This window comes from Enhydra lutris, unplaced genomic scaffold (genome assembly GCF_002288905.1).
Source record: "Enhydra lutris kenyoni isolate GAN:26980312 unplaced genomic scaffold, ASM228890v2 scaffoldscaffold15, whole genome shotgun sequence".
Taxonomy (NCBI): Eukaryota; Metazoa; Chordata; class Mammalia; order Carnivora; family Mustelidae; genus Enhydra; species Enhydra lutris.
This window is the reverse complement of record NW_019154099.1, coordinates 59,283,966-59,356,054: the sequence shown is the minus strand read 5'-3', so window position 1 is coordinate 59,356,054 and position 72,089 is coordinate 59,283,966. Positions and strand designations below refer to the sequence as shown.

Here is a 72,089-nt window from a genome sequence, read left to right as displayed (position 1 = left end):
ACAATCCCTGTCAAAATGTCAGTGGCATTCTTTGCAGAAATAGAAAGAATCATAGTAAAATTTGTATGGAATTTCAAAGGACACCAAATAGCCCAAATAATCATAACAGAAAAAAACAAAACAAAGCAAAACACAACTAGAACCTTCACACTTCTTAATTTTAGAACATCATATAAAATCACAGTAATTAAAACAACATGTTTCTGGTATGAGAACAGATATGCAGACCAACAGAAGAGAACAGACACAAATAAATGCAAGGCCACGTATGGGATCAAAGAACAAAGCTGCCAGAGCTGAACAACGGAGAGAGGAGTCTCTCTTCCACAAATAGTGCCGAGAAAACGGGATAGCCACACGCAGCAGAATAAAGTGGGACCCTTACATTAACGCCACAAACAAAACTACCTCGAAATAGGTTAAAGACCTAAACTTAAGACCTCAAACTATATCCTTGTAGAAGAAAGCATTTGGGGAAAAAATCTCGTGACGTTGGATTTGACAATGATTTCTTAGGGCACCAAAGGAACTGGTATAAAAAGCAAAAATAGATAACGGGGACTATATCAAACTTGAAAACTTATGCACAGCCAAGGAAACAGCAAAATGAAAAAGCAACCTAGTGAATGAAAAAATACTGCAAATCACATATGCAATAAGGCAGTAATATCCAGGGTATATAAAGAACAACTCAGCAACAACAGCAGCAAACCCCAAATAACCTGACTTAAAAATGGGCAAAACACTTGAATAGACATTTCTCCAAAGAAGATACACAGATGGTCAATGAGCACGTGAAAAAGATGTTCAACATCGCTAATCATCAGGGATATACAAATCAAAACCACAATGAGATACCACCTCACACCTATTGGGACAGTCACTATAATGACAAAGCAGAAAATAAAGTGTTGGCAATGATATGCGAAAAGTGGTTCCCTTCTGCTCTGCTGGTGGGGATGTAAAATAGTGTAGCTGCTACGGAAAATAGTATGAATGTTCCTCAAAAAATTGAAAATCGAAGTACCATATGATCCAGCAAATCTCACTTCCAAGATATAGCCAGTATGATGGGAAATGGAATCTCAAAGAGATATTTGCACACCTATGTTCACTGAAACATTATTCAAGATAGCCACATCGTGGAAACTGAATGTCCAAGGACGGATGGCTGGATAAAGACAATATGTTATACACATACAATGGAACGCAGCTTCAAAATAGAAGGAAAGTCTGTCTGGAGTTGCAAGGACATTATACAAAGTGAAATACATCAGATGCCTGCTTCCGCTTGTATGAGGTCTGTGAAGCAGTCAAATTGATAGGAACAAAAAGGAGAATGACAATTGTCAGGGGCTGGGGGAAGGGGAAGAGGAGAATTGTTCACTGGGTACAGAGTTCCAGGTCTGGAGGATAAAAATGTTCTCAAAGTCCACGCACAAGGTACATGTACCTATCCCTACTCACTGCTCACTTAAAAATGATTAAGTTTATAAATTCTGTTCAGTGATTTTTGCCACTGAAAGAAGATAATTAACTGATGACTAATAATTATAAAATGTGTAAGCTATATAGAGGGAAAATACATGACAAAAATAGCACAAAGGCAAGAGATGGAAACACGAAAGTATTATTTGAAGATAAATTATAATTTTTTTTTAAAGATCTTATTTATTTGTCAGAGAGCACAAGCAGGGGGAGCAGCAGGCAGAAGGAGAACCAGACTCCCCCTGAGCAAGGAGCCCAATGTGGGACTCAATCCCAGGACCCCAGGATCATGACCTGAGCTGAGGGCAGACGCTTCCCCAATTGAACCACCCAGGTGCCCTGATAAATTATAAATTTAAAAAGGATGCTGAGAGAACTTAAAGCCTAAAGATGAATATTGCCAGGATATTAATGTGACTCAAATTGATAAACAGTTCATCAACTTGCAGGCTTTTTCTTTTTAGAAAGTAACATGCTGATATCAATATGTTTAGGGAAATGCAAATGAATTAGAACCATCAAAAAATCTCGAAAAAAATAAATATTGAGGATTTGCACTAAAAGATTTCCAAACTCCAAAGAGTCAATATGAATGGTACCGAAATACAGAGAAGTGAGTGGAACAAGATCGAAAGGCCAGGGAACCTCCTCTCTCTCTCTGACCACAGTAGGAGACAGTCAGTACTGGAACAGACAGTGCCTTCATCGGGTGACACTTCAAATGACTGGTTATACTTCCAAATAAAAAAATTTCAAGGTACCGGAAAGTCCAAACATAAATGCCACCATCTCTCTTTCTTGCGCTTTATCTGAATATGCTTGTTTCTGCCACCCCTTATGTATCCAGCTAAGGAGAAAAAGAAAACATAAGAATTAACTTGGACATCATTTTTATGGTCACCATAAAGGAGCTGGCATTATTAATTAAATAAAGGTGTGGTAGTCCAGTAGTAATGAAGGTTGTTAATAATGACCTAAATTCATGAATAAATCTTACTGGACACACAATACACTGAGTTGGAGTGTGTGCTTTCAGGGAAGACTGCTAGCCAAAGTATTTCAGAGGTGTTGCCCAGCTTCTTGTGACTCACGGAGTCAGCAGGACGGGGCTGAGAATCTCCTCCCCTCCTTGGGTTCCTGCGGACTCTGCACTGTCATAAAAGGAGCTGTTCGTTGCTGCAACACCGATTTGCTAATCTTTTTCACCACCGTGCTATGCACCAACTTTTATAACCCGTGTGTATTTGCATAAGCAATCAGGGCTCAGCAACCTCCACAGCTCTCAAGCTGGGCGTGAAGCTCATTCATTCATTCATTCATTCATTCCCATTTGAACAAACCTTGTTCTAAACTGTGAAGTGCCGGCTGCTCTGCAAAGACTCCAATTAAGCATCTCCCCCTCTTTCTCTTCTAGGGCTATCTTCTGTCCTCCTAGCCTTTAAATGTTCAAGTTCCACAGGCTAGGTCCTAGGTTCCTCCTTCCCTTTCAGACTCTTGCCCTCAACATTCTCTCTCTCTCTCTTTATGGCACCAGAACACACATACTCTGGAGCTGACCACTTTATCTGCTTCTTCAATCGCATTAAGTGCACTCACATTGCCCGCCCCATCCATTCATGAGGTAACCACGGGTGGTTGCCTCAGTGCCCATCTTCAGATCTCTTCCCCAAACCTTCGTGCCCTCTCAGGTATCCTATCCCTCAGGTTGCTCTTAGCAGCAAGTGACAAAAACCATCTCTAGCTAATTAAATAGAAAAGGACTTCACTGAACAGACCCGGGGTAACTTCCAGAATCTTTGTAAAGAACTAGAGAAATATGCTTGGGGACTCAATACCCATATATCCTCTCCCCATCACAATACAGAAATGGGCCCATAAAGATACCACTGCTGTGGCCCCTGGCCCAGACCCTTTGGCACGCTGCACCGTCGGCTCGCCCACAGGGGCAGGAGGCTCGGAAATCCGCACCTGGCTGCTCCCCCACCTGCCCACATTAGTGTGGGCTGCCCATGGCCTTCCTCTTCCACGTCACCGCTCTCCACGTCCAAGTCTGGAGCAAGTGTGTCTGGTCGACAAAGTCTGGGTCACGTACAGAACCTGCATCTTTGCTCTAAGAGGAGCGTCCCACACTGGGAGACCAGCTACGACATGTCAAATAGAATGACCAAAGCATAGGACCGGTGCTGGGCAGTGAAAAGAATGAAAAATACTCGTTATTTTGTTTTATAGGCACTTCATACTCATTATAAAGTTAACCTGACCTCCTGGTATTTCTGTCAAAACTTTCCTGTGCTCTCCTAATCATCCAGGTGCTAAAGAACTATCAGCTCTGTATTCTCCCACACTCCTCCCCATCAGCTTCCTCCCGAGGGTATCTTGAATCCATCCAGTTCTCTCCAGATCCAACACTATTCCTTTGAACCCAACGCTTTCTACTTAGACTATTCCTAAATGGCCTCACCCATTGTAACAGCTTTACTGAGATAATTAACATGCACCACTACTCACCCATTTAAAGGTGCAATTCAATGATTTGCAGCACTTTTGCATAGTTGAGATACAGATAGATAATAATCTATTTTAGCATATTTCCACTACCCCAGAAGAAACTCTTCAATTCCCCTCAGTATCCCCTTTTGGATGGACATTAGTCTCCTTCTCAACTCAATAGAGCTGCCTCGTTTGGACACTGCTAATGACTGGAATCACATAGTACAGCTGAACCGTCAACAAGGGGCTTAGGCCTGCTGACCTGCCACAGAGTTGAACATTCATGTATAACTTTTGATTCCCCAAAAACTTAACTACCAATAGCCTACTGTTGACCAAAAGATAACAGTCAAGTAATATATATTTTGTAGGTTATCTGTATTATATACTATATTCTTACAATAAAACTAGAGGAAGAAAATCATCAGAGAAAATACATATACAGTATTATACTGTGTTTACATTTTTAAAAAATCTGTGTTCACTGAAGTTTAAACCTGTATTGTTCAACAGTCAACTGTACATTGTCTCTTGTGACTCACTTCTTTCACTTTGCATGTTTTCAAGGTTCCTTCATGTCGTAGCATCTAAGAGTACTTCCTTTTTATTGTAGAATAACGGTAACTTCGCTGTAGGGATACATCACATTTTATTTATTTAATTATCACTTAATGGATATTTGGACAGGTTCCCCTTTTTTTGCTATTATGAATAATGCTTCAGTGAACAATCGCGTACAATCAAGTTTTTGTGTGAACATGTATTTTCAATCCTCTCAGATATATACCCAGGAGTGGAAAACCTGGGTCATAGGTTAACTCCCTCTTTTACATTATATGAACTGCTAGACTGTTTTCCAAAGCGTTTCCTCCATTTTACATTCCCACAAGAAATGTGTGTTCACAATTTCTCCACATTCTCGCTGACATTTGCTGTCACCATCTTTGATTACGTCCATCCCAGTGGGTGTGAAGTACTGTCTTACTGTAGTTTTGATTCACATCTCCCTTACCCCTAATGACACTCAACATCTTTTTATGTGCTTATTGGCCACCTGTATTCTTCTTCGGAGAATGTTTTCTAATCTTTTGTCCATTTTAAAATGAGATTGTCTTTATATTATTGTTTGGGTTTGTTGTTTTTTTTTTATATTGTTGCATATGCTAGAGACAAGTCCCTTATCAGATTTGTGATGTCTACATATTTTCTATCATGATGCATGTTCTTTCATTTTCTTGGTAATGTTCCTTGAAGCACAGTTAAAAAAAAAAAAAAAAACTTTTTTATCAAGCTCAATTTCTCTGTTTTTTTTTTTTTTTTCTTTTGCTACTTGTGTTGTGATGTCATCCCTGAGAAACCATTGCCTAATCCAAGGTCACAAAGATTGTGGCTATGTTTTCTTCTAGATTTTTGTTCCATTTTGAGTTACTATATGGAGTGATGTAGGAATCCAAATTATTCATCTGCATGTGGATATCCAATCTACACATCCATTTGTTAAAAAGATTGTCCTCTCAAGAATCTTGGTACTTGTGTCAAAAATCAGTTTTGGGGGGGAATACACAATCCAACCCAAAACACTATCTTGTTTGGATTATTTATTAATAGTGCATTGATATAAAATTGATTTTTCTACTTGATCTTGAATCCTGGAACCTTGCTGAACTCATTTATTAGTTCGGATTTTTGTGGATTCTTTAGGATTTTCTACATAGAAATCATTTCATCAGTAGTTTCACTTCTTCCTTTTTGATTTTTATTTTATTTTCTTGCCTAATTCATCTGCATAAAACCGCTGGTATAATGTTGAATAGAAGTGGCAAGAGTATATGTCCTTGTTTTGTTCCTGATCTTAAGGAGGAAGGCTTTCAGTCTTTCACCTTTAAGTATGATGCTAACCACAAGTATTTTGTAAATGCTCACTACGGGCTTAGGTTTCCTTCTATTCCTAGTTTGTTGAGTGTTTTTCATCAAGATAGTGTGTTGAATATTGTCAAATGCTTTCTAATGTTCATATAGCGTTATGGACTAAACTGTGTCCTCCAGAAATACCTACGTTGAATCCCTAACCCCCAGTGTGACTGTATTGGGAGACATGGCCTTTAAAAGGATAAAGCTAATGGAGAACCTCAGTGGCCCAGTGGGTTAAGTGGCCGACTCCTAATTTCAGCTCAGGTCATAATCTCAGGGTTGTGAGGTCAAGCCCTGTGCCGGGCTCTGTGCAGGGCATGGAGCCTGCTTAAGATTCTCTCTCTCCCTCTCCCTCTGGCCCTTCCCAACACTCTCCCTCTTATGAGGAAAAAAAAAATCCTTAAAGGAATAAAATAAAATATGGTCGTAATCATGGTACTCTATCTTGATAACTGGTGTCCTCATAAGACAGAAGAGGAAGAGATCTCTTTCCATCTACTCACAGAAGAAATGCCACATGAAGACACCAAGAAGGAGGCCATCTACAAGCCAGTAAGAGAGCTCTTACCAGAAACCAAATTTGCTGGCTTCTTGATCATGAACCTCTAGCCTGTGAGAAAGTAAATCTCTGTTGTTTAAACCACAAGTCTGCATTCTGTTACGGCAGCCCAAGCAGACTAATATATATATATATATATATATATATATATATATATATATATATAGTGTATTGCATTAATTCAGATTTTTTGTTTTTTTAAAGATTTTATTGATTTGGCAGAGAGAGAGCACAAGCAGGCACCGTGGCAGGCAGAGAGAAAGGGAGAAGCAGGCTTCCCAGTGAGCAGGGAGCCTGACGCGGGACTTGATCCCAGGACTCTGGGATCATGATCTGAGCCGAAGGCAGACGCTTAACCAACGGAGCCACCCAGGTGCTCCTGCATTAATTCAGATTTTAAACTAACCTTGCATTCTTGTGACAAAGTTCACTTGGTTGTGATCCATAGTTCTCTCATGTTTTGCTAGATCCAGTTTGCTAGCATCTCGTCGAGGGTTTTTGTACCCATATTCATAAGATGTTTTGTCCATAAATGATACTGGGATACATGGGATCTGAGAATCAGGTAATCCACTTTGTGGATTTCTTGTTTTCAATGTTTGCATTATGAGTATGTGTGCAGGAGAATCTGCTCGGCAAAAACACATGAAAATATTCAGAGATTGGGGGCATCAGCTTCGAGATGAACTTTCAAATGTTTCATTAAAAATTCTTTTACTGTACCTTCAACTTCTTCTGTAAATTTGTGATTGTTAACAATGACAACATAATGAAAGGGTGGGTGGAGAATAAAGGGGGAATGCAGACTTGAAAAACTAATATCTCCAGAGGAAGGAGAGAGAGGTTCAGTAGGAAGGGGGAATTCAACATGATGCCATAGGGCTCTTTAATTCTGAGGAAAGTAAATTAAGAAAAAAAAAAAAAAAAGGAGGGCTATTTTCTGTGCCACATTATAATATACACGTGTACTTTTCTCACATGTCAGGATCATTCCTTCTTTGCATTTTCCCAAAGCTCCGTAGGAGATAAGAACATATTTTGCTAAAGTGACCTTTTTTTTTTTTTTTAAAGATTTTATTTATTTGACAGAGAGATCACAAGTAGGCAGAGAGGCAGGCAGAGAGAGAGGAGGAAGCGCTCCCCGCTGAGCAGAGAGCCCGATGCGGGGCTCGATCCCAGGACCCCGGGATCATGACCTGAGCCGAAAGCAGAGGCTTTAACCCACTGAACCACCCAGGCGCCCACTAAAGTGACCTTTTTATGAACTATTCCTCAGGCAGACTTGCCCTCGGCCTTTCTACTCCAGATCTACTCATAATAAATAAAAATTAAAGGGCAATGAGTTACTCATTAACATATTTTCTTACATTTTAGGCTCTAAGCAACAATTATTCTAATAAGGGAAACAAATTATATATTAGAATGCAAATGGTTTATATTTTAGATTAGCTCGCCCTTAGAAAATGGAAGACAAGTAATTAAGGTATGCAAAGTACTTACAGCAAATACGAGGTCAAACTGAGCAAAACTGGCCTTCACAGAACAGTTCTATTAGGACCTACAGGAAGACTGCCTAGAACCTACAATTCTTCAAGAGTGTAGGAGATGCTTAAATCACCCCTCAAGATAATGCTGCATTTTCTTAATGGAAAAAAAGTATAAAACATCATTAGCCACCTATCCCAACTACCTGGTATTCTAGTTAACGAAGTATGTCACTTCGTTTCGACAGAAACACTTTCTGTGTTTCAGTCATGAAAACATCATTTGCACGTGGCTATGACCTTCGTACTCATCTTAACTTCACTACCTAGCTTACCTTCGGAGTGCACACTGCAGCCTTTACAAGCTTTTGAGAGCACACACGGATACAGAGACTCCTGAAAGTTCTGGGGGCCTCTGCTCTCGCAGACAGTGTCTCTGGAATCCAATGTACCGATATATATTTTTCATCGAAATCATCATATATTGGAGTATTTGCTATACTCAAGGGATATTTTTCGCTCATCTGGTATTTACTGAATTCCAGCTGTGTGCCCAAGGCAATGAGGAGAGATGAGAAGAACTGTGCCCATCTTCACCAAGTTTAGTCTGCTTGATGTTTGTGGGTCTGTAATTCACATTAACGAGGAAAATGCTGGAAGCCCAAATAACAGATAATGGTAAAATACAAAACTGGAAGGGATTTTAACAATACTACAACAGTTGTCATTCAACTTCAGGTCTGTTTTAAGTGAAAATGACAACTGTTTACCAACTGCTCCAGAGATGCTGAACTTGCCCCTGGGCTCTCCCCTAACCCAGTCCGTCCTGTGTTCAGAGGCCTGCCTGCAGGATCGCTACAGAGGAGCCTGGAACTCCTAAAAATCCAAGGAATACGTCCTGGGATTAAGGCCACAAAAAAAACCAATATGCCACATTAAATGCATACCTTATTGGTTTAAAAAAAAAAATGACTATAGGGATCATGATAGATTTTTTAAAAAGTGAATTACAGGTACATGATTAAAAATAAATGGGATATAACAAAACTGGGACATAATCTCTATCACCCAGAAGAGAGATCCCATGACAAGGGGTCCTGTGGCCTTCCGCTGGTGTGCCTGCTAACTCTGCAGTCCCATATCAGCTCTATTTACTGCCAGGCTTAGTGATCACGTCTGATCTCTGTTCCATACCCTCCTCCTGTGCGGTCTCTTTTTAAGTGTGTTTTCATCTTTCTCTTTCCTCCGCTCAGCTGAAGTTAGATCCTGCAAGTGTCACATGTCCTGCACGATCACTCCCCTGTCCACCTCTGAAGGGTGATCTAATCACACAGACAGCTTCTGATGTTTCTACTTCGATTACCGGCTAGGGAGTGTGTGTGTGTGTGTTTGCCTTCACTTGCTGCTATTCTAAATCTAAACCTTTAAGAAATATACAATGTTACATTAATTGCCTTTGTGCATCTTCCTCGTTCTTAGAGAAGGAAAAGCATGGACCAAGTTCAGTGAGCACACGCCACACGGAAAACACACTTAGCACTACAAGGTGCTTAGCACTGTGCTAGGCACTACGTCAGACAGAAAGAAATCGCACGGCAGGCTGCCACACCTTGATTTACTGCAAAGCCAAGACATACAAACGGGAAATGAGACAGTGTGTTTAAAAAAGAATCGAATTGAATATAATCAAGTACCAAACTACAAAAGGCAGTGAGTGCCATAATCTTCAGAAAGCGGAGACACTATTCCTAAAGCTACCGTGGATTTGGGTTATGGGTGTGGGAGCCCAGCAAGGTGAAAGGACATTCGATGTAGAGGTTGACGCACAGGGCATAAGTAAGTGCATAGGAGAGAAACGAGTTTGATTCAGCCACTTTTTAGAAGAAGGTTAAGATTACCTTGTGAAGGACCCTATAGACCAAGAAGTCTGACTCTTGATCTAATGAGAAATGCAGTCACAAAGTGCCCTTCGATAGGGAAAGGTGTGGAGTTGTTTTTGCAAGTTAAAACAGGAAAAAGATCAAGTAGTGAGATCAGCCAAGTTAGAAACCAGTTCACTATTTAGTGATCAAGAATTAAATGTCAAAAAGGAGTCAGAACAATACTTAGTATGTCACAATCATTCAGTAAAAGTGCTATTATAAAATAATGTCAGGGACCCGTATGGTGGGACTAGGGAAATAAACAGTGAGATCGGTTTCAAAAGCATCTGTTGCACATGGAGATGGATGTCCCTATTTCTTTTGAGTTTGCTTATCTATCAAGGGTTGAAAGAGAGAATGAGAAGTCTTAATAAGGTTAACCACTAGATCTTCCACAGAAACACAAATAAATGCTCTGGGAAAATGTGGCTTATTGTGTAACATTCCTAATTTTTGATCTATGGCCCATTTTTTGGAAGTGTTCCTAAGGAGTAAGTCACTCTTGAGATTTACTCAAAGCTTTGTTGTGGGAATTCCATGACCATTAACACGCCCTACATGCAGGTCTTATACTTGTAGGTGTTTAGAAAATGTCTTTCCCTCCTTTTTCGTTAATAAGGTAACTGTTCTATTCTTTAACCGGATCCAACTGCCCATGACTTTCAGCATGTCATAGGATGTAAAGCGAGAGTTGGGAAATAGGACTGTGAAAGTATCTTTTTTGAAAATAAGAACGAGTAGTTTAAAAAACTACTTTCTCTTCAGATTCAGGTTAGCAGTCTTTGAGGAAAGTACACGGGAGATCGCCTCTCCCACCACATCTGCAATGGAATGGTGGCCTCCGATAAGGGATCTCCTCACCCCCACTCGTAGGGGCCGTTTAAAATGGTCTGTCATACATTTCGTATCATCCAACTGGTTCTGACACTACTGAAGCGTGTGAGTTTCTTGTCAGAGAAACCAAGCTACAGACTCTTAAAGACTGAAAGCGTAACAGGCCATTTTACATTGTCCTAAACCACCAACCCATAGTAACGGAGGAAAAAAGACCAGAATTCCGTGAGAAAGCACTTCATGAGATCTGAAGGCAATAGGACTATCAGTAGTTAAAATGTACTCATTCCTAGATTCATTTAACTCATCAAATGCTTTGGGGCCTATTCAATCACCAGTGGTTCATATATAGAAAATATTCACGGGGCATCTGGGTGGCTCAGAACGAGACGGTGAAACGTCTGCCTTCGTCTCAGGTCACAATCCCAGGGTGCTGGGACTGAGCCCCACATGGGGTTCCTTGCTCCGCTCGAAGCCTGCTTCTCCCTCTGCCTCTGCCCCTTCCCCTGCTTGTGCTCTCTGTCTCTGACTCTGTCAAATAAATAAATAAATGAAATCTTAAAAAAAAAACTAAAAAAAAAAACCTTTGAAAAAAAAGAAAATATTTACTATGAGCCTACATGAAATGTCTTCTGTGGGAAGATAATATGAAAAGAATATAAATCTCACTTCTACTTATCAACCATACCATTACAACAATAAAAATGCATTAATTTCTGTATGCATTCAGAAATTTTATTTAACCCTTAGGAAACCTTAATGTCCTACCATATAATTTAGGTTAATAGAAAACTGGGGGGAAAAAAAAGACTGAATACAAACTACCTTAAGACATTAATCAAACTTTTAATGTTATCAATTTATTGCATATGTCAGTACAGAAAAATAGAAAGTATATTCGAAAAGAAATTTATTGTTAAAAAAAAAAAAAAGTAAATGTTTGCTTGCCATGGCCAGCACATCATGTATGATAACATTCAAATCTGAGTTATAAAATTGTATTACTGCTTCAAATAAAATATGGCAAATAACAAAAATATGATTTACATCATGAAACTGGGTTAACTTATTTTATCCTGGATATACTTGAATAAGTCGAAAACAACTTGACTTTTCAGTATTCACTGTACTGACGGAAACTGTTATAAATTATGTTGAACACCACACACTCATCCCTGTTACATTATGTGTATATGGCACTTTTTGTAAAAAGTGTCTCTTATACGCAGTCCTATTTTTAAACTACATTTTTAGATACAAAATATAAATGGAGGTATATTTGTGCCTTTTGGCAAAAATGTGTTGACTGTAGTTAGGATGAATGCATTCATTTTGCTATACAAATGAATATATTATTTCTGATTAGCTTAGATGATGTGCATATATGGTAATATAAATAAACAGAAGTGCTTTTCACTTTCTACCCTACTGATTTAAAAAATAGATGTCTGTGCTCTGTCATTTCCAACTTTACCTGAGTGATATGAAAATACATAAATTTAAGTGGATAATCTGAAAGCATTATAACGAATATTTCTCACAGTTTTTTTTTTTTTTTCCTCTTCATTATTTTGTCAAACATAATAGGAAAAACGGAGAGGGGGAGGTCAGTGCAAGAGTTCAGTATATTTCAATCATGATCTAATTTTAAAAGTGACTTCTGTGACATCCTAGGTAGAAGTTTACCTTATTTTTTCCCAACCTTAAGGAAGAAAGGGACTCAATGCTAAAAACTGCCCTTAAATGGAGATTGTGAGAATATTTATATAAAGCTGAACATGGCCTTCATTCTGTAATTTGACCAAACAAACCTATTTCCACCTCAAACTAAATCTTACAAAAATAAAAGATGAATATAAAAGCATCCAGTGGTATGAATTTTCAACAAAAGAATGTAACTGACATATTACCAAAGCTGGAATTTGGGTAATTACCAAGTACCCACAGCTCATCATGAAAAAATAAGCTTAAGTTGCCCAGTAAAAAGAAAACTGAAAATACCATTTCAGTAAAGATATCAATTTTACAAAATTATTTGCAACATCAGGTGCTCCAGTCACTTTCTTGGTTAGAGACGCCTTGCATACAAATGTATTGTTTTGCACTATCAGGTATCCTTTTTGACGATCTCTTCAGTTAATCGTTTCCTGGACCTACACTCAAGAACCAGATCACATTCCCTTTCCAGCTAGTTCTAGTCATTTAGTATCTTTTATCTCTCGCCTGTCACAAATTTTTTCTCCCCATCTTTTGCAAATCCTTTTTAGTATTCTTTTTGCTATTCACCCTTCTCCCAACAATCCCTTTTAAAATCATGAATTTTGATCTAAATACAACTTGTATTTTGCCATATTTAAAATCACCCTAGGACTTCCAAAATTATAGTAGCTTAATAACTTAAAATTCATTCCTCATCTCTTAGAGCTGCTCTCCCAAAACGAGCCAGAAATTAATACACAAGGCAGAAACACCTCTATTCCCACTAAGACATGGGTCTAAATGAAGGAGTGACCCATGAAGAATTCACACCTAATTAAGACAAACTGTTTTGGCCACAAAATTGGATAAGTTTTGAAAAAATGATGCCAGGGGTTCATGGGCCCCCTCTCCCCACCTAAGGAAATCTCAAATACAGAAGCCAGGAAAGAAAGATGTACTACAACCCAAAACACATTCTTCCCTCTGCCTAGCAGGAAGAAATGCCTCTTAATCCCAAGGGAATGAAGGTGGGGGTGGACACAAGTACTTTAGGACTTTTGAAATCCTGGCTTTAGGGAAAACAAAAACAAAAACAAATCTTTATAAACCCTAAAAAAGGAAACGAACAAACAAAAGCAGCATAAGAACAAACCACCGATGAAGAAAAAGCTTTTATACTTCATCAGCATAATTTTTACAACTGCAGTCCAAAAGCCCCTCCCCAAGCGGGAGACTGAATCATCACAGGAACACACAGAGAGATGCTCTGTAAGCTTCAAAGAATGATACAAGTCTCGGGTGTGCCAAGTAAGCTCACGTCTAAGGACACTACATTTGTCGTATTAACTCTTTTCTTTTTAATACATTACTATTTAGGATAGTCATTCTACATAGTAATGATTGACAAGATGAAAAGTATCCTTTAATCGTGGTGAATTTATACATAAAAATACACCTTCCACGATATGGATTACCAACTTTTTTAAAAAGCACGACTTTCTAACAATAATTTATAGAAAAACAGCATCCTTTAGCATACTTGCTAGAATGTATTTTTTTCTAAATACTGACATAAAGTGAATAAGAATGCTATGTGGCAAAGTATTTCTAGCCCTATCTCCATGGAAAGATTTTATAATTAAGGTCAAGAACGTTGACCCACTATTTCTCTGCTCTAGCTACTTGCACAAAGCCAATAAATATAGCTGAAATATTCAAAATATGGTATGTTAAAGCTGACATAATGTAATGGACAGAGCTCAATTACACCTAATTTTTGAGGACGACTTGAAACAACTTAGCACAATAATACCTCATAGCTTATATTTTTTAAGGTAAATCCTGCAAGTTTAAAGGGGCTCTTTTTTTTTAAGTAAGATTTTTCTTACTCTTCTATATGTCTAAATACTACTACTCACTTATAGCCACTTAATTGTTAGATCTGGTGGTAGGTTCCGTAAAAAAAAGCTCTATAGTTCCTTCACTCCCACATTCCTACGTGTAGGAGAGAAATAAATAAGACTTCCTGACACTGTCGTTCAATGCTATCGTAACAAGTGGAACATTAAACCAAAGGAACAGCTTTTTTGCTTTTGTTTTTGTCACTTTTATTTTCAAAAAGTCCAATAAATGATACCTTGACTTTAGTGGGCTAGATATACCTAGATACTGGACTTAAAAAATCAAATGTGGGAATTTCTGTAAAATAGTATGTACAATCATGTAATGTAAGACTTGCTAATTTAACTCTTAAACAAGTTCTAGTTGTCATTATGACTGCTATTAGTGGTTTAGCTGTAGACGTACAAAATTGACAGAAGCTAAAATTCTCTTTGCCACCAAAATTACAAATGTTAAAAAGTTCAAATATGCACATCAAAGCTGCAGTAAAATTCTAAATTTCTATTTTTACATGCCATGATCCAGACTGTACCTAACAAAACACGGTACATTTATATTGAAAAAATGGGGTCCTATTTATTTGTAAGAAAAAGCTGGATCTCAGCATTCACCAGAGCAAAAGTCAATGGCAACCTGCACATAGGCCTCAGTTTCACTTCTTGCCAAGAACAAAATAGAGTTTACATAAAAATAGATATGACCCAGGTTACCATATACATCGGTATATGACCGGTAGTATTTACATTAAAAACATTGCATTGCATAATTCAAGGAATAAAATACCATCATGCATTTCATTTTAACTGTTAAGGGGAAGAATGCAGCTAACAGACTACGTTTGCTTACCATGATTGTCCCGGTATTTACTAAAGGCAGAAAACTCAAAGGTTTCTCGTTTACGACTCTCCTTCCACACCCCGCCATTAACCCGAGTGTCACACAGGGCAAACCACTTAGGTAACAAGAAACTTTTGAATGCAATGTGCTATTACACTGGCATGTTAAACTAAAGGTATGGATACATAACCACATTGAAAGGTTGGATGAAAATGTATGAAAGAGCCCCAAGAATTCTAGATCTTCAAATGTAAAAAACTATTTGGATCATCTCAGAGGAGCACTGAAGTCCTTTCAAAGTTTAATGTCACTCTTCAGACAAATATAGACATAACACACTTCTAGGAAGGAACATTCTTTATCATTCTGCACAAATTAAAATACAGTGCATGAATCAAAAGGAATAACATTAGATGATTGTTACGTTAGAGGAAGTTTTTGCCATTTCTTCCGGAGAATGACTTTTGAGGACTTCTCTAATGAACTGTTCGAGGGCAGGAAAGTAGCCCTGGCACTGCCACGTGTCATTGTGAGTCCCGTCAGGAAAAATGGCCAATCTCTTAGTCCGAGACGGGGAGAGCTCATAGAGTTGCTTCATCATCACTGGTGGAATTAACTGGTCAGAGAGTCCAGAGATGAAAAGAGAAGGCATTCTGCACTGAGAGATTTTTCTGTAGGACAAGAATTTATTTTTGTAGCACCATAAAGGAAGGTAACGCATCGGAAAGAAGGAAAATAAAGTGCTGGCCATATGCGGTATGCTTAGAAACGTGTTCTCTACCATAATGGCTGAAATCCTGTGTGAATTTTCAGAGGCCAAGTGAATAGCCACGGCTCCTCCCAAGGAACGGCCGAAAAGGAAAATTTTTGTCTTGTCAAGGTCAGGTCTAGTCATCACATAGTCTAGGACAGCCTCGGAGTCCAAGCAGAGTCCTTCTTCACTGGCTTCTCCTTCGCTTTTCCCATAGCCCCGGTAATCAACAAGCAAAAGATTGACTTTGAGGTTAACCAACATAAGCAACGCATTCGGTAACCTGTGACCTATGTTGCCTGCATTCCCGTGAAAATAAATTATAGTTGGGGAATAGGGGGAATTGTCTCCAGTGTATCTTATCAAAATAAGATTCAGACGCACTCCATCTTTGGTTCTGATGAAAATGTTTTCATGGGGAATCCCAGTGGGCATGGGAACATAAAGGCGTGAAGAAGATGGCTGTTCTGGAAAATAAAGCAATACATCCTGGAATTTATATAGAATACCTGCTATTGATACGAATATTAACAAAAGTAAGATAATGCCCCCGTACAGATGAAAAGTCACGATCAAAGGTAAAAGAGAAATACGGCAAAGAGCCCAAGACCAGGAAGCCAAGGCTATTAGCCATCTTTCAACAAAGTTCCACAGCATCCAGGACTTTTCCATGGCCACTCTCCGTAAGTATCCTAAAGAGAAAGAGAGAGAGAAAGAATCAGTAATTCGACATACGTTATTTAAAAAGTTAGATCCACGATATAATAAATTATGCTACTAGGAGACTCCTCTGAAGGCCCCACCCACTGCTGCTCTGATTCCCCTGTTGGTTCTGTTCTCATCAGTCTCCTCTCTCCTGCCACTACTGTATTTATGAAACACAAACAGTTATCAAATGATATTCCTTTTTCAAAAAGTACTTAATTACTGGCTGGTACTTTCATTAAGGCATTCTCCTTGATTTGACAGAAGAATCGGTTGAGGCCATGTTCCCAAATTTGTATATGAGGGAAGGGAGGCTCCAGGGCGTAAGTCAACAGCTGTGCTCCCAGCTCCTCAGGCAGAAGAGGCCAGAGGCCAAAGAGCGTGATTCCAAAGCTCCTCGTGTGCCCACCAGTGAGCCAGGTAGGCTGAGGAAAAAAAAATTTTTTTTGTACTGAGTTCTGACATGTAACACTGTATTATTTTCAGGTGTACAAAATAAGGATATTTATATATAATGGGAAATGATCACCACAGTAAGTAGCTAACATCTGTCACCATACACAACTGGAAAATTATTTTCCCCTGTGATGAGATCTTCTGAGATCTACTCTCTTAAAACTTCCAAATATTCAATACAGTATTAATGATAATTGCCAAACAGTATATTGTATCCCCATGGCTATTTATTTTACAACTGGAAGTTTGTACATTCACCCATTTCATCCATCCCTGACTCTGGCAACCAACAATCTGTTCTCTGTATCTGTTAAACTTGGGGTTTGGGGGCTTTGTTTTGTTTTGTTTTAGGTGTGGGAGGGGGGTTAGTTTTGGGGGTTTGTTTTTCCTTGTCTTTCTCTGACTTAGCTCAGGAAGCACAATGCTCTCAGGTCCATCCATTTTGTCACAACTGGAAGACTTCATTCTTTTTTATTTTCATTGTCTGTATGTATCACATTTTCTTTGCCCATCCATCCATCCACCTACAGGACACTTAGGTTGTTTCTGTATCTGTGCTGTTGTAAATAATGTTGCAATAAGCATGTGGGTCCACACATCTTTTTGAGTCAGTGGTTTTGGATAAACAGCCAGAAGCAGAATTGCCAGATCATATGGTAGTTGTATTTTTAATTTTTTGAAGAACCTCCACACTGTTTTTCATAGTGGCTGCACCATTTACATTCCCACCAAAAGGGCACAAGGGTTTCCATTTCTCCATACCATTGCCAACCTTCCTTTCTTGTCTTTTTGATAACAGCCATTCTGACAGATAATGAGGGGATGACTCACTGTGCTTTTTGATTTGTATTTCCCTGATAATTAGTGATGCTCAACATCTTTTCATATACCTACTGGCCATCTGTATGTCTTCTTTGGAAAAATGTCTATTCAGATCTTCTGTCCATTTCATACTCATACTGTTTGTTTTGCTGCTACTAAGTTGTGTAAGTTCTTTATATACTTTGGGGATTAACCCCTTATCAGATATATAATTTGCAAATATATTCTCCCACTCAGTAGGCTGTCTTTTCACTTTGTTGGGCAAAAGCTTTTTAGTTTGACGCAGTCTCACTTACTTATTTTGTGCTTTTGTTGCCCCTGCTTTTGATGTCACAGATCCAAAAATCATTGCCAAAACAGATGTCAGGGGCTTATGGCCAGGTTTTTCTCTAGGAGTTTTATGGTTTCAGGTCCTAAAAGTCCTCAATCCTTTCTGAGTTAATTTTTGTTTATGGTGTAAGATAGGGTCCAGTTTCATTCTTCTGCATGTGGACATCCAGTTTTCCCAGCGGCATTTGTTGAAGAAACTGACCTTTTCTCCACTGCATATTCTCTTCTTAAAAAAATACTAAATTCTCTTTTACTCACTAATAAAACTACCATAAAGAGGTTATTAAATTTTATGTTAGTGACTGATTTTTTAAATTTTACTGTATTCCATAAGCTAATAAATGTGACATTTTCATTCACTGAATTAAAAACTGAAAAAAAAATCATAAAACCAAGTTAAATTGGATTGGCTATAAAGATGAGTTAGATGACTTAACAAATTTGATTTTCACCATTATCTAACCAAACATGTCTTACTATTTCGCTAAACACAGACTTTCAAATTTGAGTTCTTATCCAAATGACTGTGAATGTACACCAACAACAGGACATTTTTCTGAAGCTTCTCTGAAATCAACACTGCCACCCAGTTGTAGCAAGTTTTATTACAATGAGCTCTGTGGTAAGCCAGAGAAAAGCAGGTATGTGAGGTAAAACAAAAATTCAAGCTTAACTATTGTAGAAGCAGCAATCCCTGAGCAGCAGATATCAAGAACTGGTTAAAAACCAGATGGAAAGTGGTTGCATTATAGCAGCCAAATAAGCCAATTACATTCAATACTGACAACTTTTGCAGATCAATCATCAATCCATGCCTCTACAACCTATGACAGCAATTTAGCTACAGTGCTCAGATCAGGCAGAGCTACTCTATATGCCTTCAACACGGTGGACACGTCTCAGCAACACATCTGGCCCACTCAAACTTTTCATCTACTGTTTACTTAATTTTATTTTTATTTTTTAATTATAACTGATATCAGTGATTGTCATTTGTACCCAACAGGTGTACTGGAGAAATGTAAAAACACACCAGCATTAACTTTTTACATCAAAATAAAAATGTTTGTGTGTGTAATGATTACGATTAATAGGGTTTGGGATAAAATACAAACATATTAGAGCATTGCACTATTTGGAAAATAAGATACCATTTAAGAAACTTCTTTAGTGAACAATTTTACTATCTTTTCCATGGTTAGAGCCAATCATTTATGACAGTTACCAGAGACAGGAGTAACTCAAAGTACCATTTATTTGGTGATTTAGGAGGAAAAAAACACAGTAAAATTTCATCCACTTAAATTCTGCTGTACCATGTAGTTCCTGAATAATCTTATGTTTATCACTTATTTCCAGTCTAAATTTCTTTCTCAGTAGAATGAGAATTTTTAAATGCCTATATATAAGGCCGGTCAGCATCACCAAATGAAACTAATTTAAAAAGCATTTACAAATGCTATAGAGATATGTTAACTGTATTTGCGTTTGTGACTCGTATTTCTAGCTGTACTACTATGTTCCTAAGCATGTTCTGCTCAAATTAGCATCAACATCAGAATGTACCAAGCAAATCTAGAAATTTGATAAGGGCCCCTATATCCTGGATAATCAAGAATTGACCAATTTTCAAATTAAACAAAAACTACAGCACTATCTCATATATACAAATATATCAAAAACATAGAAAAAAGAGTTACAATTTTCAGTTATTCAAACTTAGAAAAATTATCCTTTTAAAGCAGGCTCTGTAATTTCTAATTTCAACATACAATATTGAACTTAAATCTATAAGCCTAAGAACTGTCTTTCTCTTTTTCACTACTCTATTCCCTACTGGGTAGTACACCACTTTACATATATTCAAGAGTAAAATATTTTTTGAATGAACAATCCAGTAATATACCTAACTTATTAGACTTCTGAGCAAACATAACTGTATTCTGAGCACTGGACATACATATATTTAGGATGGGACATCAGAAAAATGGCATATTTGAGTTTACTTATGGTTAGAAATAAGAGGAATTAAATTTGCAGTTTTCCACAAAGCAGTCCTGAAAAGTCACCTTAACTAAATGACTTTGTGATAAACAACATAAACTTATATTCTTAAACCGTGGAAGACAGAATCGAAGTCAGTCCATTTGGAGGAATACCAAATGGAAATCAACTTTAAGGACAGGTGAATAAAAACTGCTCTAAAGTGTGTATGCTGTCTCTCTCTTTTTTTTTTAAGATTTTATTTATTTGACAGAGAGCGAGCGAGTACACACTTCTATGATCTTATGGTCTTAGAGAATTGACGCAAGCAAACCTAATATATGGAAGGATTTTTTAATTTCCTAAATGTATTAAAACTATCAGCAAAATACAATTACTAGAGCCATCTGCTGGCATGTAAAAACAACTTCGTGTAGACCCAGATGTTATGAAAGGCAATGAAAATGAACAGTGCCTCTGATACAATCCACTTCATAGATCATACAGCTAGTGATATGCAAGTTTTCCATATATTTTGTCAATAACTTAGTGTGAGTAAAGGGTTAACAAAACCTTTTCTCCAGCATGAAAAAATGACCTCTGGTTAACCTTCTAGTACTGTTTCCCTGGAAACCTCATAAAGGTGGGATGCCAGCTTTTTCCAAGCAACATTTTGTGTGGTAAACTTGACCCCTAGTGGTGAGCTACATCTGGACTGAGCAAACACTGAGTAGGGCTACATATGTCTGGTAGGAATTATAAAGAAAGCCTCTTCTCTCAGTGGGGACTGGACTTGGAACTGGTGTGCTCTTTGCACCTGGGTGCAAGGCCCTGGTGCTGTTACAAAAGATACTATCTCCCACGGAGCAGGAAGCAGCTAAGTCAGAGTGGCACGTGCTCCCACCCACGTCATCTTTCCTCTAACCTTAGCTATTACTGGGGAACAATACACCTGATGCTGATGTGCTGCGTCTTGTATCCCCTATCTTTCAAAAAGGGGAAAGAGAGAGCACCAGGCATGGCCTATCAGGTCTTGAGCGTGAATATCCAGTTGAACCCAAGACCACTGCTGCCGGTCATGGACAATAAACAAGGCAACTGTACATTTTACGGGGGCATCTATGGGGCAAAACATTTATGAAATGTGTTGCCAAAAGATGGATTATCTGCCAGGTTCTTCTGTATGCTCAAATGCATTTGCTGATATCACCTTAGTATACTGAATGGCCAAAGAGAGATGATGAGATTCTATATTCAAAGTTAAACCAAAGTTTATACTAACTAGAAGGGTTGCTGAGAAGGAAAGAGCATTAGACCTACAGACAACAGAAACTCAGTCAACCAGTATCTTCTCATCTTTCATGCTTCTACATTATTATGTTTTAACCGTATGCCTGCATTTAAATATGACTTATTCCCATTTCTCAGTTCTGCTCTTGCTACGCTATCACACAAAGTCTCACATGTCTCTCAAATCCGGCTACCTGTGGCTTTAACCACTCCAGGAACTCTCTTCTTAGTATCTAAGAATATGGTGCATGAACCCTCATCACGATCTCTCATAAAAAGTAAACCTCACACCACCTCACACCAGTCAGAATGGCTAAAATTGTCAGAAAACAACAGATGCTGGCGAGGATGAGGAGAAAGGGGAACCCTCCTACACCGTTGGTGGGAATGCAAGCTGGTGCAACCACTCTGGAAAACAGCATGGAGGTTCCTCAAAAAGTTGAAAACAGAGCTACCCTATGACTGGCAATTGACCCTAAAGATACAAATGTAGTGATCCGAAGGGGCATGTGCACCCGAATGGTCACAGCAGCAATGTCCACAATAGTCAAACTATGGAAAGAACCTAGATGTCCATCAACAGACGAATGGACAAAGATGTGGCATATACACACAGTGGAATACTATACAGCCATCAAAAGAATGCAATCTCGCCATTTGCAAGGACGTGGATGGAACGAGAGGGTGTTATGCTGAGCAAAATAAGTCAATCAGAGAAAGACAACTATCGTATGATCTTCCTGATAAGAGGAATTTGAGAGGCAACATGGGAGGTTTGGTGGGTAGGGAAGGAAAAATGAAACAAGATGGGATCGGGAGGGAGACAAACCATCAGAGACTCTTAATCTCACAAAACAAACTAAGGGCTGCTGGGGGGAGGGGGTAGGGAGAGGGTGGATGGGTTACGGACATCGGGGAGGGTATGTGCTATGGTGAAGGCTGTGAAGTGTGTAAACCTGGTGATTCACAGACCTGTACCCTTGGGGCTAATAATACATTATATGTTAATAAAAAATTAAAAATTAAAAAAAAAAGTAAACCTCATTTGCTAATAAATCCAATGGATTTTTCTCAATTCACAGTGCAACACCACAATCCTCAGCAACACTAAACACTGAATCCTCCTCGGCTTCCAGTATACCCAAATCCCAGTGTTCCTCCCTCTGATACACCCCTAAAAGTCGGTATCTTCCCAGGTCCTGACCATTTATCTATCTCCCTTCCCTCAGCGATCTCATTCTCTCTCATGGCTCGAACTATCACACTTGTGTATAACTTACTTCAATTCTCTATGTCTACTGCATCTCCAATCTCAATTTATCTGTTCCCTGAGTATCTGACGCTCACTGACACCTCAAACTTATCTACAAATAACCACATCCTTCTCCTCCCCTCACATTTTGTACGTTTCATGTTAATTACTAAAAAAAAAAAAACACACATGGTGTGCAAACAAATACTTTTTTAAAAAACACAGGTAAAATGAGCACATCATTATAACATGCACAGGTCTTGACTTTGAATGAAGAAAGTCAACATTAAAAATAATCTCGTGCTTTTTATTTAGATGAAGCGACCAGAGTCATCAAACGGATATTACTAAGCACTTCTCAAGAAATGATCTATTGAGGGGCGCCTGGGTGGCTCAGTCGATGAAGTGGCCAACTCTTGATTGTGATGCACATCATGATCACAGGGTCAGGAGACCGAGCCCCAAGTCAGGCTCCCAGCTCAGCAGGGAGTCTGCTTCTCTCCCTCTCCCTCTGCCTCCACCCCTGCTGAAGCTCTCTCTCCCTTGCTCGCTCTCTCTCAAATAAAAATCTTAAAAAAACAATCTGTTAGAAGCACTACTAATTTTTATTATAATGTTTAGACAAAGTAGATATAATCGTTTTCCTTTTAAAAGAACGGTTTTGAAGTACCAGCCACTTCTTGATGTACTACAGAAGCACTTTAATCATGAACAGAACCCCAGACCTGGGATGATCCCCTTGAGAATGTATGGTCCTCATTAACTTGTTTTATTCACCTTTAGTGCTCCATGTGCTTCAGGTTTGTAAATGTTAGACCGTCGTGAGTACACAGTCACCAATTTAAGACTAAAAATAAAAGCAATTTGAAGCCGTGAAGCTGTCAGAACCATCACGTTGGCTGCAGCGTGAGCGGGGTGTAAGTCACGGAGCCGGTGACAGGAACGCTCACCTGACCTCCATTAGTCACCTCAGGCACTCCCTCGTTTATATGTACTTGGGAGAATTGCAAATGGTTCCATTTTATTTAAATAAATATTGTCTAAGTTGATGCTTAAAAAAAAAGAGAGAGAGAGACCAGTACCAAAGTCATGCTCCTCGTCAATGACATGAGTCCTCAGAACACAACAACCACAAATCCCGGTAGAGGTTCTCAAAGCCAGCCCAGGCCCCTGGAGCGGACCCAGAGTTGGTTTCCCAGGCCCGGCAGATTCCAGGGCATCCTACCTGCTACTTAAAGACGAAAAACAACGCCACAAATATGTGCAGATCCTACCTCATGTGACTCTCAAGTGACTCATGATCTACTCAGGAAACAGGGGCACATGTCACAGCGCATGTCTAACATACACCGATCTAATCACAGAGGACACGAAGACAATCAAAGATCACAACTGCCCTTAAATACAGCAACTATGTGTCCTTTACAACAGAATTTGAGTAAACTCTACATTTCATCACGCTTGGTTACTTACAGAAACCAAGTGGAAATTTACGCAAACTTTTAAAAACAGGACAAAGCACAACTCCACGATGAAGGATTTCTCTTACTTGCCATCAAATGGCTATCTATGCCACTTATTTTTATTACTGAGCACAATTATTTGCAGTAACTACAAGTATTCAAGCATAATCCAAGTAAATACTTGGCAATCACAGTGTCCAGGAAATCAGAGCTGTCGAAGCATATGATCTTTAAGGTCCTTACTAGGCCTCAGACCTTTCTATGCCAGTGGCTGCACTGCATAGTCCTAAGAGCCACAAGACCCTTCTGAGGTATCTTCAAGATCCACGTTATCATGACACTAAGACACAATTTGGCTTTTCACTGCTGCATGAATGGTACGAAACCAATGCTGGAGGACTGCAGCCGCCTGAGCAACTATCAAGGCAGCGGCACGCAGAGGCAGGAGTCCAGGAGTCCCATTCTTTATCCCCATGAACTCCAGGAAAGGAGCCAAAAGTCAGTTTTACTTAAGAATGTCACTGAAAAAGCCGTAAAAATTATTAATGTACTTATATCTCAGCCAATAAGTATACATCTTTAACACTTTGTGTGATGAATGTGTGACAAAATGGAGAGGACACAAAAAGCCCTAGGGCCCTGCACTGAAATTCAGAGTCGAGAGCTGAACTAGCTGCTTTTTTTAGGTGATAGCAATTTTACTTAAAAAGACCACTGACAAACTATGATTATTCAGACTTAGGTGCCTGCAGACATGTTATGGAAAACGAATGTGAAGTTGCCAACAGCCTCCCATGACTTCAGAGGCTTTCCGGCTGGCATCACGGTAGTGATGGTACCAGCAAATGCAATTTCTGATAACCTTTTCGATTACCAACATTTGAAAGAATCTGCCCAACACAGCGAACAAGTATGTTCCAAATGAGCAATGAATGCGGTCACATCATCAAGCAGAAGTAACAATTCATTATAAGACAAACCAATGGATTTTAATGTAACAAAGACAAAAGTTCTTTGATTCAAGTTTCAGGTTCCACAATGTAACCAGCCCTTAAGAAACTACTACCTGTTGAGTATTGGATCAATATCAAAGAACATCTGTAATACTCCTCTCTTTACAAGTTTCCGTGAACCTGATTTGCTTCACACAGTTCACCTAAAACAACCTACCTTCTGAGAATGAATACAGAAACAAAATAATCTACCTTCTATTAAGCAGGCATTAAAGATATTTACAGAAATGTAAAACAATGCCATACACCTCAAAACAGCTGCTCTCGACAAAAAATATATTAACATGTAATGAATTTTTTACTGCCATTTTAAAATGTTATATACGTTATAAACTCCCAGCTTTAATTTCTAACACAGTAAATATCTCTCTCTAGAGTACACATATACCTAAACACTTTGGCATCCTTGATAATTCTTTAAAAGGTAAAGAGGTTCTGAGACCAGGAAGTTTGAAAACCACTGTACTGGAGTGTCTAACTATACAACCTTACTGTCTTTTTCCTCCAGAAACTTGACTCCTTCAGATTAAGAATGAGGTACTATGGGGGAGAACTAGATAACTATCAAATCATCCTAAATACCCCAGAAATCCACTAGAAGACTGATGGAACAAACTCCACAACGAAGGGAGAGCAGGGGCCACATCGAATAGGATTCCTACAGTTGGTACTTCCAAGTACTAGGGGAATAAAGTGGGGCAAGTGCACTTCCTTGGCTCGTTCCCGGTCTTAGGTGAAAAGCATTCAGTCTTTTATCACTGAGTAGGATATTACTTGTGAGTTTAATATACGCATGGCCTTCATTATGTTGAAAAAGATCCCCTCATACCCACTCTGTGGACAGTTTTTATCATGAAATCAGATGTCCAATTTTTTCAAATGGTTTTTCTGAAAGCTGAAATGATCTTATGATTTTTATCCTTCACTTTGTTAATGTGTTGCATCATGCTGACTGAGAATAATGAACCATTTTGCATCCCCAGAAAAAAAAATCCCTGACGCTAATATGACACTGTATGTTAACTCTACTGGAATTAAATAAAAAAACAAAATAAAACCAGAAACACCCCCCCAAAAAATTTAAATTTTTTTACTACAGTAATTTAAATATTTTGTGCATTATAATATAGACAGGTTGCTAAAACTTGCTAGATTCTGGAAGAGAAATATCTTTAATAAAAACACCTAGCATTCTTCAGGTTCCCAAGGATCATAAACTAGAAGACAGATGGCAAACTCTGGAGGGAGAACTTTCTGCCTAGGCAAAAGTTCTGTGTGACTCTGGGCGAGGCTTGTATTCAGTGACTCCTGCTTCACACATTCTCAGATCACTAGCCAAGTCCACATTTAACCCACTGATCCACCCAGGTGCCCCCCAAGTCCACATTTAAATATGGCGACCCATTTTGAATGGGTGTTCCCACATACCACTTTTTTACCTTGGGTCTCGGTTCCCACATTTGGAGAAGGAAGCTGTTACCTGAATAATCCGTAAGATCTCACAAGTTCTATTTTATAGGTGACAGAGAAAAAGTAAAGGTAGAGTTGGAAAATAAGCACTAGATTATAAACAGTCTTTGTTAACTAGTACAGTAGAAGGTTGGAGGGCCGAGTTATATGACTTTAATGAGTAACTGAAAAGTTAGTGAGCGAGCTAAGTATGCATCAAGATTAAAAATGAGTCTCTAGAAATCTCCAATGTGCACAGACACAGTGATTTTATATTTCAATTGAGGTTTGTGAAGTATTTTATTCATCATACATTTTCAGTCTCCTTCCCAGACCAGTACTGTCAAAGTAACATATTTTTAAAGCACACAGAGTTAAAGTTGTAGAAAATAACTTTGGTGGAGCAACCTTCACATAAAACATAGCATGTTTTAGGAGTATGTAATTACTGAGAGGGGAGAAAGAAGAGTCAGGAATATACAGGGAACTATCATGAGTTTTCATGAACTCTGAAATGTCTTGTTTTTGCTTTACTTAATGGAACGTGGGTTAGTCTCTCCAATAAAAAGTAATGACATGATGGCAAATGCTACATTAAAGATTAATTTCAAGTCCAGAGTAACAAGCACCATCAACTTTTTCCTTGCCAAAAAATATTATTACTTCCCTCTGAAGTCTGTAATCTATTCAGATCAGTTCTCTATCCAGCTATATTATATCCACAAATCATAAAGAAAAGAAAACTTAAATCAAGAACTAAAACTTAAACTGTGGGAATGAATACATTTTAACTATCATTGCCTCAATAGCAGAGTAGATCAGACAAATAGGTTATTCTTTTAATCGTACTTAAAATTATATTTTAATAAAAGTTGGAATTATCATACAAAAACGTAAATGCTAATTATCTTAATTATTTTAATTGCGAGTGCTTACATTGTATTATACAGTGTGTAGTCATTTACTGATTCTGCCAACAGTCCAAGATCTTCGAAAAGTACAGATGTTTACCTGTACGTGAAAGACAAATTCCCCCAGACGCTCTGACTGAAGGTTCACCAGTTATACACATGCAATGGAGAAAGTCCTCACTCATGAATGTACTATTTTTTTTAAAGGCCCTTAAGTCTATCTCAAACTGGTAATTTTGGGAACAACTTGTTTAAAAATAAAAACTCATCATTTGTTAACAAGCATACCTCCAAGTGACAGAACGGGTTCACGTGAAGGCTGGAAACCACAGACATCAAATCCATGTGTCACTGCTAACGGCCAGATCACAAGGGACAGGAGGGTCCCAGGCTGCTCATCAGCTCCTCTGAGGGAATTCAGTTTCCAATCACATTTCAAGTACCTCAGCACTCGGGTTCAACCCTCCTACATCAACGTATCTCCTTGTCTGCTAAGCAGGGAGGAGTGAAGAAATCATGGCAGCCGCGCAGCGGACGTGGAAACACAAGCAGCTATCAGTGTGCGGGAGACACCACACAATGAATTATCTACTTCCCTAATGGGTACCCACATGTCATCAATAATGAAAAAGGGGGTATTAAGAGTCCTCTGGGACAAATGAACAACAACAGCCTACAGAAATGTTGGATAGGAACCAAACCGTTCAGAGAGCGGTCTGAACTGGGATTTAAACCCGCTGAGCAGAAACCTCAGACACATGTACCGACAGCCACACGGAAAGCATGTGTGTGCTTCCCCTTTACTTGTAGCATGGGAGACTTGGCAAAATACAGTCAACTCCGACAGAACAAAGATGACAGATCATTGTCACTATGCGAGCCAGTCACAGTTTGTTCTGAGATTATAAACAGCTGCAAGGAAGAAAATTGTTTAAAACGATCCACAAAGGCTAAAAATGCAAATAGTAATGTTAGAATTAAGACTGATAATGAACTTCAGGAAACTTCCAACTTATGAAGGGGGTACTGTTCTAGCCACTTTATATAAACTAGATGGATGAAACTTAAAAATTATTTTCTTCTAATGATTCTCAGGCTACCGCATTAATGCATATAGTTCAAGCCCTAGAAATACTACTCCTCTGCAACTTTGGAACATACTGCTGTAGGAGTTAAGACATATTAGAAACAGTAACAAAATATAACAATTCACTACGAAGTGTATCATTTGAGGGAAAATCATCTTAATTAGAAGAATTAGAAAAACTAGAAACTCTTTTGGTCTCAATTTAAGAAGGGCATCATGGGCCTCAGGCCTTCCTGGAGTGATTAAACAAGAACCAGAAAGATTTTAGAATCTGAGTTATCACTGAGTCCTAAATGAGTAAAAGACAGAGACAAAGGAATAGATTCCCCTGAGATGAGAAACAGGAGACGGGAGCTCATAGGAAAACCTATCTCTAAGTGATACTGTTAACCCAGAACAACTTGGTTCCTAAATCCTGTCACTCAGAGGGCAAAGGGGCTGGAGGTGTGCCTGAGAAGGCATGTGGGCCCCAGGATCGGGAGGTACAGCCAGCCAGGAGCTGGCTTACAGGCATCATCTCAGATCAACGACCAATGGGCAGCAGTGCCGCGCAGTGGAAAGAGGCTTTTTCCAGCTTGGTCTGTTATTACCTGGGTGACTTTCGTGAACTCACTTAGCATCTCTAAATGCTTGTTTCCGCACAGGTAAAGGCGAGATGAAACGTGTAACTGAAACACTGCTCGGATCAATGTAATAGGTAGTGTGTTACTGCAGCTGCTTCTATAAAACAAAATTTAAAGTGATTTATGATCCACCAGAGCAGGGTAAGTGAAAGTTAAGCACAGCTACAGGTCCTGCTAGACTTGCATTAAATAATGGGTAAGACTCACCGGAGAATACCTGAGTACTTGCGCACAGGAAATAATTAGGGCAATGCCGTACTTGTTCTGTCAAAACCCAGCTCGGGTAGCAGCTCCTTCAGAAAGCCTTCCCTGGCCCTGTCCTGGGGCGCCCGCCCCACGCTCTGCGTCCGCACGCGCGGACGGGGGCACTGACTGCCCCGGTGGAACCGGCACCTGTCTCGCACCGGCGGGCAGTCCGTGAGGCCGGGGCCGCACCTACTGGGTTCCACGCTCTCAGCAGACAGTGCGGGGCGCGCAGTGAGCCTGCACAGTTACTGAACGGAGCGGTCGGTGGTTCGGGTCGGCACTGAGGAGAGGACAGCGCACGGTTACAGCCAACTGCTCCTTCCTGAAACGAAATCTAACTTTCTCGTAGAAAACGTGAGGAATGTAAGCGTGCACACAAAGAAGTATTACCCCGCGCGGAAGGAAGCCGGGAGGGGCTCCATGAAAATCCAACCCGAGCTCGCAGCCCGTCCGGTCTCGCGGGTCTCACTCCGTGACCACCACCCGGCAAACCTGCGTAAAGCGGCTGCAGAAGCAAGCCCGGGTTTCGGGGTCAGGACACCCGGGGCAGGCACACCACTGATGCATTTTGCACAAAATAAACGCTGACGGAAACCCGCAGCACGATGGGCTTCCGCCGCGCGGGGTGCGCTCGCGCGGTTTCCTCGACGCCCCAAACTTCCCCGCGTGGACCCGCGGGTCCCCGCGCCCCAGCAGCTGGCGATTTTCCGGCGCGCTTCAGCTCCGGGCGGGGGAGGCCGGGGGCGGGGGGGGGGGGCGGCGGTCTCCCAGGACCGGTCCTGGCGCGCTGCTGGGAGCGCCGCGGCGCGGATTCGGACAGCGGCTCCAGGTCCGGTCGCCGCACGGCACCCGGGGCCGTCGGTAACGGCGCGCCTGCGGCCACGCTGCGCCTCCGTCCGGGCCCCTCGCCCGGCCCCCGTCCGCGTCGCGCAGCCCCGGGGAGGCCCCGCCGGCCGCCCCCCGCGTCCCTACCCCGGCGGGAGCGCACCGGGGCCGGCGGCCGCGCACCGCACTTACTTAGACCCGCTCGCAGGCTGCGCAGTCGGCCGCGGACTCGGAACCCGGCGCCGCGCAGCAGAGTCCCCCCGCGCGGCTTCCGTCGCTCCTCATCGTCCTCCGCCAGCCGAGGGGCCGCCGCCGTCGCCACGGTCTAGCCCGGAGCTTTTGCGGCGCCGCTCTCGGCTCCTCCACTTCCGGCCCACGCTTGGTGTCGCCGGCAAATGTCCCCGCCGGCTCCCACATCACCTGCTCTCCTCTCCGCCTTCCTCCCCTGAGAATCCGACCCGCCCTCCCGGGCATGCGCACAAACCGCAGTCGGGGGTGTCCCCCGCGACGGTGGCCCGCGCGGACAAGATACCTTGGAGCCCGGCCCGCGCCGTGCGGGAGCTCGCTGGGCGCTCCCCGGTGGCTTCTGCGCCCGGGGGCCCCTGGAGGCCTTCCGCCCTCATCCGAGGACCTCAGGGTGAGTGTTGGTAACGCACCAGACTTCCCTTCAGGACACAGTTCTAAGCGTGCACACAAATAAGTATTAATTACATAAGAAAGCGTGTCTGCCTGGTAGAGCTACCGGGTATTAGAGTGTGTTCCCCCAAGTACTTAAAAGGAGTGCATAGCTCACGTTGATTCTGTTTCTCGCAGCCCTGCCCTCTCCTGCCTCTATCAGAGGCCTGAACCTGGGGAGACTAGAGGGCCTTTCAAAGAAAAAGAATACAAAATTTATCTTATTTTTGCAAATTTTACAAAAGCACAAGACCAGAGGAACATGCAAGAGTCCAAGTCCTGGGAAATGGCCGCACAAATGGGCCCTTAAAGCTGGTGTTTCATTAGATTCGCTCTTTTTCTTTTTTTTAAGATTTTGTGTATTTTGAGAGAGAGCATAAGTGGGGTGAGGGACAGAGAGAGAGAGAGAGAATCTCAAGCCCACTCCCCGCAGAGCATGGAGCCCATCTCAGGGCTCCCTCTTACCACCCTGAGATCATGACGCCAGCTGCAACCGAGAGCCAGAGGCTTAACCCACGGAGCCACCCAGGCATCCCTCATTAGCTTCACTATCAGCCCTTCTAGGCACTCAATTGGTTTTCCACAGAATCTGTCCCTCTCCCTCAATCATTCCCCATTCTCCGTGCCCTATTTTATATATACAAAGAATATTTCATATTTAAAAACAACAGACAAACATGTATCCTCCATCAGATGGAGAGCTCCAGGTCAAAGGCTCTGATAATAGCTTCTTGTTATTTATCACCAATAATGCCAGGCACTAAGGGAGACTACTGACATAAATAAAGTAATAATCACAGCACCTCTAAAAGATACTTAATGAAAACCCCCTGATTATCTTTGAACCAAGCATTAGAAAGGCTAAAATATATGGGTGCCCGGGTGGCTCAGTTGGTTAAGCGACTGCCTTCAGCTCAGGTCATGATCCCAGAGTCCAGTATCAAGCTCCTTGCTCCATGGGGAGTCTGCTCCCTCTGACCTTCTCCCCTCTCACTCTCTCTCTCACTGTCTCTCTCTCAAATAAATAAAACCTTTTAGAAAGGCTAAAATATAATGGTGAATTGGAGACTAAGATTTGAATTAATTTGGAGTTTGGTTTCATAATCCTTGGTTCTTCTCTTGTATGAAAAATATAAAGTGAGAACTCTGACATTGTAGGAGCTCAGTAGATGCTGAACAAGGTGCAAATGTGCACAAATGCCCTTTCATAAGATGGGCAACTGTGGGGGGGGGGTCCTCTACCAACACCGTTGGGTGCTACTCCAAAACAAATTGATAATTAAGTTGAATAATTATAAAGGTTGTTTCCCCATCGTCATGGATAATTTCTCAATTCTCCATGAAAGAAGACAACCCATAACAAAACACTGGTAGAAATCAACAGCTCCTGGAACATAAGGACTGAGTTTGTTTTCTCTCAATCTTGCATGCCTAGCACAGTTACTGTATGCGTGCTGAATAAGGGTTTGCCCAGTACCTTTATTTGGAATCCTCGAACAGATACTAGAAGAGTCTATAGTTGATTTCTGGGCATGCAAATCTTTATGTCTGTATTAAGAATTATATATTATGGGGGCACCTGGGTGGCTCAGTGGGTTAAAGCCTCTGCCTTCTGCTCGGGTCATGATCCCAGGGTCCTGGGATCGAGCCCAACGTCGGGCTCTCTGCTTGGTGGGGAGCCTGCTTCCCCCTCTCTCTCTGCCTGCCTCTCTGCCCACTTGTGATCTCTCTCTCTGTCGAATAAATAAATTTAAAAAAAAGAATTATATATTATGTATTTGTATGAGTTACGTATTATTTCTGTACGAAGAGACAAGAACTCACACCAAAGTTGTACCATCTTGAGAAACAAATAGGAAAGGACAGCCTTAGGCAATTTTGCAAAAGCTTATTTTTCCATTTAAAGGGAACAGCAGACATTTTGGGAGGGAAGATGCCCTTTTCGAATCAGGGCATTTTCACAACAACCAGTGAGATGAGTGTTGGTACCACTGCTTACAGACAGAGAACAGAACTCTATGAGGCCGAGCAGGGAGAGGCCTAGGTTCATAGTCCAAGTATGGGTCAGTACACAAGGTGCTTCCGGTTGTCGCTCGGAGACGGAACCCTCTCTCTGGGTCAGGCACTTGCGAAGAGCACCTGCTGCTTTGGGAGGCGACCGGGAGTTGCTTGTAGTCACACTAATACCAGGGCTCCTTGGAGACCTCCGCAGCCTTGCAAGGCTCCCGCCCCGAGCGCCACTGCGCCTGCGCACATCATCCCTATGACGTCACGGCCTGGCGCAGTGACGGCGTCCGCTCTCATCATCTTCATGACGTCAGGGACACCTTCCCACTACCCGGCCTTCAGGAACGATTGCGTTTGCGCCCGGAGCAGCTGGCGGAACAGCCCTCGGCCGGCGGCTTCCGGTTTGGTTACCGCACCCGGGGCTGCGCTTCCGGTCGGACGTGTGCGCGGCGGCGACGTCGGAGTGCCCGGGGAGAGCCGGCGGCCAAGTGCCGGCGGGCGGACGCCGTCCCTCGTTTTCTCGGCCCGCCACATGCTTTTGGTCTTGAAGGTTTGTTTTTCTTGTTTCCGGACAGAAAGTCTTTCAGGCCCGCTCCCCGGCGGGGTCACAGGTGCGGGCCCGGGCCCTTCGGGGACCGCGCGGCGCCGGAGGGCGGCCGTCCCTCCGTGCGGGGTTTCCGGGCCGCGGGCTAGGCTCGGGTTCGCCCGCGTCCGCCTCCCGGGCCGCGCTGGCCCCTGCGACGCCGCGGTCGCGCACGTTCCGACTCCGGGACCTCGTCTCCCCAGGCCCGCGGGGACGCTCGGCTCCGAGAGGTAACGGGACCGCCCCCGCGCCAGCGTCCGCCGGGATCCGGGCGGGTGTCCGCGGGGGCGGGGGCGTGGTGTGGACCCGGGGGAGCCGGACGGACGTCCGGGGCCCGTTTCTCTTCTTAAGTCCGTCCTTTGTCAGCCTCCGGGCTCCCGCCTCCTGGCCTTTCCCCACCGCGGACCGCTTCCCGGAGCGGCCCGGGGGCGGGTGCTGTGGGAGGGGCCGCTCGGGGAGGCTCGGCTCCCGGGGAGGCCCTCGCGCCGTCGGGGGAGGCAGGCGGGTCGCGCGCTCTCCGGGAAGCGGCCGGGCCGTCGCGGGCACCGAGCCCGGTCCTGCTCTTGGCTCTGCCGTGTCGCCTGAGGACGGCAGGGCCGCGGCTGGCAGACGACGGGTCGTTCCGGTGTGTGTTGTATTAGTGTCGCACGATGCTGGTGGTGTCCGTCCGCGTGTCCTGCTGCTCTCCGTCCGAGCAGAGCGCGCCCCTCGCTTGTGTCCTTAACCCTTTATGAAGCGTTTTAAACGTTTGCATCCGCCGGCAGTGCGGTACCGGATTAGCCGAGGGCTTGCTGGCCGCCCCGTCCTGTGTTCGCACCTGTGTGGGCATCTGACGCCGCCTCATCTTACCTTCGGTGGTGGACCCCGCTTCACACTCACGCAGTTTCTGGGAGGGTGCGGGGTTGGCCCATGTCACACTGTTAACGCTGGAGCCCCCAGTTACACTCACATTGGTTGGACTCTAGGGCCCGAGCCCTAACCACACGCTGTTCAGTTGTTTTCACAAATCTAAACCGTCGGCGGACGGCCTCAGAATCCAGACAATAAGAGAATGTTTACAGGGAAATCCTTTTATGTTTAATGTTCAATGGAAATCCTAATATTTGACTGTTTTGTACAAATTTTTATTTTCCTGTGCAGTTTGACACTTGATCTTAGCCAGGAGGCTGAGAAGCGATTTTCTTGTCCATTTTAAGGACTAAAAACATTTGTCTCTTCATTTCATCCTAACTCTGGGACCCTTGTTATATTTTTAGCAGTTTTGGCACACATGTGTAGGGTCGACTTCAGTGTTGTTATAAAGTAGTCTGAGTCTTTTCCTGGAACTTGTTGAGGGAAACTGAGACCACGTAGAACATTCAGATAGATCAGAAACTGTAGACCCGTCTTGAACATTCCAAGAAGTGTTTCTTAACATTGTGTTTCACGTGTGTGTCATATATGAGCTGTGAGCATAGCACGTCGCATAATGCGCTGGCTTGAGGGGGCACGTTTGGAGAGGTAGACAGTGAACACATCTAACCCGGTGTTTCAGTCAGTTATGCAAATGAGACCAGGGGAGCAGTCACTGTGTTCAAAGATCAAAGGCTGGGGAAAGTGGTCTCTCATGGGTTTTGTCTCATGGTCTAACTGACTCCATAGAAGCTGGGTTTCCTTTGTCAGGCATTGGGCGGAGAAGGCCAAATGGCTGTTGTGGCAGTTTCCCAGTGCAATCATAGCTGCTACATGTTTTTCACAAAACCGAATCCCACGAGGCATAGTGGGGCTGGGGGCGGGGAGGGTTGTGCCATGTATGACCAGCCGCCGGCCTTTGCTAGTGTGCTTCTGCAGGAGCTCAACTCTAGTCGCTCCGTAATTCACTCCACAAACCTACCGTGTACCAGGCACTACTGACACAAAGTACTGCTCCTGACCTCCGGGGACCGGCAGCGTGGTGACAGTGGTGCCGCTACCGGCTGTTGGATTTCTTGTGCCACGTGTCAGAGGGTGCGGCCTTGCGCTCGCAGTGTGTGCTGTCTCGCGTGCTGCCATGGGGAATCTCCTGGTCTCTGAGAGGACAGTGCATCTCCCTCCTCCCTCCTCCTCCTTGAGAACTCCCTCCTCCCTGCTCTCTAGGGGACACAGGGATGTGCCAGGAGATGTCTAAAACCACAAGATAGGACACAGTTTATATTCCTGAAATGCATATTTTTACTTGAAGTCTTTTTTGGAAAAGTTAGTTGATTTTAATGTTACATAGTGTAAATCATATAGTAGCTCTGATATCTTATAGATTCTAATAGAATTTGCTGGGGCGCCTGGGTGGTTCAGTTGGTTTAGCTTCCGACTCCTGATTTTGGCTCAGGTCATGATCTCACAGTGTGAGATGGAGCTCCGTGGGGGCCTCTGCACTGGGCAAGGAGCCTGCTTAAGATTCTCTCTCTCCTGCTCCCTCTGCTCACCCCCCCCTAAAAAATTTGCATGAATATTTAAAACTTCAAAGAAATTTCACAGTTGTGGTGATCACTTTGGCAAACAATCTAGACCCTAACCCAACGAGGTATCTGTTATTTCCTCTCTGACTTAAGAAGATGCTTTAGTGAAAAGCTGTCTCATGACATTTTACTTCTGTTAAAACACTTAGCATTTCATAATTAGTTCCCATTAGATCCCCTTTCTCTTTACAAAATGTATGCTCGCTCTTTCTTTTTTTAAGATATTATTTATTTTTTTGAGAGAGGGAGAGAGTGTGAGAGAGCACAAGCCAGGATAGTGGCAGAGGGAGAGAGAGAAGCAGGCTCCCTGCTGCAGGGAGTCCGAGCAGAGAATCTGGCACAAGTCCCAGGATCCTGAGCTGAGGCAGATGCTGCACCCACTGAGCCCCGCCACAGGCGCCCCAGAACACATGCTCTCTTAAGGCAGAAACAGTATGGTGCCTGGCACATATGTAGTCAGTGAATTGTTGGGGGGTAGTTGCATGCGAATAGGAACAGAAAAGTGTGCTAATGAATTTAAGTTGCTAAAGCCATTGAGTAGCTATGATAAAATAGATTTAAAAGAGGTAGGTCAAATAAGGATTTCATAGGAAGGGTGTTCTGAGTTGGGTTTTGGGCACGGGAGTGATTCGGCTTTGCTAACAGTGAAGTGAAAGTAAACACAGATATGGGCTTTGTTTGGCTGAAAGAGAAGATTCATTTTTTGGGTGAACTCCTACAGTACCCGCAAAGCCAAGTTTCAATTCAGTGATTTGTTAAAAATGCCTGTTTCTGATGCTGTGTGGTCGTCTGACAGAAGAGGAGGAGAAATGTCAGGAAAGGCCTTATCTCAGAAGCCCAGAAATGAAATGAATTGAGCCTTGTTTTTGTGGTTGTGTTATTCCTTTGCACGATGAACTAAATGAGGAATGGATTCATTAATTCAATAGAAGTTGGAACTTAGGGAGAAAGACAAAGTGGTTGATTTCAGTATTGTAAATGTACAGAAAGGGGCTGGTGATACTTTTGATAATAAATTCTAAATAGGATGGAAGTAAAATAGTTGATTTTCATTGAATGTAGAGATTGAAAAGAGACAAGTTTCTAGCATTAATTTGGTTTCGTTTAGCAAGCATTGATCACAAATGAGACACTGTCTGTAAGGTCTTTACATGAAATATTTAGTTGAATTTTGTCTTTTATTGAAAATTACTCTCTTTTTGCCTTCCTAGTTAAACCAGAGAATTCACCATCGCCTCCATGGCTGCCTCGCAGACTTCACCAACTGTTGCGTCTCATGTTCCTTTTGCAGACTTGTGCTCAACGTTAGAACGAATACAGAGAAGTAAAGGACGAGCAGAAAAAATGAGACACTTCAGGGAATTTTTAGATTCTTGGAGAAGATTTCACGATGCCCTTCATAAGAACCAAAAAGATGTCAAAGACTCTTTTTATCCAGCAATGAGACTTATTCTTCCTCAGCTGGAGAGAGAGAGAATGGCGTATGGAATCAAGGAAACCATGCTTGCTAAACTTTATATCGAATTGCTTAATTTGCCTAAAGGAGGAAAAGATGCCCTTAAACTTTTAAATTACAGAACGCCCACCGGAACTCGTGGAGATGCTGGTGACTTTGCAATAATTGCATATTTTGTGTTGAAACCAAGATGTTTGCAGAAAGGAAGTTTAACCATACAGCAGGTAAATGACATTTTAGACTCAATTGCCAGCAATAATTCTGCCGGAAGAAAGGACCTAATTAAGAAGAGTCTTCTTCAGCTAATAAGTCAGAGTTCAGCACTGGAACAGAAGTGGCTTATACGGATGATTGTAAAGGACTTAAAACTCGGTTTCAGTGAACAGTCCGTATTTTCTGTTTTCCATAATGATGCTGCCGAGTTGCATAATGTCACCACAGATCTGGAAAAAGTCTGCAGGCAGCTGCATGATCCTTCTGTAGGACTCAGTGACATTTCCATCACTTTATTCTCAGCCTTTAAACCGATGCTGGCTGCTATAGCAGACATTGAGCGGATCGAGAAGGACATGAAACACCAGAGCTTCTACATTGAAACCAAGCTTGATGGGGAGCGCATGCAAATGCACAAGCAGGGTGGGGAGTACCAGTACTTCTCCCGAAACGGATTTAACTACACGGATCAGTTCGGCAAATCTCCACAGGAAGGTTCTCTTACACCGTTCATTCACAGTGCGTTCAAAACAGACATACAGATCTGTATCCTGGATGGCGAGATGATGGCCTTCAACCCTAACACACAGACTTTCATGCAAAAGGGGACTAAGTTTGATATCAAAAGAATGGTGGAGGATTCTGATCTGCAGACTTGTTACTGTGTGTTTGATGTACTGATGGTTAATAATAAAAAGCTGGGACGTGAGACCCTGAAAAAGAGGTATGAGATTCTTACCAGTGTTTTTACACCAATACCAGGCAGGATAGAAATAGTGCAGAAGACACAAGCTCATACTCAGAAAGAAGTGATCGATGCTTTGAATGAAGCAATAGATAAAAGGGAAGAGGGGATCATGATAAAACATCCTCTGTCGATTTACAAGCCAGACAAAAGAGGCGAAGGATGGCTGAAGATTAAACCGGAGTACGTGGACGGGCTGGTGGATGAGCTGGACATCTTAATCGTCGGGGGCTACTGGGGTAAGGGTTCACGAGGGGGAATGATGTCTCATTTCTTATGTGCCGTAGCAGAGACGCCTCCTCCTGGTGAAAAACCGTCAGTGTTTCATACTCTGTGCCGTGTCGGTTCAGGTTACACCATGAAAGAACTATACGATCTGGGTTTGAAGTTGGCCAAACACTGGAAGCCTTTCCATAGAAAAGCTCCACCGAGCAGCATTTTATGTGGAACAGAGAAGCCAGAGGTGTACATCGAGCCTTGTCATTCTGTCATTGTTCAGGTTAAGGCCACAGAGATCGTCCCCAGCGATATGTATAAGACTGGCTGCACACTGCGTTTTCCACGAATTGAGAGGATCAGAGAAGACAAAGAGTGGCACGAGTGCGCCACCCTGGACGGGCTGGAGCAGCTTCGCGGAAAAGCGTCGGGAAAGCTGGCTTCTAAACACCTTTACGTCGGCGACAGCGATGAGCCACAAGAAAAGAAGCGGAAAGCTGCCCCGAAGATGAGGAAAGTTATCGGCATTATCGAGCACTTAAAAGCACCCAACCTTTCTAATGTAAACAAAGTGTCTAATATATTTGAAGACGTGGAGTTCTGTGTCATGAGCGGCACGGACGGCCATCCGAAGCCCGATCTGGAGAACAGAATTGCAGAATTTGGGGGTTACATAGTGCAGAATCCAGGCCCAGACACGTACTGCGTCATTGCAGGGTCCGAGAACATCAGAGTGAAAAATATAATTTCTTCGGACAAACACGATGTTGTCAAGCCCGAGTGGCTGTTGGAGTGTTTTAAGACCAAAAGCTGCGTGCCGTGGCAGCCTCACTTTATGATTCACATGTGCCCGTCGACAAAGGAGCATTTTGCCCGTGAATACGATTGTTACGGTGACAGTTATTTCGTTGATACGGATTTGAACCGACTGAAGGAAGTGTTCTCAGGAATTAAAAATTCTGGCGCACAAGCTCCTGGAGAAATGCCCTCTGTGATTGCTGATTTAGAGCATCGGTATTCCTGGGACCGCTGCCCTCTCAGTATGTTTCGGCACTGCATTGTTTACGTGGACTTGTATGCGGTTATTAATGACTTGAGTACCAGCGTCAAGGGAACAAGATTAACCGTTACGGCTTTGGAGCTTCGATTTCATGGAGCCAAAGTGGTTTCTCGTTTAGCTCAGGGAGTGTCTCATGTCATCGTTGGGGAGGATCAGAGACGTGTGGCAGATTTAAAAGCTTTTCGAAGAACTCTTAAGAGAAAGTTTAAAATCCTGCAACAAGATTGGGTCATTGATTCAATAGACAAGTGTGAGTTGCAGGAGGAAAATCGGTATTTGGTTTAAAGCTAGCTTTTCTACAGAGGAAAGCATGTGGTCCAGTGGCAAGGGGTGACAAGGGGTTGTGACAAGGGGTCCTGATAAAAAATGAAACTGTATTTTATTTTTAATCCCTTAAAATTTATGCTTAAACAGTATTATGAGATACAGAAAAACAATTTAAATATATGAGATAGACAAGACACTGAATGGACCAAAGCCAAGAAATAAAAAATTCTTTTAGCCATGTGGTATTCAGTGACTTTTAAAACCAAGATGAAATAAACAGTTTAATGAAGAGACATTTATATAATATCCCTATAGAATTTGAGAATTTTGACTCAAATATTAATTGGTTACATTCATAAGCTTTTAGAGTCATTAAAAGTATTGATCTAAGTGGATTTTCTGAGGTCAAAATTTTAATAGTTTTTATCTAATTAAAGCATTACAAGAAAGAAGCAGAATTGCTATAATGCACTTATAAAAATATTTCTTTTAAATTGAAGGCTAACATTCTTTCAAGTGTGAAATGTAAACAAATTTATTTTTTAAGGTTAAGGGCAAGCTCATGAATAAAACCTTGTTGATGTCATTAGGTAAATTAGGAGAAATAACTTAAAATTAGATGAATTTAATTAAAAGAAACTTGAAGTTTTAAAGTACTTAGCCCACATTTTTTTTTTTTTTTTTTGCAACAGAGTATGTTTTAAAGAGAATGTTTTCACGTGAACTGTACTCCAGGATAAAGTGTATTCACAGGGAGTGGTTTTCCTAGATGTAATACACTGAGTACATGTCAAGATGGTATATGTGTTGTAACTTCCATTACAGAGAGGTAAATTGCTCTGTTTAAAATGATTTTATCCCTAGATTATTTAATTTTGTGTAATATGTATTATGTCTGGATTTATATACTATATTTTAGAATGCAGTCTGTTCATTTTGAAAAATATGTTTTCGTGACAGCTTTGCGATACTTGAAATACAGTACCCAAGGAATTATTATTATTATTTGTAAATAATTTGAAATTTTATCAAAACAGTGGAACAAATGATATATATCTTTATTTAAATAAAATATTTAATATACTATTAAAATTTGTGATGTATTTATTTTAAAACAATTCATAGTAGTTATTTCAGTCAGACAGATGTTTTGGTATTGATACAATTTTTCACCAATTCAATCAGGTTCCTACTTGAGGTCCTTTGTATTTCATATTACTGAATGAACTTTATTAGAAATTTAAACTTGTGGGACAGCTGGGTGGCTCATTCAGTTAAGTGTCTGCCTTTGGCTCAGGTTATCATCTCAGGGTCCTGGGATGGAGCCCCCAGCTCATCGGGGAGCCTGCTTCTCCCTCTTCTTCTGCTCCCATTGCTTGTGCTCTCTCACACACATTCTCTCTCTCAAATAAATAACACTTTAAAAAAAATCTTAAACATATATTTTTATAATACCCATTGAGAAAAACTATAAAACAGATACCAGTAAGGGAAATAGGGGGAAAAGTACATAATTTTACCACCAAAAATAGTAACATTCACTATTTTAGGTTACTGATAGTATGGGAAGTGCAAAGTACATTATTTGCAGTGTAACAGATAAATATAAAACTGTAATTAATGCTTTATTTGATCAGCTTTTCTCAGTGGGAGAATTTACAGGTCACTAAAATATGTCTGCATCACTTTAAACTGTTGTACACAATTCCATTGAATGAGTGTAATGTATTCAGATGGGCCGTTATTGTAAGACTGACAGATTATTTGACCTTGCACCATCCCCTGGCTGTATCTTTTTACTTTCCTACTAAGCATTGTGATAAGTCTGTATCATGGTCTGCATATTCTAGTCCTGTTTTCTCCTTAAACATTCTTAGTACAGAATTGCTGATTCAAAGTTATGTATTTTTTAGTAAATTGATACGCAGTTATGTAAATTTGATACGTAAAATGCCTTTCGTTCATCTCTGAATGTTGGAGAGTTCAGTTTCTTAGTACCGGACCTATTCTCTATCTTCGTGCGCTCCATAAGTATTCTCATCCCATCCCTTGGCTTTAAATATGCGATAACCGCGCACATATTTTTAGCCCCGAGTTCCTTGCTGAACTCCAGTTCACGTAGACAGCCACATAATATCTCCACACAAAGTCTAATGAGCCTCTCATACTTAATGTGTCTAACTACAGTTGTCATAGCAAAATCTTAAACTGCAAGAGAGCACAGTATAATGAGCGTGTACGTGCACACAGCTCAGTGTGAACAGTTGTCCGTGATCCATCTTTTCCATATTTACAGACCTCTGGATTATTCTGCAGTCATGGTACCTAATTTAATGTACAAGTATTCTGTGTAGAACTCTGGATTTCTTGAATACACTTAGGCTCTCCCCCAGCAGTCCCCTCCTCATGACGTGGTGCATCTGTTTACTGCCCCGGTCAAACTGAAAACTAGGGAGCCATCCTTGCCCCCTGCCCCATTCTCATGTTTCCAAGACACAGCAAGTCTTGTTGGCTAGACTTTCCAAATAATCCAGAATATGAGCTCTCAGCACGCTCCCCAGTCACCATCGTCTTCCCCTTCCATTCACCAGACTGTGGTCACCTTCCTATTTTGCACTGTTATCATTGTGTGTTTTGCACAACACCATTTTTCCTTTTAAAGATGCAGTCAATTCGTTTTTCCTCTACTGGTCACAACCACTGAATCCCCATCACATAACTTCCAAAGCCTCGTCAACGGCCTGTTGGACCTGGCCCCGGTGACCTATCTTCTGTGAGCTCTCGGACTTGACTTCTATAAGGACACCCTTGCTCACCGTACCGCAGTCTCACTGGTCTGTGTGCCTTGCCTTTCAATTTCATTCAGGTCTCTTAGTTTGCCCCACTCACATCCCCAACACGCACTATCCCTTCACTCTGCTGTATTTTTTCCAAGGCGCTGAATCTTTCTTACCACTAGAATTCAAATTCCATGATTGAAGACGTGGTGTGTTTCATTCACTGTTGTGATCGGTCACTCAATAAATATTAACGGAATAACTCCTCTGAATCAGACGGAACAGCCTACTTTGCTCTTCACCAAGGCCATGGGTTCTTCCCAGAAAGAAGGACGAGATATTTACCTTTCAAAAACTCTACCTTCTTCTGCACCCTAATGACATAGCACTGTCGTGAGTGAGTTCATATCTTTAGGCTGATGGCCTCTTCTTTGAAAATTAGGTGGCTACCCTAGCTGTGTCATAGTCGTGCCCTTTGGCTGACATTGCAGTGAGCATGGCTGACTGGGAAGCTTGGAATTCTCACTCTGGGGGAAACAGGCTGAGCATAGCTTTGAAACATCAATATGGAATTCCCTGAGCACTAGAGCTATTCTGTAAACCATCACCATTCAGTTTCAACAACATATATGAAGTTCTTACTCTCTTTGACAGTCATATGAGTAAAAGAAAGAGAGAAAAAAAGAGAGGAAGGAAGGAAGGAAAGAGAAAAAGACAGCCTCTGTTTTCAAGGAACACAGAGTACCAAAAGAGAACTATAATTGGAATACAAAAGATAAGGGCTTTCCTAGTTAAAGGAATGATGGATTCCCTGGAAAGCCATATGCCGTAGTGAAAAGAATACAAGCTTTTAGAATTTAGTTATCCTGGGCTCAGTTCCAGTTCTGCCACCAATTATCTGTGTTATCTGAGCAAATCACAACCTCTTGGAACCTTAGTTTCTAAACTTTCAAATGGAAACGGTATCCATCTCACCCAGAATGTTTGAGGACAGAATAGAACACCCACCACACAGAATGGCGCCTCTGGCTTTTATCTGCAGCTTACCTGGGCCTCTACAGAGGACTTTAATTCTGCCAATGGGGGCTAATAAGTGAGTGAATTCTGGAACCATACGTTGAATTCCTTCAAACATAGTGGTATAGAGGGTTTTTCCTGGCAGGGGGAAGAGAATAAATAACAGGTATAGAGTACAGAAATTGGGGGGAGGGTGTTTGCAAAATACTCAGTGGGAGGGAGAGATCTAGGCAAATTAGGATTGATTTTGAAAGATTTTATTTTTTTAAGTTCTTTTAATTCACTTACTTGAGAGAGAGCAAGAGTGCATGAGCAGGGGCGGGGGTGAGGGGAGCGGTTGGGGCAGGGAGGGGCAGAGGGAGAGGGAGAAGCAGATCCCCCACTGAGCCGGGAGCCCTACTCCAGACTTGATCCCGGGCCTCTGGGATCATGATCTGAGCTGAAGGCAGACGCTTAATGACTGAGCCCCCCAGGCGCCCCGGTAGGATTTTTGTTTCATGTGTGGATTAACTAGTTCTGCCGTCCTTGCATCTTTTCTTTCATAGGCATGACAGCAAATGTAACATTTTGAAGTAGATTAAAAATAGTTTAAATTCCTTCTTTTAGTGAGATCCTAGCCATTCTTTGTAGAAAGAGAGAGGGCAATGGGGGGGAGGCCGAGGGGGAGGGGGGAGAAAGGATGTCAAGCATCCTTTCTTGGGCTGCATGTCCAGCGCAGAGCCCAACGCCAAACTCAATTTCATGACCCTGAGGTCAGGACCTGAGCCAAAATAAGACTTAGGTGCTTAACTGACTGAGCCACCCAGGCATCCTGATCTAGCAATTTATTAGTATGGTTTTAGCTGCATAGATTAAACAGCTTAGAAGTCACTAATTTGGCAAATGTATTTTGCACATGGGAAGGGGGCGGGATCATTGAGGGTCACAGGATCAACTTGGATGGGCGGATTGTAAGGTGACCCCCACGGTCCCTATGTAATGGTGTTCACATCCTTGTACAGTCTTCTCCCCTCGATTATGGGCAGGTCCTGTGACTTGCTTCTTATCAGGAGAAGATGACAAAGATAATAGATGGCACTATGAATTACATGATACTGTGTGGGTCTCAGTCTTCATAGCAGACTCTCCCCAGCCTCTCTCTGTCTCCCTTCTGTCCCTCCCTCTTCCTCTCTCGTCTCTCCCTCCTTCCATCTCTTGCCCCTCTTTGCTGCTTTTCACAGAAGTAAGCCGCCACGGATCCTTCAGCCGTGGGAGCAGGAAGAAAACGCTTTCCCCTTTGAGCCTCCAGTTGGAAATGCACCAACAGAAGTCTAGGATGCATCCATCATGCTCTCCTCTTCTGAGAACCTTGGGGAACTAAGTGAGGAATGTATGTCAAAGTGCTAGCAGCGTTTAGGGCAGAGGAGACAGTGAAGAAATACTTCCTCCCCCTTCTCCATTTGCTCCGTTAAAAAAAAAAAAAAGTCTGAATCGTTTATAACACATTCATATCCTGACTTCAACCTTGTCTCTCTCTCCTTAGCCAATTCCAGCCATACTGACTGACGACACTGCGTCTGCCCTTTCTGCCTCCACGAATATCCCATTTTCTCTCTGACATGCCCTCTTCCGGCACCTGCTCTGACAATCCTCCCCCTTTAGATCCTATTCATCCGAAGAGTGGATACACCACTTTGATCATGTCATCTGCCCCAGTTCCCCTGCCATGACCCATCTCCTCCCTACCACCCAGGAACTTGTCACTTTTGTGCTCTTTATAATTTTCCGGCCCAAAATCTATTTATCCGATGTTATCTTTTGAGCTAGCACTTTGAGGATCTGAAGGGCACTGGGCAACTCGTGCTTCAGAGTGCCTTGTGTTTATGGAGGGCCGGATGTGTATTTGAAGGACAAGGACCCGGGCTGCTGCACGACTTTCCATTTCTGAGACTTTGTTCTTTTCTTATGTGTAGAGTCATTGTTGTTCTTAAGGGACTTTATACCGACACTTAGAACATCAGCGGCGTTCACTGCTTACCAACTCTCCGCTGGGGGTTGGGGGAGACATACTTACAGGTGTAACTCAGCGGCTGAGAGCAGAGACTCTGGAAACAAGGGGCCCCACTCTGAATTTGGACTTCTGTACTTGGACAAGCAATGCAACCTTTTGTGTGCCTTGGTTTCTTCTTGTATAAAATAGGGTAAGAAGGGTTCCTAATCTATCAGGCTGTGTTGACTAAGCGTGTGTGTGTGCGTGCACACGTGTGCATGTGTAGATGTGTCTGAGAGCAATGCTTGGAGGGCTGCATCATTAAGGGTATTATCTTGTCTGTAAGGTAGAAGGGGGGTGACAAGTGCACGGGTACTGTGATACATGGAAGTAACAGAATGTAAATTGGAGAAAAGGACTGTTCTGGTAAGGGAAAACCTTCCAACAGGCAAGCAGTCTTTTTGCCCTTTCTTCTACATGGTGGCTCACAACTGGGGATTATTTTTTTGCACACCCTCCTCCTCCCACCCCCCGGGGCCAGGCAGCTTCTAGAGTCTGATTGTCAAGACTGAGGTAGCACAGCTTTTGTATGGTGGGACCAAGTATGCTTTTAAATAGCCCACAATGAAGAGGAAAGTCCCCCACAGCAACGAACCAGATGAAAATCTCCATCTTGTTGAAGTGGAGAAATTTGTCCCAGAATCAAGTGAAATATGAGGGGGGAAGACATTTTATTATCTGTGAGTAATGCGTTCAGACCAGCCATAATCACAACTTTATTGCGAGTCAGTTTTTCACTCATAAAACGAATGCTCATTCCTGCTCATTCCTTTTAAAGGGGCTAGTATGTGGGTTAATTAGTGTTTGCAAAGTCCTTTGAAGATGTAAAGTCCTACATAAGTGTGATTTATTATTAATCACCATTCCAGAAAACCTACGCTGTGACCCTGCTCACTCACTAGCCCAGCCAAACCTCAAAGACCTGAGCCATACTGATTGATTTTGGTAAGTTGGAACATTGATAATGAGAAAGATAGGCATCAGGGACCTAAGCCGATTTGAGATGGCTGGGATATGACTGTATACAAATTGGCTCATTAAAATCAAGAAAACTATAGGTTTTGCTTTGGGGTCTCTTTGCTGAATTAGAGTAAATTTATTCCAACTTTGCAACTATAGCAAAGGGGGGTATAGCCATAATCCATAATACAACCTCAATGATTATGAAGAAACAAAATAATTCGTAGGAAAAATTATATTATTCATATTTATAAACTGATTTTCTCAGGCCCATGAGTCACTCTGTAATTTACACTGTCCGATAAAATGAGAGCAATAAAACAGATTGCAAAATCCTCAAGAAACCAGAACACTGGGTATAATACAAAATGCTGTTCTTTATAAGTATGAAGCATGAATTATGTCATAAATACAGTTGTACACTTTCACTGAATGTCTTTAAATTTCAAAATAGCTCTTAGCCTCGCCTAATGGGACATTTTCCTTTTAGAGGAAAGAGTCCAACCTGTAGATTTACGTAACAATGTTATCTTCAACTCAGCATCAATCTTAATAAAAGTGTTTGCTGGTGACATACTGGACTGAGTCTGGGTGGGTAGCCTGACAAGGCATAAACCCGAGCTGTGGGGTTTAGCCTTGTTGAATCCTGCTGGAAGACCGTGTGTGCACTTCAGTGTAAAATAGAGGGGACATTGCATGTCAATGGGGGAAAACATGCATTTTTTAAAAAAATAGTTAGTTAGTTTAGAGAGAGAGTGTGTGGGGGGAAGGGACAGAAGGGTCAAGGGAGAAAGAGCATTTCCAGCAGACTCCCTGCCAAGTGTGGAGCCTGATGCTGAGCTCGATCCCAGGACCCCGAGATCATGACTTGAGCTAAAATCAAGAGTCAGAGGCTCAACCGACTAAGTCACGCAGGCTCCCTGAAACATGGATTATTTAATAAATAGTTTGGAGACAACTATGTAGTCATCTAGAGAAAAATAGTCAATTTGGAACCCTCACTGCTTAAACCAAATATATTTCATACAAATCAGATATGCAAAAACAAAAACCAGGAGTGCCTGGGTGGCTCAGTCAGTGAAGTACCGGCTCTCGATTTCGGCTCAGGTCATGATCTCAGGGTCCTGGGATCCAGCCCCAGGTAGGGAGGAGAATCAGCAGGGGGTCTGCTTGAGATTCTTTCCCTTTGCCCCTCCTCTGCTCACACTCACTCTCTCACTCTCTCTCTCAAATAAGAAACATTTAAAAAATTAAAATAAAAAAAAAAAAAAAGGAAAACAAAACAAAGCCATACAAATAATACAAATTTAGGAGAAGGGTGTCTTTTAAGTATTGAAAACAAAAACAGAATAGAAGCCAGAGAAGAAAAGATTGCTAAATTTAATTTACAAAATTTATTAAAATATTCCACAGTATGGAGGATAAGGGGAGATGGAGAGGAGAAGGGAGTTGAGGGAAATTGGAAGGGGAGGTGAACCATGAGAGACTATGGACTCTGAAAAACAATCTGAGGGGTTTGAAGGGGTGGGGGGTGGGAGGTTGGGGGAACCAGGTGGTGGGTATTGGAGAGGGCACAGATTGCATGAAGCACTGGGTGTGGTGCGAAAACAATGAATACTGTTACGCTGAAAATAAATTAAAAAAATAAAAAAAATACTCCACAGTAAATACCATAAATAAGTCACTGGAGGTGACCTAGTAGAGAAGATATTTGTGACTTTTTTCTTTGTGATATGTCGAGCATCTGTAAGAAGGGCTATCATCTACATAAGAAGTAACAAATACGACTTTATATAAAAATTTTCAAAACACAAAAATATAGGTTAAAGAGAACAGCTATTAAACTTATAAAAAGATAGATTGCTCATCCACAATAAAGACATACTAAAATGTATTTTTCTTTTTGCTATGAAATGCATAAGCCAAAACTTTTATTTTTGTTTTGATGAGAATGTGAGAAAACAGATATTCTTATGCTTTTTTAATGCAAATATGTATTTTTATCATGTATATATTAATCTTCTATGGGGGCAGGTGGCAGTACCTACCAAAATGTAAAATGCATTTATGTTCTGCCCAAGTTATTCAGTTTGCAAGGGTTTCCCTGACAGATGTTGTTACACATATACAAAAGACACGTTCACAAGTATAGTCACTGTAAAATTACTATGATGAAGGAAAAGAAATAAATGTTAACAGCAGTTTGATCACATAAGCGATGGTACATCAGCCCATGCGAACATGAAACTCTGAGATACATAGAAATGCCTTTTAGGGGCACCTGGGTGGCTTAGTCTGTTAAGTGTCCACTCTTGATCTCAGCTCAGGTCTTGATCTCACGGTCGTGAGTTCAAATGCCACACCGAGCTCCACACTCAGCATGGAGCCTACTAAAAAAATAAAATGGCTTTTCTCTTCTATAACTTTCCTTTTTTTTTTCCCTCCTGACTCTATCTCAGGAAACTGCAAGGCACTGAGGAAATTTTTTTAACTTTTGTATTTCTTTAAGGAGGATAGAGACATACTGGTTTCCCCCAATATCCCGAAGTAGAATGTTCCAGTGAAAACTTCTCTAAGCTCCACGTGATGTGAAGAAACCATTATCATTAATTTATACAGAAACATTTTTGAGCATTCCAAGGCCCCCAAAACTCGACTATCTCTGGCTTTTCTGGGACCTTAGGACACATCTTGCTAAAACAAGCACAGAATAAATCAAGGTAAAGCCCATATGCTCACAAAGAGATGTCGGAGCTCTGGCGGCAAGATGGGGAGATGCTGAATATGTTTGCTGGGGAAGGAGTGAGCAGCATACAATTTACCCACGTGGAATTTAAGAAACAAACAAGCAAAGGAAAAAGAGAGAGAGACAAACCAAGAAAAGACCCTCAACTGTAGAGAACAACCTGACGGTCATCAGAGGGAGGTGGGCTTGGATGGGGACTAAGGAGTGCACGTGTTGTGATGAGCACCTGGTGATGTAAGAAAGTAAGGCACTGATATTGTGTACCGGAAACTGATATAACACTGTATGTTAATTAACTGAAACTTAAATAAAAACTTTAAAAAAAAAAGGAAAACCTTGTCTAACCACCGCAGAGACCCACCACTTTCTTTCCTTGTTATTATCACCGTGACAGTGACCACACTTGCATGTTGGTCCACTTATTGTAAATATAGATTAAAGGATAAGGTCTGGCTCATCCAAAAATGGATACTCTAGATTAGGGATGAGATGGAAAATTAAAGCACTCAGTGATTGCCAGGTGGACTGGCCTCCACTCAGGAGTGCCGCCTTTCTCTGCCCCACAAAACTAAGGGACGTGCTTGGAGATGATACCAGTTTCCTCCTCCTCAACATGTTTTAGAATGACTGTTTTCCAGCGCATCCTGGACTGTAATGTAAATTTACTAACCGAAGGAGCTTCCCCTTTCGTATTGGCAATCCCAGCGCAAAATCATTTTAAACTTCTCTCAGTAGAGAACTTGGTCATGTATTTCTTACAACATTGTCTCCTAAGAATAAGTTCATTAGAAGATAATCAGCAAAATACTTTTTCAGACAATCTGTCAACAGCCCGATATAATGCAGCTGCCAGACTCAATGACTCACTGAACAGGACAATAAATTTCAAGCTTATTTGATTCTGTTAATTAGTGTAAATGAGATCACTGTAGGAGCAGTTCCTAATTATCAGTTACTGTCAAATACCTGATGGGAGAGGTGGAGATGATACACATAATTTTAATCATATTCCTTTATTTGAATGTAGTGAGAACGATCCGGTTCTCGGTTGGCGTCCCTCTTTAAAGTGAAATCCCGTATATGTGGCTGGCTGGATGTGCAAGGATGCTCACCATAACATTATCTGCAACAGAAAACAACTGGAAATGGTCTGAGTGGTGATGTAAATAGAGCGCTTGGTAGAAGGATGTGGTAGGCAGCCGTTAAATGATCGAGGGAGAAAATTTCATGGCATGCAGTGTATGAAAAATACATACCAGTCTGCAATTTTTAAAATTTTTAAAATTTTTAAATTTTTAAAAAGTGTATATATATATATATGTATATGTGTGTATATATATATATATATATATATATGATCTTATTTATTTATTTGACAGAGAGAGAGAGAGTACACAAGCAGGGGGAGAGCCAGGCAGAGGGAGAAAGAGAAGCAGACTCTCCGCTGAGCAGGGAGCCTGATGTGGGACTCAATCCCAGGACCCTAGGATCATGACCTGAGCCGAAGGCAGACACTTAATTGATTGAGCTACCCAGGCACCCCAAGCTTATGCAATTTTCCAGCTCTTTTATAAGAAAAAATTTTAAACTTTATTTATCCAAGCAATCTCTGCACCCAACATGGGGCTTGAACTCACAACTCTGAGATCAAGAATCACACACCATTCTGAATGAGCCAGCCAGGCACCCCTTTAAAAAAATAATACAAAATTAGATATGACATCAAGTGATAGTATTGGGAAAGGCAGAGTAATGTGCTTTAAAAGTCCTCTTCTCCATAACAGCAACAAGAAAATGGCAAACCTTGTCAAAGTCAACTTTTTTTTTTTAAAGCACTTTGATAATTAATTTACACTCTGGTTCACAAAAATCCAGGGACGTTTACTTAAGAAAAACAGTTTGATTTTGTTAAGACTCATGAGGTCTGTGGTGTCTTAACTTGCCCTGTTCCCATTGCCCTCTACCTAATTCCATGGCAACCCTAGAAACCAGCATCCGCAGTGACAGTGGAAACCAGTGGGGTACACACCCTTTGTGAGAGACTTGTCATGATTTGGCCTATCTGTTAGCTCCCTGGAAAACCCAACTATAAGGCTAATTTTAATTTTACTAGACTCAGAGAGGGCCCAGGTAAAAAGCTTTTCCCTGGGAACATTGATGAGAAACAATCAGGGGCAACTGTTTGATGTTCCGTCTGCCTGAGGGGGATGATACTGGGACAAACTGCAAGCTAACCAAAAACCTGAAAGGAAGAGAAAGCTCTAAATAGCAAGGAAAGTGGATGTCCACAGGGGCCTTTGAAAGACTCCCACACATTCTCAGGAGACTACACTCCATGCCCAGGGGTGGGGGGCCTCCAGAAAGGCCCCAGGCTCTCACCTGTGGCTGATCTCAAGACTCCGAACCAGCAGGAAGTGAAGCCTAGGGCATTCTTATCAAGGCCCGGCTGAGTGTTGAAGACATATTCCAACACACACACACACACACACACACACACACACACACACACACAGAGCCCTCACTCCTGAGAGACCTTTTGTAAAATAAAGCCCTCTCAGCTCCAACTTCATCGTCCAGGCTCTTGGTGTCTCTGAAAGTGTCTCCTTCTCTAGGTACATCAATGAAAACTGGCTCATGCAGATGTGTCAGAAAAAAGACAATATTGAGGAAAACAAGAGAACTGCCTGTATGAGGTATCACCCTATGTTCAAGGGATGCTACATTTTATACAGGAGAGATAAGAAAGCAGGTATGATAGGAAATTATTTGTTAGTTACTATTTTCTAATCTTTTAAATAGAAATGGCTATAAGATTCACTTATAGCCAACAAAGTAGTTGACTTTATACCCTTGAAGACTGTATTAAATGCTTGGCATTATGACTTTAAAATTTTAACTAAAAGTGAAGAAAGAGATTAAAGGGGATGGAACCTGAAATCAGATGCTGGAGGCTCTTGGACAATGGGCTTGAGGAGAGAATTTTAGAGGATACATGATGGTTTGGGAACTGGGGAGTGACCTATGTGTGAGTAGCAACGTTCCCTGTCCTGCTCAAAGGCAACTGAATGAGAGTAGATATAGCCCAGGTCCATCAGTAGACTGAAAATATCATTTTGTAAATTCAAAGTAGCTTTATTTATATTTTACAACAGGAAGAAATGGAGTGTCATGGTGATTGAAATCTTGCCTTACTGTGTGAGCAGAGGAAAAGAGTAATGTTATGCTAGAGAAACCTGGCAGACAGTGCATCACCAGGTGAGGAAATCAATATCACCAGCAGAGAGATGTGTTGATAGCAGGTACCCTGGATACGGTGTAATGAGAATAGCACTTTACTTCTATGGTCTTGCTCCCCAAATCCCACACCCAGATCTAACCTAAGAAAAATAGAAGGCACATTCAACAAAATACCTAACTGGTAGTCCTCGAGCTGTCCAGGTCATCAAAACCAAGGAAAAAACCTGGGAATCTTTCACAGCCAGAGGAACCTAAGGAGATGTGTGACTAAATGTAGTGTGTCCTGGATGGGACCGTGGGGGCAGAAGAAGTATATTTGGCAAAAACTAAGGAAGTTCAAGGGAACCTGGGTGGCTCAGTCAGTTAAGCATCTGCCTTCAGTTCAGGTCATGATCCTAGAGTCCTAGGATTGAGCTCCATGTCAGGCTTCCTGCTCGGCGGGAGCCTGCTTCTCCCTCTCCTTCTGCTGCACACCCTGGGTGTGTTTTCTTGCTTTATCTATCTCTCTCAAATAAAATAAAAATCTTTAAAAATCTAAGGAAATTCAAATAAATTATGGACTTCACTTAATGAGAATGCATCAATACTGACTCATTAATTATGACAAGTGTGCTATACTAATATGAGATATTAACAGTACGGGAACCTGTGGGGTTTGTAGGAACCCTCTGTATGATCTTTGCACCTTTTCTGTAAATCTAAAACTATCCTAAATAAAAATGTTTATTTAAAAAAATCCCTTAGAGAACATGGTTAGTATATGGTGAAACGGAGATTCAGACCCGTGGTCTCTGTGTTATACAAAGGCACTGTATTGGTTTTCCAGGCTGCCATCACAAAGTCCCACAGACCTGGGGCTTAAACACCAGAAATGCATTCCCTCTCGGGTCCGTAGGCTAGGAGTCCAATATCAAGGTGTGGGCAGGGTTGGTTTATCCTGGGACTTCTCTCCTTGGCTGGCAGGCGCTGTGTCCTCATGTGTTCTTTCCTCACCACACTTATCCCTGGTGTCCTCTGTGTCTCAGGTTCCCCTTTCTAGAAGGACATCAGTTAGACTGAATTGGGGCCTGCCCAAACAGCCTCATTTTATCTAAATCACCTTTTTAAAGGTCCTGTGTCAAGCGCAGTCACGTTCTGAGGTACTGGGGGTTAAAGCTTCAAAATGGGAATTGAGGGGAGCACAATTCAGCCCATTACAGTACTGTTCATTTGGGGGGATAAAACCATGCATATTTGAGAACGATCTTAAGTGCATTTCCCATTTTACATTTAGGGCATATACTCTGGGCAGACATACTGTGTGAAAATCTGGGCTGGAACTCTACGTCCCTGCTTTTCACAAGCATTTGTCTCATATCTACAGACCCTGATGTTTCCTCCCTTCCTTCTGCCTGCCTATCTTCTCTTGCTCTGTATTTTATTCTCGTCCAGCATCTCCCCTCCCTGCCCCTCATGTACCTGAAGATGTACTTCTCTCCTGACTGAGCCCTCTTCTTTTAGAGGCTTGTGCTACCCACCCCCCCCCCAAAATTTAACCCCCTGGAAAAATCAACATGTACCAGCACTTTTAAAGAAATGTATAGAAAGTTCTGTGACATTTTTATGATAACGTAAACCTTTTCCCTCCCTCTTCTAGGTCTGAATGCCACCCCCAAGATTCACAGTCTCTCAATCTTTAGAACTGTCTAGAGGTAATAGATGGGTGGACTTTTTTTTATCTGCTCTCTTTGAAAATTATAGCTGCTTGAGAATGTTTTATAGGAAATATAAAAAGGTCAAAAGATTTAAAATGGCCAATAATAATTTGGACTGAGGAATGTTTTGATTAAGCTTTTAAATTATGTTATATAAATAAATTATATGGGTTCGAATGAGCTGTTAAGATTTCCCTAAACATCTAAAGAATTTTCAAAGAGAGAGGATGTCTATAATTAAAGTAGTAAATCTTTAAATAAGCAATAAATTATGCAGAAGGTCTGGAAGCACTTACTGGAAATAAAGACAAGGCAGAGAGTTAGGGTGTGAATAGGTAAACGTATATACGTATGATTACGTATAGATGTCTTTTGTGTTTTTTTGGTTTGGATTGGTGTGTTTCTGAAACATTGACTATATTAAATATTCTTAATACTACAAGTATATTACACATGAGGTGACAAAATAGATTAGTATGTTAGAATCACAGGGTCTGAAGAAGCAATCCTTTAAGTTCTTACTCTGAATTTAATAATAAGAAAGTTGAGACCTGGAGAGATCATAAACATTGCTCATTACTAACAAACATATTCACAAACCTAACTGAGTTCCATCTCATGAATACAATAGACCAGTTATGGTTGAAAACTGACCTCCATGCTCCAGAGCCAAAATATAACACAGAGACAGGATTTGGAGATAAAGAGGAAGAGGAAGGAGTCTTATGATATTGCCAGGCAAAGGAGGCTGGGGCGGGCTAATGCCTTCAGAACTGCCCACCGGGAGTAAGAGGCTAAGTGGTATGTATGGGAAAATGCAGGACCTGGGCTGTTTCGAGGATGCTGCCACCTAGCCGTGTTCCTCAGGTCTTCAAGGTGGTCTCATGACTGTCACTGTGCCCTGGCCATCTGAGTCTTGCTACTGAGTAAGGAGGCTGAGTTCCTAGAACAAAGGATTCTACAGAAACACAGGTGACATGGAGGGAGAGGAGTCAAGATGGAGGAAGAGGAAAATGTGTTCCAAGTCAAGTCTTGCTGGAGCCTTAGTATGCCCATCTTTATCTCCATCCATCTCTATGCTTCTACAGTGGTTTCAAAGTGAAAGGAAGGAAGAGGGATGCAGAGAAAGCCAAGATGAAAATATGACCAACTTTACAGGAGAAAGAAGTCAATGGAAATATTCCAGTCCTTCCTACCCCTCCACACAAATACACAGTCACGCCCTGATCCCATGATGTTGATTTGCTTGCTGATATATTTTTTAAAGATTTTATTTATTTATTTGAGAGAGAGAGAGAGAGAGAATGAGGGAGAGAGAGGGAGGGAGAGGGCACAAGCAGGGGAAGGAACAGAGGGAGAGGGAGAAGCAGGCTCCCCCCCAAGCAAGGGGCCCAACATGGGCTTGATCCTGTGACCCTGAGATCATGACCTGAGCCAAAATCAAGAGTTGGATGCTTGACTGAGCCACCCAGGCACTCCTGCTCCCTGATATTAACTAACTGTGGGAGACTCATGATGGCTGCGTTGACACTCTTCCTATGGTGAGAGAGGGGCTGTTTCCCCTTCCTTGGAGCCTGGGCTTTCCACCCGTAGTCTGGACTGAGAGAATACAGCGGACATGATGCTACCCTAGTTTCATGGCTCTCTCTTACGGGGACTGGCAGCTTCTACCTTGATCCTGAATCCTGAACCACCCTGTAGGCCTGTAGTCGTCCTACTAAAGAGACCATCCAGAGGGATCCTGAGACCCGGGAACAGGAGAGTCACTCGGCTGAGCTCAACCCTACAGACACGTGAGCACAGACCCCTGGGGACCCCAGGGAGCACCTGTCTGAACTCCTGGCCACAAAACCCCGAGACAGAATGACATGACGCTGTCCAAAGGCACTAAGTTCTGGGAGGGTTTGTCATGTGATCAAAGATAACTAAAATATGACACTTTGATTTAACTTTAGGAACAGCTACAACATTAATTTCAGTAAATTACTGTATTTATCATAAATATTCAGTAAAATGACCTAGCTTAGTCTGTGAAGTCAAAATACAGTTAAGAAATACTCATGCCTTGAAAATTCAATTGGAGGCCATCACATACCTATTAATGAGCAAAGACACAGGTCATTCTTGTTTTTAAAGTCCTGGAAATCACTGTCCCCCAGATCCTGCCAAAATGGTGGTCCAGAGGGCAGCACCACCAGCCTCCCCAGGAGCTTGCTAGACATGCAGGGTCTCTGCACTTGCCCCAGACGCCGGCATCAGGAGTGGTATGTGAACATGCTCCCAAGCCCCCGGGTGAGCTGCATGTAACTCTGTAACCCTAAACACCAGGAACCACAAGTCCAAATAGTTTTAGTAAACGGAATGGAAGTTTATGAAAATAAATGTGGGAGGAACATTCTTTTTCTTTTTCTTTTTGACAGAGAGAGAGAATGATCACAAGCAGGCAGAGAGGCAGGCAGAGAGAGAGGGAGAAGCAGGCTCCCTGCTTAGCAGAGATCCCGATGTAGGGCTCGATCCCAGAACCCTGAGATCATGACCTGAGCTGAAGGCAGAGGCTTAACCCACTGAGCCACCCTGGTGCCCCGAGAGGAACGTTCTTAATTGTATTGCAGAGCACCCCTTTCTCTGGAATGTTTCCACGGTGGTTACATCCAAAGGGAAGATTGTCCTCACTCACAGCAATGGTTGCTAGCTTCGGGTCAGTCTTTTCCTCTAACCTCTCATCGCTGGTAGGGACACAATTTCTTCAAGCCACAAATATTCCAGAGTAGGAAAGTACACTTTCAAATTGGGGCATGTGTCGTATGTGTATTTAAGCTATAGCTTAATCATAAGAATACAATCTATAAACCCTTTTATCTGTTCTTTGAACATAAATATTTTACAGGATAGGCTAGTGAAGAAATGCAACAGAAGTAGCATTACAAGTGGAATAATTAAACCCGTTCTAATTTTATGGTACTGGGAAAAGATGCATCAAATCTGGAAGGCATCTAGAGAAGAGTAACAGTAACTGTTAATGCAATATGGTGACTTCCTCAGGCAAAACTGGTAGCTCAGCTGCACACCCCGCAGGAAAAGACCTGGTCCCTCGCGGGTGTCATTCCCATGATAGCGGCCCATTGTTGCCACCTACTGGTCAGGAGTGAATTTGCCTCTGTTGGCCTTGCGGCTGTGTGGTTTGGTTTTTGCTTTTTTTTTTTTTTTTTTTTTTTTTTTTTTTTTTTTAGTGTACCACAGGGAACACCCAGAGTTCCATGTAATATGTGCCCTCCATAATACCCACCACCAGGCTCACCCAACTTCTCACCTCCCTCCCCTCCAAAACCCTCAGTTTGCTTCTCAGAGTCCACAGTCTCTCATGGTTCATCTCCCCCTCCGATTTCTCCCAACTCCCTTCTTCTTTCCAACTCCCCATGTCTCTGTGTTATTCCTTATGCTCCACAAGTAAGTGAAACCATATGATAATTGACTCTCCCTGCTTGACTTATTTCACTCAGCATAATCTCTTCCAGTCCTGTCCATGTTGATAGAAAAGTTGGGTATTCATCCTTTCTGATGGAGGCATAATACTCCATTGTATATATGGACCACATCTTCCTTATCCATTCGTCCGTTGAAGGGCATCTTGGCTATTTCCACAGTTTGGCGACTGTGGCCATTGCTGCTATGAACACGGGTACAGATGGCCTTTCTTTTCACTACATCTGTATCTTTGGGGTAAATACCCAGTAGTGCAATTGCAGGGTCACAGGGTAGCTCTATTTTTAATTTCTTCAGGAATCTCCACATTGTTTTCCAAAGTGGCTGCACCAACTTGCATTCCCAACAGTGTAAGAGGGTTCCCCTTTCTCCACATCCTCTCCAACACACATTATTTACTGTCTTGTGAATTTTGGTCATTCTAACTACTGGAACTCATACAGCAATTCAGTAATGTGGCAGGATACAAAGTCAATGTACAGAAATCAGTTGCTTTCCTATACCCTAACAATGAAAATACAGAAAGGGAAATTAGAGAATCGATTCCATTTACTGTAGCACCAAGAACCATAAGATATCTGGGAATAAACCTATCCAAAGAGGTAAAGGATCTGTACTTGAGGAACTACAGAACACTCATGAAAGAAATTGAAGAAGACACAAAAAGATGGAAGACCACTCCATGCTCATGGATCGGAAAAATAAACATTGTTAAAATGTCTATACTGCCTAGAGCAATCTATACTTTTGATGCCATTCCAATCAAAATTCCACCGGCATTTTTCAAAGAGCTGGAGCAAATAATCCTAAAATTTGTATGGAATCAGAAGAGACCCTGAATTGCTAAGGAGATGTTGAAAAAGAAAAACAAAACTGGCAGCATCACTTTGCCTGATTTCAAGCTTTACTACAAAGCTGTGATCACCAAGACAGCATGGTACTGGCATAAAAACAGACACATAGACCAGTGGAACAGAGTAGAGAGCCCAGATATGGACTCAACTCTATGATCAAATAATCTTTGACAAAGCAGGAAAAAATATTCAGTGGAAAAGAGACAGTCTCTTCAATAAATGGTGCTGGGAAAACTGGACAGCTATATGTAGAAAAATGAAACTCGACCATTCTCTTACACCGTACACAAAGATAAACTCGAAATGGATAAAAGACCTCAACATAAGGCAGGAATCCATCAGAATCCTAGAGGAGAACATAGGGGGTAACCTCTTCGATATCAGCCACAGCAACTTCTTTCAAGATATGTCTCCAAAGGCAAAGGAAACAAAAGTGAAAATGAATTTTGAGACTTCATCAAGATCCAAAGCTTCTGCACAGCAAAGGAAACAGTCAACAAAACAAAGAGGCAATCCACGGAATGGGATAAGATATTTGCAAATGACAGTACAGACAAAGGCTGATATCCAGGATCTATAAAGAACTCCTCAAACTCAACACACACAAAACAGATAATCATATCAAAAAATGGGCAGAAGATATGAACAGACACTTCTCCAAAGAAGACATACAAATGGCTATGAGACACATGAAAAAATGTTCATCATCACTAGCCATCAGGGAGATTCAAATTAAAACCACATTGAGATACCACCTTACACCAGTTAGAGTGGCCAAAAGTAGCAAGACAGTAAATAATGTGTGTTGGAGAGGATGTGGTTTTGCTTTTATTAAGTGGGCTCTGCACTGGGCCTGGAGCCCAATGGTGGGGTCTGAAGCCAACGCGAGGTCAAGACCTGAGCCAAGATTAAGAGTCAGACATTTAACCAATGGAGCCACCCAGGCACCCCTGGCCTCGCTGTTTCAATACTCATTGGTTTAAATGTCTGTCTTTCAGTAATTCAGGATTTATAAATGAAGGCCTGTTCTAGGATAGGCCCTGATAGCACAGCAGTCAGATATCGTGGTTGCCTCGGAGTTCGCAGTTTGGTTCAGTAAAATGTCAGGGCCAGGCCAGGACATTGAGGAGGGCAAAGTGACTCAGGGTGAGAAGGCCCCCACGGGGGAGACATGGAATCCAGTCTCGGAGATCAGGGAAGGAGTTTCAAAGAGGAGTACAAAGAAATGGTTCAAATTTGTGGTTCTGGCATCAGATCACCTGGGAGGGAAGTCCTACGTGTTACTTTGGAGAAAGTGCTTCGCCTCTCCCTGTCTCCACTTTCTCACCAGGAATAGGGACACCGGCCTCAAAGAGCTGCAGGGGGAGAAGAGAGAAAGGATGAGTAAAGGGCTGAGAAGTGTGCCCGGTCAGAAGGAAGTGACCCAAAATAGTAAACGTTAGTCTTGTTCATTGTATTCTTCCTGGGCTCAGGGCACACCATGGCAGCGAATTAAAAGCATGCCTGCTAGATTCGCCACACGGAGAAGCCTGTGTGGGCAGGTGCGGTTTGCCCGAGATAAACAGGGTAATGGGATTGGAGGTTTTACCTCGTCTGACCAACATGCCTGCCTTACCGCGGTCAGACCAGCTGATTCCTCTTCTAGATCAAGAGGGTTTGTTGTTGTTGTTGTTGTTGTTGTTTTGTCTTTTGTTTGTTCGGAGAACAAGTTTTTGTTTCATTTTGTCTCTCAACATATTTTTCTCACCATTGTGCCCTGACTAAATATTCCTGTTTCCTGTCTTCTGAACTTTGATTTCACATCATGCTGTTTGGATTCTGGGTTACTTATCCGCTGGATGCTGTCCCGAGTCACAGGCATTGAAAAATATGTATCTACATATTTTATTATTATCTACATTGCCCCGTTATAGACCTTCCAGTCCAGGAACCTCTTCACCATTGTGCCAGTGCCTGACTTGTGCGTGCTCTAAATTGATCCCAATCTCTTGAGCATTTCAGAGTCTCTCATCACACAGCAGTTCGCCCGCTACTCTGTGCGGCCACGGCACACCGTTTAGCTGGGACTTGGTAGCCTGTCTGAAGTAACCCATTGACTATCGCGTGGACCCCTCCCCGCCCTTGTGGTTTACTGGGTTTTTATACATTCCTGGGTGGACTACTGGACACAGGAGCAACCTTTCTTCATTGTATGGATGCTTTCCCCGAATACTAGCAGGAGTAGGAATGACTGTTCCTGACTGCCACATGTTTTGTGGGGTTTTTATTCCCCCTTTGGAAACAAGAGCATTGTGACTTTGAGTGTTTCTGCTTCCTGGATTTCAGACCTGCAGGTGAGGTGAGAATTGCCAGATGGAGAGTTCTTAGAAGGCCTGCCTTATGTTAGTTATCTCTGTGGAAGTCATGTGTCCAACTTTCAAAACTGACACAGAAGAATGGTGGCATCTTCTTACCTAGGTAGCACTGTACATGGTAGTGGAGAGCTTCTGCATTTCCTTTTTTTGTGAGGGTTTGATGTGTTCAGTTAGAAGAGATGGGACCCCTGAGAATTAACAGCAAGGCCCCAGAGTTCAAGCTCCTCTCGGATAGTTTCCTGGCAGGCAGTATGCTCAGCCCTGGGTGAGTCAGGGGAGAGTTGGATGAACCTGGGGTACAGGCTGGTCTTCAGCTCTGGGGAGATGCTTCCAGCAAGCCCACTGGGAGGGCACCCAGCCCTAGGCCAATCACCGGTCTTTATGAGAAGGGATGGTAGAGAGGGAATAATTAGGGCCACCTCACTGGCCCATCTGAAGAGCTCTGCCCTCCGCAGTGAGAACGGCATGCTCTCTCTGCTGCGCTCCAGACTCTGTGGGAACAGGTTGCAGGCTCTTCTCACACGACTGTCCCAGCAGCCAGCCCGGGGATTGGCACAGAGCTCAACACGGATTTAGTGATTGACTAGCTAACGGGAGGAAGGGCCTCACCAGACAGTAAGGACAGGGAAACATGGACCAATGTCACAGGCTAGTTGGGGAGTCAAGCTGAAAGGTGGGGGCAGCAGCAGCAACAGTAACACTGGGTGGCACTAGGAAGGCCTTCTGCGGCTGAGCAGAGACTGGCAGCCACAGAGGGTCCTGAAATCAAGAATCCACTGGCCACGTCAGCTTGTTTGCTCTGGACAGGGAAGGTATCTGGGCACAAAGGAGTAGTACTTGCCTTGCCATTTTTTGTTGCTGTCTCATGACTGGTACTGCCCAGGAAAGTCCAAGTTACAATTCACCTTATATTTCCACCATGTCATGTAATAAACTATTGTTTCATTTTATCTCTTTCTCCAAGCCCAACTGAAGTGCCCCTTACTCTATACTTAGTAACTACAAGGAGTAGATTTGCTACTTGTTACATTTCTCTGTATTGATGGCCCGATATAATTAGTTCTCATTTCTATGTGTAAAAGAAACTGGGGAGGGGTGTGCCTGGGTGGCTCAGTGGGTTAAAGCCTCTGCCTTCGGCTCAGGTCATGATCCCAGGGTCCTGGGATCGAGCCCCGCATCAGGCTCTCTGCTCAGCAGGAAGCCTGCTTCCCTTCCTCTCTCTCTGCCTGCCTCTCTGCCTACTTGTGCTCTCTGTCAAGTAAATAAATAAATAAATAAAATCTTTAAAGAAGAAAAAGGAACTCAGAGAGGAAAGATAACTGAAATCTGCATGGATTAAATAATTGTATAAATTGAGGTATAAATCTATTGATCAAACAATATTACCATTTGTAGAAAGTACACAAAGGAAGTGGCTTTTGTACGAGACACAGAAAGAATATAAAGAAAGGTTTTTTTTACAAGAGTTGATAAAAAGTAAACAATATATATCCTTCAACACATATTTATTTATTTATTTATTTATTTATTTATTTATTTATTGAGTTATAATTGACATAAACATGGTATTAGTTTCAGGCATACAATATAACGATTGGCTATCTGTATATATCACAATATGACCACTGCAAGAGGTCTTGTTAATGTCAGTCTCCACACAGAGTTACAGAATTTTTTTCTTGTGATGAGAACTTTTAGGGTTTAGTCTTTTAACAACTTTCCTTTTTTTTTTTAAGATTTTATGTATTTATTAGAGAGAAAATGCATGCATGAGAGAGAGCAGGAGCAGGGGCTGAGAGAATGGGAGAAGCAGACCCCCTACTGGGAAGGGAGCCCAATGCAGGCTTCTTCCCAGGACCTTGAGATCATAACCTGAGTTGAAGGCAGATGCTTAACCGACTTAGCCACCCAGGAGCCCCTTTTTTAACAACTTTCAAAGTAGGCAATACATTATTACTCAGTCTCCATGGTGTATATCACATCTCCACAACTTACTTATTTTATAACTAGAACTTTGTACTGTTTGACCACCCCTGCCCTGTGGCCCCAGCCCTCAGCTCTTACACACCACAACCACTGTTATGTTTTCTCTATCTGCGATTTTGATTTTTTGTGTTTTAGATTCCACGTGTAGTTGAGATCATACAGAATTTGTCTTTCTCTAACTTCCTTCATTTAGCATCATGTCCTCAAGGTCCAGCCGTGTTGTCCCAAATGGCAAGTTTAAGTTCTTTTCATGGCTGAGTAATACTCCACTGGATACATCTACTGCATCCTCTCTATCAATCCTTCATTGGTGGAATGAATATTTATTACACATCGGCCGTATACCAGGGCAGGGGGCTGCTGGGAATTAAACGCTGATCAAGACGTTGATCAATCATGAAAATGTTCGCTTTCGTTGTTCTTTCAGATTCGCAGACTTACAGAAAACTAATCGAGAAGTCGCACTAAAGAATGGAAATGTTTGGCTTGGAGAAACAGGGGTTGGAGCAAGGCTTTCTACAGGATGTGGTGTCTGAGTCGGTGAGTGGTGATTCATGGCCTTGGGATGTGTGGGTGGAGACAGTCCCAGGCAGGCGGCAGCCATGAGGATTTTACTCTCATCCCCAGGGTGAAGGGGTGTTTACCTGGGGAGTGACACAGGCAGTCGACTCACTATAAACCTGACTCGATGGTGGAGAACACACTGCAAAGGAGTAAGGACGGGGAATCATGACCTGTTTGAAGGCCGTTTGTCATTTATCTTCACAGTTACGACGGGCACACCCCAGACGTGGGAAGCCTTTGGTGGACAGCACCGCCTGCCTCTTTCCCTGCGCGTGAGCACTCTGTTTTCTTTCCATTTCATTCCGGTCATTGAACACTTTTCCTTCTTTCTAACTCCTCATTCGCCTTTGGTGAAGACACCCCCATCACTGCTGGCGAAGGCTTGCGACGTGCAGAGTCCTCTGTGTTCTTACGTGGTGTTGGCAACAATCCTGTGCAGCAGGCAATTTGCATGCACCAGACAGCTTGAGAACGGCTGTTCTACATCTTTCAAAACCCTTATCAGTGATCCACAAGCCTGCGACCCACCTACCTCTCAGCTGCCTGATGTGTTAGTTAAATACAAAGCAGATTCACAAGTCCACAAACACCACACTGAGGGAGAAATTCTGGACATAGGACCTCGGCTCTGTGGTTTTAGACATTCGCTGTACTGGGGTGCTTGGGGGGCTCAGTGGCCTGGGTGCTGGGCTCTTGGATTCGGCTCAGGTTTTGATCACAGGGTCATGAGATCTAGCCCTGTGTCAGGCTCCGTGCTCAGCGGGGTGTCTGCTTGAGTCTCTCCCTCTGCTCCTGCTCCCACCTACTCGCTCTCTCTAACATAAATAAACAAATATTTTTAAAAATTCACCTTGTAATTCTGATGCACAGACATATTTTAACCCCTGATAAAGGCAAGAGAAACCTCCAATATCTGCATGGGTTTCTATACTATTTACATACCGACAAAATTGTTCTTCTCGCAGAACATTTGGAGCAAAAATATTGCATAAATTTGGTCCCATTTTATTTATGAATTTATGAATTTATTTAGGTTCTGTTGTGTGATAAACACCTGTCTGTAGACTCTTGGCTGTGTCTTCAGACTTGTAGCTATTCCTAGAAAATTCGGGGGAAGCTCTGACGCCCATTCACATTCCCAGTGGGCTTGACCTTTTAAGGCATTTCATCACGGAGTTTCATAACATGCAGATACTAAATTCAAATTGTGGAAACTCAGTGTTTTAAAATTTTCCATTTCTATCAAAGCATCACATTTGAGGTTTCTCACGTCAACAAGTGAAAGTCAGTGAAAAATGCACAAAAGCAAATGAAATGGGATCCTGTTTGTTACTAGCTTCAAAGCTGAATATTACGCCGTTCCGTGTGACAAAGGCCAGAAAGCTTCAATCGCCCACCCCGGGATGCTAGCACGTGGGCCTGGGTGACAGCACCCCCCCGGGGCCACGGGGCTTTCAATGCTCGAATCTCTGAGAGTCACCTGCTCATTAGAATTGGGACACAACTGTAATGAAAGAACATTTTCTTTGGTATCTGGAGTGTCTGTGTTAGTATTCTAAGCTTTAATACCCTATTGTGGTAGATAAGTCATTCATGTAGGAAATTTAGGCAACTCTATCACAGGGAGTTATTTAGATGGGAATGATGTTGGGTTTTATTAGCATGTTCAATCTCTTAGGTTTACACCTGCAGTGGAGATATGTTCCAAATGCTTTGGACACAGTTTTGAGAATCTTCTATTTCAGCTGAGATGATCTGGTACACAACTGGGAATGAGCTGCTTGTCCTGCATAATTTCGGAAGGTTTTCTGCCATTCCCACCATGACCCCTTCTGTTCAGTAAGAGATCTAATTCTGTTTTGGGTTCTGTGATCGCATTTCTTTTCTTTTCTTTTTTTTTTTTTTAAGATTTCATTTATTTATTTGACAGAGATCACAAGTAGGCAGAGTGGCAGGCTCTCCACTGAGCAGGGGAGGAAGCAGGCTCCCCACTGAGCAGAGACCCCGATGTGGGGCTCTATCTCAGGACCCTGGGATCATGACCTGAGCTGAAAGCAGAGACTTTAACCCACTGAGCCACCCAGGCGCCCCTGTGATTGGATTTCTGATAAAAATGACCACTAGGTAGGAAGAGCAGAGAGCTTCAGGAGCTGTTGTAGCTTATTGGGAATGAAAGCTCTCAGGCTAATTCTTCGTCAGTGGCAAGCGTGCATAGTGGGGAAGCTCTTGTTGTCCATCCATGGGTGGGTGTGGGGAGCTGGGTGGGTCTGCACTTCCAGCCCCTTGGCAGGAGGTGTAGCCACTAGCTCTCCAGTAGAATGTAGAGCCACAGAAGGAACCAACCCAGATCCTGAATGGACATGGGCAGGGAAGCTGCCTGGTGACTCCAGCCCCCACCTGACACTGTTCTTCTGATGGAGGAATAAGCTGCCCTTGTTCTGAGCCGCTATCCTTCCCAGACTCTCATCACAGTCAGTCTCTGCCAGATGGAGAGAATGGCTTGGGGAGGAATGGAAGGACTGCCGGCCAACAGTGCCACCTGCAAGGAAGGCGCCTCGGCGATAACAGAGACGGACTCCCAAAATCCACACATCTGTCTGGGGCTGGTCCTCACTTCCAGGAGTGCTATGGTGTTTAGTTTTGATGTTATACCATTTTTGGGGGGTCCAACATGTAAATAGTAAATAAATTTTCTTGTTTACCCATTTGTTCAGGAATAAAATATTTCCCGAGTGCCAACTATATGCCTGATCAGTATATACTGAGGGCTGGGCACATCGCCAACACAGAACCAGCTCCAGCCCACAGGCCTTGATGACCAAGGATTAGGCCAAAGGGGTCGAGGAAGGGAAGGGGACAGAGTAGAGCATGATCACAACAGAGTATGACAAATGCTCTAATGGAGAGATGTCCAGAATATCCTGGGAGCCTCCGGTTCCCCATGAAGCCCATTGGGAGTGATTCACCATGTCCAGCTGTCAGTGCTTAGGACGAAAAAACCAGCTCACTTTAGACTGAGGACATTTTTAGTGAGCAAGAACAATTAAAAATAATCACAACAGGTGGATAAAATTAGAATACCTCGCTTAAAATACTTGGAAATATTTATAAGCTGGAAAGTAGAGAATGGGATGGAACAGGAGCAAATAGCGTCCACTGCGTGAGGATTGATGATCAGGCCACGGCGGGTGCTGAGGAAGGACCTCCCACGCCGTGGGGCTTCTCTCTACTCACCAGCCGACGCGCCACCGGTGGATGGCAGCAATGCGCAAAAACGAAATTCTGTATCTTTGGTGTCGTGGTTTCATCCGCACACTTGTACTCTTGCGCTCATGGCTTTCCTGTCTACACAGCTGTCTGTCACGGTCCATATTAGGTTTGGAGAATCAGACAAGGTGTCGTGCATGGATGGAAGTCAGCTGCCTAATTGTCCCCGTTTCCAAAAGTTCGCTGACATTCCAGTTCCTATTTGAGGAATTGTTACCTAGTGAAAATTCTATCTACATATGTATTCGATGACATAAATCAGTTTTTTTTTTTAAGATTGAACTTTCCCAATTAAAATTCTTTGGTGCTACCATCGCCTAAAACTGGGTGTCTCCCCACCAAATGATATGTATCCAATATTAATCAAATGAAGGTACTGATAAAACAGTCAAGATTTTGTATAAATATTATTTATTAACTCAAACATTTTAAAAGATTTTGTTGACTTATTTTAGAGAGAGAAAGAGAGCAAGGAGGAGCAGAGGGAGGACAAGGCAGACTCCCTAGTGAGCACAGAGCTTGACACAGGGCTCGATCTCACAACCCTGGGATCATGACCTGAGCTGAAATCAAAAGGCAGAAGCTGAACCAGTTAAGCCATCCAGGTGCCCCTTAACTCAATTTTTTCTATCCCTCATTGCTTATCTACATGTACATGACCATGTAAACCACTAATTAATGCTTATAAAAAAGAAAGACGGGGAGGCCAAAAAAAGGGGGATATGAAGTAGCTACATATGTGCAAATGAAAGCTTTATCTTTTTATTTTTAAAGACTTTATTTATTTATTTATTTGACAGACAGAGATCACAAGTAGGCAGAGAGAGAGAGGAGGAAGCAGGCTCCCCGCTGAGCAGAGAAACCGATGTGGGGCTCGATCCCAGGACCCTGGGATCATGACCTGAGCCGAAGGCAAAGGCTTTAACCCACTGAGCCACCCAGGCGCCCATGAAAGCTGTATCTTATGTTAATTCTGAATTTAGAAGAGGTTTTATTAAAAAGCCAATGCAAGACTGACACTTTACGAGTGAATCTACGTATGATGAATCACATAATAAAGATCTGAAATTGCCAATGAAGAGAAATTCCCAACAAAAGATACTTTCATTTTAGCTCCCAAATAAAGGTCAGCTCTCTGCAAAGTGATTTTTTGACCCAGCTCCAATAAAGACAAATATTCAGGCTAAAAAGAGCAAGGAGAAAGCCCATGGTTGTGGAAATCTTGAGTGTGGAGCCCAGGAACATGCAAGGAAGGTGGGCACTGCAGGGATACCTGGGCGGCTCAGCGGGCTAAGCCTCTGCCTTCAGCTCAGGTCATGATCCTCGGGTCCTGGGATCGAGTCCTGTGTCGGGCTCCCTGCTCAGCAGGCAGCCTACTTCTTCTTCTCCCTCTGTTCTCTCTCTCTCTCTCTCTCCTCTCTCTTGCTCTCTCTCATGTAAGTATATTTTAAATTCTTTAAAAAAAAAAAGAAAGAAAAGAAAAGGAAGGTGGACATCCCTTAACTGGGTAAGAGAGAGGAAAGAATGCCCCTGCAGAGGGCAAATGACTTAGGAAAGAAATATTTTTCCTGAGTCCCTATGCTGTAGTGTCCAGTATTCAAGAGATTTTCGCACACTGTCTCGTTTCATTCCCTGGTCCTGCAGGGTAGACGGCACCACCCACTCCAACTCAAACCCATATTCTCTGACCCTAAGGGCACGCTGTTTCTGCTGGGGGTGTGCATTGCAAGGAGGTGATTCCCAGAAGTCATAGAATTAATGGTACATGCCACAATGTCTGCATTTTGCAGGACTATGAAGCTGAAGGACAATTTAGGGATTTTTTAATTCAGTAGTGTCACCTTACATTTATTCATCCATTAGAAACTCATGTCAGAAATACCTTGACATTCTGTCCTAACCACTCCCCCCACACACCTCCATAGAGATGGCTATTTCAAGCCACCATCATTTCCTTGACTTACTGAAATAGCATCCAATTGGTTTCCCTCTCCCACTCTTGACCCCTTAATGTCTATTCCTCCACACCATCCCTGATGACATTTGTCAAAAGTAAAACCATCACTCTCCTCCTCTGAACAAAATTGTCCAAAGATTTCGCATCACTTGCAGAACAAAATAGAAAACAAAATATAAATTCTTACATGACCATTAAGGTCCTAGATATTTTAAAAAGATTTTATTTATTTATTTGACAGACAGAGACCACAAGTAGGCAGAGAGGCAGGTCGGAGGCGGGGGAACAGGCTCTTTGAAATCAGTTGGCTAGCAATATTAGATCTCATCCTCAGTGAAGTTCAAATATTAATTTACAAAAAGAGGAGGGGACCTGGTCCCACCTGCACGGGTTTCAGCCACGCAGCAGTGAGAACGGAATAGTCTAGGGGTGTTGGCACCACACGTATCTAGACTACTGGTCAGCCTCTGAATAAGATAGTGAACCCTGTGAGCCCCAGTTTCCTCGTGTGCAATACTGTTCCTGTACTGTCGCCGTCAGATTTAAAGGGAGATGTGTGCAAACGCGTGTACACCTCGCACAAGGCTCTGACCTACTGAAGGTGATCCAGGTATTTTAAATCCTAAGTGTGGTCCCATTTTGCACTCATTTGCCGGCCGTGCCTCCTGAATGCTCAGGATAACTACCCACCCGGAAGAGCAGCCCCAGCCCTTCTGGCCATTCCTCGACGCTCAGGTCATGCTTCTCCGTGATGAGTCAAGCCACCTGAGAACGGACATGGGTCTGTGCTTCCTTGAGTGGCCAAGACAAGGAAAGCAAAATGTATTTGTGTGGCAGGACTGGGGAGTCAAGCTCTCACTTCATAGTCTAGAAATAGACTGCAAAGGACCACGAACATATGGATCATTGTGGATTCGTGGCAGACCACTAACAGCATTAGGAGTATGAGGGGACCACTTCTTTTAGTAGAAGACTGTGAAGGATAAGAAGCACACACCATTACTTGATGATTCAGACAAAATTGGAAAAGTGAGAGGGACAAGCCTGTTTCTGACCAATGTGTGTCTTCTCTATTGCAATCACCACCAGCGTGCATGGGCACAGGTGCCCTTCCCACGCCTCAGGTAGAAGTTCTGGGGCTTCCTGATGGGCCAAGGAAAGGTCTTTCCCTGTGGATGCCTGTCTGGAGAGCTGGAGAGCAAAGAAACAGGAAATACACACAACCATTTCAAGGTATGTCATCCTTCCAGCTTCCTGATTCTAGGACATTGTGCGTTCTCCTCTTACACACTGGGATTAGCCAGGGTTCTCCAGAATATATGTATTTCTTTCTTCTAAAGAATCTACATGTGATTAGGGAGGCTGTGAAGTTCTAAGTTCTGAAGTGAACAAAACGGAGACACAGGAGAGCCAGTGGTGTCAGTTCCAGTCCAAGCCCGAGTCCAAACGCAGCTGAAGACTAATGGCCTAAGCTGGAAGACAGAGTGAAATTTCCTCTTCCCCAACCTTCCTGTTCCACTAAGACCTCCAGTGGATTAGGTGAAGCCAACTCACATCAGGGAGGGCTATCTTCTCTGCTCAGTCTCCTGATTCAAATGTTCATCTCATCCACACACCTGCAGAGACACACCCAGAATCATGTGTGACCAAATGTCCGGCCGTCCAGTCAAGTCGACACATAAAATCAACCATCACAATGCCCCCCTCCTGGCTGGGACACATTAGACCAAAAGTATTACTTGGGATTTAGTATTGGAAACTTGCTTACATTTGATATGGTCATGGATTCTTTACTCTTAGGGGATCCAAGAAAGAGATTCATGGGGTTAACAACTGAGTATGTGTATGTGTGAGTGTGGTGGATATGAGAATTTCAGGGGGAAGCCTTCATATGACTTCCTATGACTTCAGTTGGGTTCACAGCCTTCACTTAACTCTTGGTTGGGTTCTTGACACCCAGCATGTTAACCACAATGTGGTCTGATACCCCAGGTTATAGATCAGAGTCCCCAGGGGGGCAGAGGTGTGTCCAGATGCACAGACATCTTCAGAAGGAAAGCTTGGAAGACAGCTGTCACATTTCCTAACCTGAGGTTCATGGCTCTAATCTTCTGTGCTCCTTCTAGACAGAGAATTCGATATTTAATGTTTTAGTGGTTGTTAAGTCATATGTGCTGATTCACTAATATAATTCACTCTTAGGAACGATCCCAACACTCCACTACTTGGGATTTGTGACCTTTGGGGGACAGATACTTCATTGCCTTTGAGGACTCATGTGATGAGAGAGGCCATTGTTCCCAGAGTCTGGTTGGGGTTAAGTAATTTTAAATCATGAGAGTTATATTTTCTAAGCTTTACTTATGAAAGTCTGCCATATTATTTCCTAAACCTCCATATGGATTTGTCTCTCACTTCGGCTCAAAGCTTGGCCGTGGCTCCCATCACAGAACCATGGACCCTGTGAAACAAAAATCTGATCAATAGTGGGAAATAAAGGAAAGATTCTGAAAGCATATTTTATATTTTCCTTAGCATTCTGAGATTATTGACTTTTTATCTCAGTGTCTCCTGTTTGTTTAACCATTTTCCTTACTTTATGCTAAAGTATTTCTAAATAACAAGAGGAAAACTGCTTTATGATATCAGTAACTCAAATTCCTCTTAATTTAAGAAATGCAATCTTTTAAATGTCACATTTGTCTCACATTCTACTTTTCATTACAACATTCCCTGAAGCGTGGCTCTCATAACTAAGAGAGCCTTTGACGGTCATTACCGTAAATACCAGGTTGCTCATAAGCACATCGGTGCGGCCTTTTTGCCGACCACACAACCTTACAGAGCATTTTCAGATAGCATTTAGCTATTCGTGGAGCCACCCAGTGAGAGCAATAGCTCACACGAATATTAGCTGAATGCACGCTTTGAGTAATATATTATACTTGCTTTATTTGTGGTTAACGTGAAATTCTATCAAACATCACGACCCGGTTCGTCCATTCAGGAGACGGGCACAATTCCTGAGAGTACCAGCAGGTGGCAGCATAGAACACCGCAAAAGCGCAGAAATGCCTTGAAAAATCTAGGCTCCCACAGAGGGTTCTCTCCTTACTGGGACTGAGTCCTCCTTCCGG

The 72,089-nt window shown here is 42.5% G+C and overlaps 2 protein-coding genes across 9 annotated transcripts; one reads left to right on the top strand and one right to left on the bottom strand.

The window, feature by feature from the left end:
* Positions 1 to 11,514: 11,514 nt before the first annotated feature.
* On the bottom strand, positions 11,515 to 30,760 carry LOC111146954 (abhydrolase domain containing 13). Of its 7 annotated transcripts, none has more exons than XM_022502707.1 (3): positions 29,228 to 30,233; positions 27,839 to 27,957; positions 15,465 to 16,568 (listed from the first exon to the last, which is right to left on the bottom strand). In XM_022502707.1, the coding sequence occupies exon 3, from the start codon at positions 16,546 to 16,548 to the stop codon at positions 15,535 to 15,537; it is 1,014 nt and encodes a 337-aa protein (XP_022358415.1). In that variant the 5' UTR covers positions 16,549 to 16,568; positions 27,839 to 27,957; positions 29,228 to 30,233; the 3' UTR covers positions 15,465 to 15,534. The 7 variants fall into 7 exon arrangements, with proteins under 7 accessions (XP_022358419.1, XP_022358415.1, XP_022358417.1 ...); XM_022502709.1 differs by having other exon boundaries at positions 29,251 to 30,233; XM_022502708.1 differs by having other exon boundaries at positions 27,839 to 29,357; positions 29,468 to 30,233.
* Positions 30,761 to 33,532: 2,772 nt separating this feature from the next.
* Positions 33,533 to 40,682, top strand: LOC111146987 (DNA ligase 4). 2 transcript variants are annotated; one of them, XM_022502808.1, is made up of 2 exons: positions 33,533 to 33,563; positions 37,282 to 40,682. In XM_022502808.1, exon 2 carries the CDS (start codon positions 37,310 to 37,312, stop codon positions 40,043 to 40,045), a length of 2,736 nt encoding a protein of 911 aa, XP_022358516.1. In that variant the 5' UTR covers positions 33,533 to 33,563; positions 37,282 to 37,309; the 3' UTR covers positions 40,046 to 40,682. The 2 variants fall into 2 exon arrangements, with proteins under 2 accessions (XP_022358516.1, XP_022358515.1); XM_022502807.1 differs by lacking the exon at positions 33,533 to 33,563 and adding an exon at positions 33,656 to 33,826.
* The last annotated feature ends 31,407 nt before the right edge of the window (positions 40,683 to 72,089 follow it).

What these genes read in the sequence shown, in the direction of transcription:
- LOC111146954 (XM_022502711.1), bottom strand. Translation starts at nt 16,548, where the DNA reads ATGGAAAAGTCCTGGATGCTGTGGAACTTTGTTGAAAGATGGCTAATA.
- LOC111146987 (XM_022502808.1), top strand. Translation starts at nt 37,310, where the DNA reads ATGGCTGCCTCGCAGACTTCACCAACTGTTGCGTCTCATGTTCCTTTT.